At 49.1% G+C, this 72,089-nt stretch overlaps 1 long non-coding RNA gene across 4 annotated transcripts; it reads right to left on the bottom strand.

Moving 5' to 3' along the window:
• Window positions 1-14,019: 14,019 nt before the first annotated feature.
• LOC115898350 lies at window positions 14,020-49,473 on the bottom strand. 4 transcript variants are annotated; one of them, XR_004058076.1, is made up of 6 exons: window positions 49,083-49,473; window positions 43,824-43,947; window positions 43,416-43,597; window positions 43,045-43,236; window positions 15,801-15,871; window positions 14,020-14,149 (listed from the first exon to the last, which is right to left on the bottom strand). It is a non-coding gene; the product is annotated as an uncharacterized LOC115898350 (long non-coding RNA). The 4 variants fall into 4 exon arrangements; XR_004058075.1 differs by lacking the exons at window positions 14,020-14,149; window positions 15,801-15,871 and adding exons at window positions 30,409-30,554; window positions 31,488-31,555; XR_004058077.1 differs by lacking the exons at window positions 14,020-14,149; window positions 15,801-15,871 and adding an exon at window positions 42,320-42,946 and having other exon boundaries at window positions 43,765-43,947.
• Between the last annotated feature and the right edge of the window lie 22,616 nt (window positions 49,474-72,089).

Here is a 72,089-nt window from a genome sequence, read left to right as displayed (position 1 = left end):
CTGACTTTCAAATGTGGACTTTTATATTTAATTATCAACCCTATTGATATGAATAATAAAGAATATGAAGAATAACAGACAGCATTTGTTAAGTATTTACTATGTGGAAAGCTCCATGCCAAGGGTCTTACACCTATTATTTAATCCTCAGCAACACCAAAAGATGGATTTTATCATCTGCATTTTGTGCATGAGAAACCTGAGACCCAGAGAGGTTGAAGACCTTGTTCAAATTGCACAGCAGAAGCAAGATTTACACAAAAGTCTGTCTGATTCCAACGTCTATGTTGTCAGCCCAGACCCCCGGATATCCTTAACACTTGTGGTTCTATGGCCCACAAATAGCTCTTCCTTGAAACGCAGAGAAATGCTGCATTGAACATAATCTAAGCAGGACTCTTTCTGCAAGATTTTTCAGAGCTTTACCATGTAAATATGCATTGTGAGTCTGTGAACAGGGCTGTGCTGCCTGTCACAGATGCACTGGACTAGAAACCTGCAGTGTTTTTTTTTTCTTTCTTTCTTTTTTTGAGACAGAGTCTTACTCTGTGGTCAGGCTGGAGTGCAGTGGCATGATCTCGGCTCACTACAACCTCCGTGCCACCACATTCAGCAATTTTTTTTGTTATTGTTGTTGTATTTTTAGTAGAGACGGGGTTTCACCATGTTGGCCAGGATGGTCTCGAACTCCTGACCTCATGATCCGCCTGCCTCGGCCTGCCAAAGTGCTGGGATTACAGGCATGAACCAGCGTGCCTGGCCTAAACCTACAGCGTTTTCATTGCAGTCTGCATGCTGCCCACCACCAAGGATGCAGGGGAGTGCAGGGTAGGAGAGGGCATGCAGTCTTCACAGGGACCTGCCTGCCGTGGTTCTTGGAACCCCAAAACTCAGGAGAAGCCAGAGAGCAGTATGTGTCCCTCTGGCTGGACCCGACTTGGCACCTCTTGGCTGAGTTCCCTGCCCAGGGAGTGGGATAGGGGTGCCGATTCTGAGCCTCCGTGCTGCCTCTCACAAGGGATGTGACCCAAGCATTAATGAGCCCTCTTTACCCTGGCTTCTGCATATGTAAAACATGAGTGATGCCCTGGGTCGCATTCAGGTGGGTGTAAGGATGGATGGAGTTGATCGATGCCGGCGCCTGGGTCACCCCTCCTGCCATTCCGGGATCTACCATGACTCTCGGGGCACCTGTTTCTGCTGCCCCCACTTTCCTGTGGGACACCTTCCTTGTGTGTTTATTTCCTCCACTTTCAGCCCAGAGACACGGACTTTGGCAGTGCCTTGAGCCAGGGAGCAGGAGGCTGGGTTCCAATTGCTGCTGGAGACCTGATGGCCTTGTGACTGCAACAAGACCTTCTGAGTGCCCCACTTCCCAAAGTGCAGGAGGTGAGAGCCCACGCTGTCCGGTGTTCCCTGGCCACCAGCATTCAGTTTCCTGAGAAGGGTTTTGAGGCTCTTCGAAGCCGACTTCCATAATGAGAAGAACTGGAGGCGTCGCATGGCTGAGGCCCTCATCCATACACACAAATGATCTGCCTCAACAGCAAGACCACGGCTGCCCTCAGGATGCACACGGGCCCCGGTGGGTGTGAAGTTTGCTGCTTCATAGCCACCCAGACCCCCTCCTTCCTCCTTACTGGGGACCTCCTCTGGCTGGAGCAGTCGTTTGAGAAGGCAAGTTCCTGTCTGTGGCTGGGAAGTTTGGAATGTGACTCATCTTCACTCACTTCCAGGTGGGTCGAATGAAGGGCTGAGAAACACTGGAGTTCACAGGACAAAATCTCACTCTGGGTAACGGGTGCAGCGGTCGTTACTTGCCCTCGATGTTTACCTGCAGCAAGCAGGTTTCACTCAAGTATCTGGGCTCTCTGAATGATCTGATAAACCGACTCTAGAATTGTGGTAGGGACAGTGCCAAACATCAGGGTGTAAATCATGAGTTCAATGTCGTTCCTACAGGTTAGGTCGTTTTAACTGTTTCCACACTCCCACCTTCCAGCAGAAAAGTATAAACATCCACATGTCTGCAATTCACAGAAAGAAGGCTTTGGGCAAAATGTCATTGTTCAGCTAATACCTACAGAACCCCGTCTGTGTAAAGCCCTTGGATAAGGCTTTCCCTGGGGAGATTAATTCTGCTCAAATAATTACAGTGAAACCCGTAGCCATCCCTGAGGCCACCTGACACCTCCGCCTCTGCTTGTGCCCTCCTTGTGTTCAAAGTTCCCAACATATGAGCCAAGAAGAGGCCACACCTGCCTCTCAGACTGTCTTAGGAATCCTCCTCTGGCTCATCCTACCCAGCGCTCACTGTCCTCAGGCAAAAAGCGCAATAAAGGCCAAGCGCAGTGGTTCACGCCTGTAATCGCAGCACTTGGGGAGGCCGAGGCAGGTGGATCTCAAGGTCAGGAGATCAAGACCATCCTGGCCAACATGGTGAAACCCCGTCTCTACTAAAAATACAAAAAATTAGCTGGGCGTGGTGGCGGGTACCTGTAATCCCAGCTACTCAGGAAACTGAGACAGGGGACTCGCTTGAACCCAGGAGTCAGAGGTAGCAGTGAGCCGAGATCGTGCCACAGCACTCCAGGCCTGGGGACAGACCAAGAATCTATCAGAAAAAAAAAAAAAAGGCACAATAAAAACGTGCCTTCACTGGGCTGAGTTTTAGAAGGTAAAGAACGTCCCGTCCAGAGGTGATGCTACAAACTAGTGACTACCCAAAATTTGGCCGGTCCCAAGGCTCCCCTGCCCTGGCCCCTGCCTTCCCTGGTCCCAGCACTGCTGAGACCCTCAGTCTGCAGACACCTATCAGTGCCTATTACCCCACCTCAAGTCCCTGTGAGCTCAAGAAGCGGCTGGTTATTTCAGCCAATTGATCCAGTGGGAAAAAATGAAAAAATGTATACATATAAATATGAAAACACCTCTACCGAATCCGTCTTTAGGCGATGACTTTGATTTTTGAAAATGTAAATGCCTTGCCTTGTGAAAGTTCGTCTTTCCTCCTAAAGGAAAGCAGCCTGGTGGATCCAGCTTGGTCTCCGCAGGAGCTGGGTCCGCACCCTGCCTGTGCGCCTGGAGCTGGGCGCGTGCTCAGTTGCCCTGAGCCCTGAGCCCGCTGTTTCCCCAGCTTCCCGCGTGGGCTTGTCCAGATTCTCACCAGGAGCAAGCAGCCCTGTCCCCGGGTTCCTTCCCCCAGGGCTTATGTGGAAAGCGGATGCCCGGAGGAGTCAGTGGAGGACGCAGCGACGTTGAGACCCACCAGACGGACCTCCTGCAGGAGGAGCATGCCCTGTGTCTGGGGGAGCCAGGGGCTGCCGTGGCCGGGGTTCCTGTCTGGAGGCGACAACGCAACGGGGAGAAGAGACAGGGAGGCCAGCCCTGAGCCGTGCCTCCTGAGGAGCTCTCCTGCTCTCCGTGCTGAGAAAATCTTTATTGAGGCCTAACTTCCTACCCCGGCAAGGTGGAGGGATCCCATCGCGAGGCACACCGCTGAAGCCAGGCCACAGATAATTGCACCTGAAAGATGTGCGGGGCTTCGACTCCCGGCATCAGTGTTCCATTTGGCCGCCTGGGCGCATCCGTTATTCATGGTAATGACAACCATAACTTCGACGGGGCTTTTCATCTTCAAACCACTTTACAAATACGGTCTGTTTAATTCGAACTGCAGCTTCCCTCTCTCTGTCCGTGCAAGCGCATGCGTCCCGGCGCCAGGCGCACAGGCAGGGTGCAGACCGAGCTCCTGCGGAGACCGAGCCGGATCCACCAGGCTGCTTTCCTTTAGGAGCAAAGAGGAAACTTTCACAATGCAAAGCATTTGTATTTTCAAAAATCAAAGTCATCGCCTAAAGTTGGATTCAGGAGAAGTGTTTTCTGTTTTTGTTTTTTTTTTTTTTTTTTTCATTTTTTTCCCAGCAAGGAGCATGATTTATGTATTAAAAAGAAAAACTCCACAGTTTCCAAAACAGCAACATCACCATTGTGAAAAGTACCTGCTGAACATGGAAACTAGGTACATGACCCTGCATTGAAAAATGCATCTTTTTAAAGCAGCATCCTATCTGGGAATCCATTTAATTCACCTTGCTCATTCCAGTCCCACTACCCTGCCTTGACTAAACAGGTCTGTGAACAGTAATGCCCACCCATGGACTTCCGTTCTGCCAAATCCCGGAGACAGTGGGTGCTGGGTCAGCCCCTGGGTGCTGGGGAGAATGAGCGCCTCAGGAAGGTGCTGGGCTGGGGAGGGCGGGGAGCAGGTGGTGCCAGGGGAGAGTGAGGGAGGGCAGCGGGGAGAAGGGACAGATGGAGGGTCCCTTTGCCTCCCAGGAAGGGAGGAGCTGGGCTGGGCTGGGGCGCCACCCCTCCTTCCCTGCACCCATCCAGGGATCCGGAGTCTGCTCAGCCCAGCATCTCACGCCACCCACACCGTGCAGAGCGCAGGGCAGCTGCAGATGCCTTCGGCAGAGCGCCTGGCTTCCTGTACTTAGCGTGAGGAATGTTCTTTTTGGTGATAGCATCTCGACATAAGGTGTTTTTGGAAAACTACAACACACTCATTTCCCTTTCATTATGCCTCAGTCAGGATAGCCCAGGGACTTCATGCACACGGGGGACCTTGGATCATCCGCTGTAGGATCCATACCGGTGAGCACCCCAAGAAGTCAGCGTGCCGCCTGAGGCGAGGATCCCTAGGGACGCCCCCAGGCACCGCCAGGTACCACCCCCACCCGGTGATTGGACGGCAGGGGCTCTGTCGGCTGTCACTCAGCCAGGTCCTAGGGAGCCCCGATGCTCAGGCTCCAGGTATGGCGGCTGCCCTGGGCCCTCTGCTATCACTCTGGTTACCTCTCACCCGCTGCGACATTAATCCTTACCCCGCAAGAAAGAGAAACGCTTCCCCAAAATAAAACAGTTCCCCTCAGATTCAGGTGGTCATCACCAAACTGCCGGTGCCCTCTGCCCCCGAGGCCCGGGACACCCGGCTGCAGGCCACCCCCTCACCCCGCCCCAGTCTGGTCTGGTGCAGGTGTGTCCCCAGGCCAGTGACCTCTTACCTGCCCAGCCCACATCAGTGGCCCGGCCTTGCTTCTTCCTGCTTCTTTCCATGTTCCTGGACCAAAGCACTGAGGACCGGTCTAGATGTGGGCTCTACTCCCAGAGGAGGTGGGGCAGCCTTGGGGAGGTACCCACTTCCCAGGGCCTGGGCATGTCTCTTTGGGAGGAAAAGAGTAGCAGGCAGCACCTCTGATCACTCTGTCCCCACTGCTATGTGGTCCTACCCCTAACACAAGCTGATCCCTGGGTGTGAACACCCAGACCCTCTGCCCCACAGGTGCACAAGGTCCAGGTGTGCACAAGGCTGGGCTCCTGTTGGGGGCCCAGGGAGGGTCCCTCCTCCTCTCCCAGCACTGGTGTTGCCGGCGGCCTCGGCACCTGGACTGGTAGGTGCCTCCCTCCAGCTTCCACCTCCACCCTCCATGACCTTATCTCTGTGTCCCCACCGTCTCCCCTTGTGCACGCTTGTCTCCGAGGGAGTCCTTTCTTATGAGGGTGGCCAGCATGTTAGATTAGGGCTCATCTTACTGCATTAAGATGTCACCCTAATGACACCTGGTGACGACCTTATTTCCAAATAAGGTCACATTCACAGATACAGGGACACAGTAAACCCACAACAGGCGTGGAACAGAGCTCCAATCTCTGCAAAGCAACAGAGCCTGGGGGCCCAGCACCAAGGGCAGAGGCAGAAAACCCAGCCAGGGGGCAGCCTCTGGGGACATGATGAGAGTTCAGTCCTCGGGGCACAAGCCAGGCATTGGGGCTGGGGGAAAGGCAGGCTGCGGAGGACCAGACAGGCACAGAAGCCTGCCCAGCACCTGGGCCAGCGGCGAGGCTGGCCGGCTGTGCAGGGAGCTAAACACTCCAGCTGCTTCCATCTCTCTGCCCAGGCTGGAAGGAAAGGCCAAGGCCCGGAGGAATCTGCCTGTGGGGCTAGCTGGGGTCTGCTGGAGAGAGCTGGGAGATGAAGGCTGCCAGGCTGCTGCATAAAGGCTGGCCCTCAGCATTCACAGCCATCTCATGTACAGCAAGAACAAAAGCAACTCCCCTCTTAAGGAAAGGTAGACTCTGCCCCACGTGATGTCCAACTGTCCCATCGTTAGAAAAAGCACGCTGTAATGAGAGTCAAGAAGGCAGGTGCTCACGGAGGCTGCACCTGCAATTCTTAAACCCTTATGGAATAGAGGAGGGGGAAAGTAAGCACCCATCGTTTAAAGGGCTTGCTTTTGAGACTAAGAGTATTTTCCCCTACATTTCTCTGCTCTTCCAAGTGGATATTGATGAATATTGTTTTATGGTAAAACATGTTTTATTTAATTTTACTTTATTTTATTTTGCATTTTTTTCAGGTTCTCACTGTAGCCCAGGCTGGGGTGCAGGGGCATGATGTAAGTTCACTGCAGCCTTGACCTCCTGGGCTCAAGCAATCCTCTCACCTCAGCCTCTCAAGTAACTGGGATTATGAGAATGTACCAGCATGGATGGTTAATTTTTTATTTTTTTGTAGAGAAGGGGTTTTGCTACGTTGGCCAGGCTGGTCTTGAACTCCTGAGCTCAAGCAATCTGCCCGCCTCAACCTCCCAAAGTGCTAGGATTACAGGCATGAGCCACCACGACTGGCCAACATGCTTTGTTTTAAAATCCTCCATTAAATGAAATAATTAGAGAATAAACATTCCACTTCAAATAAGCAGAAACTCCTTTTGTTATGCTCTATTTGTTACAAATCTCTCTAAAATGGTGCCTGCATTTTCCTGCAGAAGGAACCTGAAGGCGTCCATGGTGGGTGTGCCCCTCGCTGGGGTGAGTCCTGCTAATGCTGACCCTCAGTTACTGCTGGGCAGCACTATATCTAGGCCGCCACAGAGGACGAGACTGGCTTGAGGGGCTCTGACCAAAGGGAACCCACTGGGAAGTGTTAAAATATGACATTTCTGAAGGGCTCCCTTGATGTTCTCTTAAAACAGGGCTATGAAGAAAACAATGACTGATTGTCCCAAGGGGTTTATTTATCTGAGTCAAAACTGTGCTTCCTCTGCCCCAGGAAGAGCCCGGCTGGAGGAGGAGGCCCTGGCCTCACTCCCTTCTTGTCACTGGGATGGGCAAACATGGGGCAAAGAAGCTTCATTTTCCTAGTGTTTAAACTCTACCACTACCCACGTATTGTTCATTTATGGCCATGAATCCCAGACTTAAGAAACTATTTAATTTGATCATGAATTTCTTCCAAGAAATGGCACCTTCCCACAGACAAATGTGTATCTCTGCCAATGGAGGGGCAGGGCGGTGTTTGCGGGGGAGGTGGGCTCCCTCTTGCAGAAATGCCTCGCCCCACTCCTTCTGCCAAATGTTTCCCAGGTATTCCTCTCTAAGGGTGTAAATGGAAGACATTTCTTGCTTTTTAAAGCCTGTACTATATTCATTGCTCAAACATTATAGGGAAAATCCATTTTCTTATAAAGCTAAGGCAAATTCTTAGGGTCAGATCTGCTTAACAGAAAATTAAGATGTTCCCTGTGTTACAAGTGAGGAAAATCAAACTTGGAGAAGTGAAAGGAAGTGTCTAGGTTACACTGAGTTGCAAACCCTCATGTAAAACAAATTCTCTGTAGTGCCCATCAGAAGTTAAGGATCATTATTTCACTGGGCAAGGAGATGACAGTGGTGATGACGACAGCCAGAACTGAGTCTATGTACATAAGGCTGAGAGGAGCTTGTTCAAATGAAAAATGAACTGACTTATTTAAAAGCAATTTAATTGCCAACTGAAAAATTTAGTTTTCTCTCAGGAGGCACACTGGGGGTTGGGTAGGGTGACTGAGAAGTTAAAGCCTGGATGAATCTGCTTTTACTCCTGGATATAAAATGAGTCACTCCTTTGATTTAATAAGGGAGTGGGGATTTTATAGGTAATGTGTACACAGAAGACAGCCCGAGTGAAGAGAATGTCATTTCCATTTTGGCAAGGAGAAAAAGACAGAGAACAAGGAGAAGAGGGAATTTAGAATGTGACAGTGGTTGGATGAAAGTCCTATGTTTAATTTCTGCAACTTAAAATGTTATTTACTTATGGTTTTATCTAGATAGCAGATTTATGGATTTTTTTCTATCTACTTTTCTAATAATGAGCATGTATTAAGTGTATAATTTTTTAAATTAACCTTTAAAATATGCCATTTATTCAGTTAATAACATTGGAACTTGGAAGAGAAAATGTTCTCAGTAAATTAAACCATAAAATCTACAGATGAATCAAGATAGATATATGTAAGTTTCCCTAAAGAGACAGAAGGTGTCCCGTGGCTAGCAAGATCGGTGTGTGATGCAGGCGGGTGTACTGTGGAGGCACGCATCAGTGTGTGATGCAGGGTGGTGTACTATAGAGGCACGCATCAGTGTGTGATGCAGGGTGGTGTACTATAGAGGCACACATCAGTGTGTGACGCAGGGTGGTGTACTATAGAGGCACACATCAGTGTGTGATGCAGGGTGGTGTACTATAGAGGCACGCATCAGTGTGTGATGCAGGGTGGTGTACTATAGAGGCACACATCAGTGTGTGATGCAGGCGGGTGCACCGTGGAGGCACACATTAGTGTGTGATGCAGGGTGGTGTACTATAGAGGCACACATCAGTGTGTGATGCTGGTGGGTGCACCGTGGAGGCACACATCAGTGTGTGGTGCTGGCCAGTGCATTGTGCAGGCATGCATCAGTGTGTAATGCAGCTGACTGCAACCTCTGCCTCCTGGGCTTAAATGATTCTTGTGCCTCAGCCTCCCGAGTAGCTGGGACTACAGGTGCAAGCCAGCATGCCTGGCTAATTTTTTATATTTTTGGTAGGAATGGAATTTCACTATGTTGGCCAGACTGGTCTCAAACTCCTGGCCTCAGGTGATCTTCCCACCTCAGCCTCCCAAAGTGTTAGGATTACCAGTGTGAGCCACTGCACCCAACTGTACTCTTTATATCTAAGTAGTTTTGCCTACTTCAAAGTCATGTTCTCGCCTGCGTTTTTTTTTGTTGTTGTTTTTTTGTTTTTTCCTATAAGCTTAATATGGTTTGACCGTGTGTTCCCACCCAAATCTCATGTTGGATTGTAATCCCCAGTGTTGGGGGAGGGAACTAGTTGGAGGTGATTGGATCATGGGGGTGGATTTCCCCTTTCTGGTCTCATGATTGTGAGTGAGTTCTCCCAAGATCTGGTTGTTTGAAAGTGTGTAGCACTTCCCCTTTTGCTCTCTCTCTCCTGCTGACCATGAGAAGATGGGCTTGCTTCCCCTTCACCCTTTGCCATGATTGTAAGTTTCCTGAGGCCTCTGTACAGCCTGCAGAACTGTGAGTCAATTAAACCTCTTTCTTCATAAATTACCTGGTCTCTGGTAGTTCTTTATAGCCGGGTGATAATGGACTAATACAAAGCTTGATGGCTTTACTTCTACTTGTAGATCCTTGCTCCATCTAGAATTACTTTTGGGTGTAGTGTAAGGTAAGAGTTGAGGTTTTTTTGTTGTTGTCATTTTCATATGGTTGTCCAGTTGCTCCCATACCATTTATTGAAAAGACCATCTTTTCTCATTTATTGTTTTGGCACCTTTGCCAAAAATCAGTTGATTATATATGCGTGGATCTGCTTTGTGCCTCGATTCTGTCCTATTGGCCTATATGTCTACTGTACACTAATCCCACACTGTTTTTACGACTTCAGTTTTATATTGTCTCAAAATCTGGTAATGTGAGTTTTTCAATTATTTTCGTGTTTTGCAAAATTGCTTTAACTATTTTAAGTCCTTTGCCTCTCCATGTAAATTGCGGAATTTGGAAACTTCTGCCAAAAAATAAGCATGGCTGAGTTTTCATTGAGATCTCACTGAATCTAAGATCAGTTTAGGAGGACTAGACCTCTTCATTATGTCAAGTCTTCAAGTCTGTGAATACAACTAATCTTTTAACCACTATTGGTTATGTTTAATTACTTTTAGCAATATTATATACTTTTGTATACAAATCTTGCAGGTATTTTGTTAAATTTATCCCTAAACATTTCACATTTTTTATTGTATTAGAAATTATGTTCTTAATTCAATTTCCCATTGTCCATTGTGTATGTATTGTAATAGAAAGGGTTTTTGTATCTCAGCTGGTGTCCTGTGGCTTTGGTACACTCACCTATTGGTTTTTTGTAGGTTACAAGTATCTTCTATGTATACTAACCTGTCGTCTAGGAATAGAGGCAGATTTTCATCTTCCTTCCCAATCTGTGCTTTGCATTTCTTTTTCTTGTCTTATTACACTGGTTGTGAATTCTAGTACAACATTAAGGGGGAAATAGAATTGACAGCCTTACCTTAGAGAAAATAAATTCAGTTTTTCACCATTAATTACGTTATCTGTAGATTCTCCAAAGATTCTCTTCATCAGATTAAGGAAGTGCTCTTAGATTTCTAGTTTTGCTGAAAGTTTTTATCAAGAATGGGCCTTGAAGTTTTTCACATTTTTTTCTGCATCTATTAAGATAATTACATGATCTCCTTTTGATTTCGATAACACAAGAGTTACATTTATTGGTTTTCACATATTAAACCAACATTGCATTCTTGGTATAAAGCCTGTAGAGTCATGTTTATTTTCCTTTTTATATTGCTGGTATCGTTTGCTCATGTTTTGCTAAGGGATTTTGTTTCTACATTCATGAGAAATATTAGCCTTCAGATTTCTTTCTTGGTAATGCCTTTGCCTGTTCTTTTGGGGAAGGGGGGTTCTAATCAGTGTAATGTTGATCTCATAAAATAAGCTGGGGAGTGTGCCTTCTGCCTCTGTTTTTAAAATAGTTTGTGCAAGGTTAGTATTCTTTATCTCTCAAGTGTTTGCTGTCGGGGCCTCATTCCTGCTTTTCAATAAAGACCTGAGAAAGTGAGGGAGTCATCCATGCTGTTGTTGGAGGAAGAGTGCTCCAGGCAGAGAAGGCAGTCAGTGTGGGAGCCCTGGGGAAGAGAGCTCCTGACATGTTCCAGGGAAGACAAGGGGCTCAGTGTGGCTGGAATAGAGAGGATGAGAGGGTGAATGTTGAGGGACAGGGAAAGAGATATTGCAGGGAGGGAAACCCTGGAGGGCCTTGTAGATCCTATTAGGGACTTGGGCTTTTGTTATGAGTGGGGTGGGAAGCCTTTGGAGGGTGGGAGGCATGATGTGACTTTGCGGATGATCCCTGTGCTGGTGACAGACTTCCAGAGGGCACAAAGCAGCAGGGGGCCCCGATGGGAGCTGCCCTCTGAATGTGGGTGAGAGACCCCGGGATCTGATCAGGCCAGTGGCAGTGAGAGGGGAGTGGATGTTGAATGTGAAATCCCGGGATCCGGCCAGGCCAGTGGCAGTGGGAGTGGAGCAGATGTTGAATGCAAGACCCCAGGATCTGGCCAGGCCAGTGGCAGTGGGAGGGGAGCAGCTATTGAATGTGGCTCCATCGTCAAGGCAGATACAGCAAGATTTGCTGACAGACCAGATGTGGAGTGTAAGAGAAAAGGGAGAATCGAGGAATAGACCATGGCTTCGGCTTGGAACCCCGGAGTTTTCACCGGCAGAGACAGAGAAGACTGGAAGGAGCTCAGGTTTTGATTCGTTGGGTTTGAGGTGCCGGAATTCTCCGTGCAAAATCAGGAAGTGTGTGTGGTGGGAGCTGAGGGGTCTGGGCTGACAATGCGCCTCAGATGTGAGTCCAGGTGGCTCAAAGGAGAGAAGGTGACCATGGCCAAGGCTGTGTGGAAGACAGGGCCCTGGCGGCGGGACTGAAGTGACGGCGAGGACTCAGCTAAACTGGAGGGACGGTGTTGACCACGGCTATGAGACCAACAACCACACTGTGGGGTACGTCCTCCTGAGGACAGGTCAGCCTTGTTTCTGCGACTGAAGTGACGGCGAGGACTTGGCTAAACTGGAGGGACGCTGTTGACCACGGCTATGAGACCAATAACCACACTGTGGGGTACGTCCTCCTGAGGACAGGTCAGCCTTGTTTCTGCGACTGAAGTGACGGCGAGGACTCGGCTAAACTGGAGGGACGCTGTTGACCACGGCTATGAGACCAACAACCACACTGTGGGGTATGTCCTCCTGAGGACAGGTCAGCCTTGTTTCTGCGACTGAAGTGGCGGCGAGGACTCGGCTAAACTGGAGGGACGCTGTTGACCATGGCTATGAGACCAACAACCACACTGTGGGGTATGTCCTCCTGAGGACAGGTCAGCCTTGTTTCTGCGACTGAAGTGGCGGCGAGGACTCGGCTAAACTGGAGGGACGCTGTTGACCATGGCTATGAGACCAACAACCACACTGTGGGGTATGTCCTCCTGAGGACAGGTCAGCCTTGTTTCTGCGACTGAAGTGGCGGCGAGGACTCAGCTAAACTGGAGGGACGCTGTTGACCATGGCTATGAGACCAACAACCACACTGTGGGGTATGTCCTCCTGAGGACAGGTCAGCCTTGTTTCTGCGACTGAAGTGACGGCGAGGACTCGGCTAAACTGGAGGGACGCTGTTGACCATGGCTATGAGACCAATAACCACACTGTGGGGTATGCCCTCCTGAGGACAGGTCAGCCTTGTTTCTGCGACTGAAGTGGCGGCGAGGACTCGGCTAAACTGGAGGGACGCTGTTGACCACGGCTATGAGACCAACAACCACACTGTGGGGTACGTCCTCCTGAGGACAGGTCAGCCTTGTTTCTGCCTGTTGAGTGTCCGTGGGTCCAATGTTGTGAAATCTTGTTCTCTCATCTTATCCAGAGGGAGCTGTGATGGTTAAATTTTGTGTCCCCTTTGCTGGCTGAGGGGTTCCCGGACACTTATTTAAACATTATTTCTGGGCATGTCTGTGAGCGTGTTTCCAGCTGAGATTGGCGACTGAATCAGTGGACTCAGGAAAGCAGGTGGCCCTTCTTCATGTGGGTGAGCTTCATGTAGCCCCTCGAGGTTCAGTGCAAAATAGAACAAAATGGAGAATTAACCTCTCAGTGTGGCTGCGCGAGCTGGGACACCAACCTTCTCCCCTACTTGGGCTGAGACTGAGACCATCAGCTCTCCCGGTTCAAGGGCCTTCAGACTTGGACTGAACCACACCACCAGGCTTCCTGAGTCTCCAGTGGGCAGAAGGCAGACTCCGTAACCGCATGAGCCAATCCCTCAGAATGAATCTCTTTATACAGGCATCCTATTGGTTCTGTCTCCCTGGGCTAATGCAGGGGTCTCATGCAAAGGTGGCAGAGTTTTCAGATGTGGCATGCCGGAGAGCAGGTCAGAAGATGAAAGAGCCCTGGCCAAGTGGAAGCTGGAAGTCTGGGAGAATTGCCGTCTACCCAGCTGGGGAGTCTCTGTGTTTTCATCATGTTGAATCGTGACTATTTCTAGGTAGGCTCTCTGAGGGCTGAATCCAGGAGTCATTAGATTGCCCCTAGGCAAATGTCTGCCTTTTACAGAAGAGCACGCAGAGCTCAGGACAAGAGCAGCTGGTCCAGCCACACTGCGTGCACAGGGACAGGCCTGTCTGTACCTGTGCTCACCGGGGCCCCTTCCAGAGGTCTCTGCAGCAGAAAACGTGTGCTCCACGTACCGGCGCCCAGCATCCCACCAGACCAGCACTGATCCCCATGGGAACTGGAGAGGAATTGTGCTGAATGAGGATATTTAAAGTGAATTGTGTGTGGACTCCCTACGCTCCCTGACTCCTTGTTTATTTCCACCCTTTCTGGCAGATGCTGGTAATAAAATTTCAGGAAAATCTTTAAACATGACGTGAGCCAAAGGTACAGGGATCTTGGTTCAGGAGCTCAGTGCCCAAGAAGTGTACAAGAAGCACGTTTTATTGATTTTTTACAATGCCACATAGTTTTGATTTCAAGCTCCCCTTCTTCCAGGGCAGATGAAACTCTGCTTCCAATCGTGAAGATCCCCTCCCTTACCGCCTGGTATATTGATGAGATTCGAGGGCAGGTCTCTGGGTCCTCAGAATCATCTCTCCATGCAGCATCTGCTGCAACATCCGTCTCTCATCCGACCTTGGCTCTGAGTCTGTGAAGGTCACTGCTAAATTGTCGATGACATCTCTGTCATTTCCAGCCCCTCGTGGCCACCAGGGATTCTCACTGGCCCTAGGTTCTCAGCAGCCTGGACTGGCATGTCTTTGCTAGTGTCCTGCCACCCACCCACCCAACCCCTGCCCTGGAATTCTATCCAGGAAAGGGACCCAGGACAGGGAGGCAGAGGGGCTGGTTCCTTCCTCTGGAGCCACAAGACACCAGCCCCTCCCTGTGTCCTCTTCCCTCCCTCAGCTCAAGAAACCAAGCTCTGACTTTTTTTTTTTTCTTTTCTTTTCTTTTTTTTTTTTTTTTTTTTTGGCTTTTCTCTGTCTTCACTCACATCCAGATCCCTCCAGGACAATGCTCTTGAAACTCAAAACCCAGAAAAGGTGGCCCCACCCACTTCTTTAAATTTTTTTTTTTTCTTGGTGTAATAACCCCGAGGCAGAAAATGCCAAACAACCTGATGGGGCTTGAGCCAACAGCGAGAAGACAGACAGCAGTGCAGAGCAAGGGTGCAGTGCAGCATGCCACACCAGCTGAGAAAGACAGACAGACAGCAGCACAGAGCAGACACTCAGTTTGTGCCATACCAGCCAAGACAGACAGACAGACAGACAGCAGCACAGGGCAGGAGCTCAGTGTGTGCCACAGCAGCTGAGACAGACAGACAGGAGCACAGAGCAGGAGCTCAGCGCGTGCCACACCAGCCGAGAAAGACAGACAGACGGACAGACAGACAGGAGCACAGAGCAGGAGCTCAGCACATGTCACACCAGCTGAGAAAGACAGACAGACAGACGGACAGACAGACAGGAGCACAGAGCAGGAGCTCAGCGCATGACACACCAGCCGAGAGAGACAGACAGCAGCACAGAGCCAGAACTCAGAGTGTGTCACACCAGCCAAGAAAGACACATGGAGACCTAGCAGGCTGATCTCGGACTGTGAAAACCTCAGAAAGGACTTTGGGGACCACCTAACCAAGGCCAGCAGAGCAGCGCCAGAAGCGCCCGCACCCCCTCCTGCAGCCTGGCAGACACTGCTAAGATATCACTGCGTTCTTTCCCATGGGGCTTGAACCTGGCCTCAGATGCCTTCTCAGTGGTCCTCTGCGTGACATAGTCATCCCTGCCAACTAGTCCCCGAGACAGAAGGACTGGCTGCCCCTGAGCTGGCCCCACCAGGCTACACAGTGGCTGGCCCCAAGGGGCAGGTCTGTGGGTCTCTGCCCTACTCTTCTCACCAACACTGGGGGCTGTCCTCCGTCCCACGTGGGCAGAGGCCAGGAGCAGAGGAAGCTAGTGAGGAGGCGAGGCAAGTAGGTCCTGGAAGAACTCCCCAGAGCTCCCATGGCAAAAGACATCAGGTCTGTGTCCAGTGGAAGAGCCACTGCAATGGCCCATCCAGACATGCCTTTGCCTGGTCCATGAGTCCCAGAGCTACACTGACCCACGGCGGGCCGGGAAAGCCCGAGAGCATCATGAGGGTCTGAGTGGCTCCTCTTGCTCTGAGACCACCTCCCTCCCACACCCCAGCACACCCCACACATCCCTCCATACTGGCCCATCCAGGGCTTGTGCCCTGGTGACTGCAGGAACCCTGTGTGGCCAGCTCTTCTGCTGCCCCAGTCATGGGGTCTGGCCCCTGCCCCTTACCTCCACAAGCAGGAAGCGGCTGAGACTCCACCAGGCACTGGCCGTTAGCATCCCGTGGCAGGCATCTTCGACTGCAGATATGCACACATATACAGAGATGTCATATATACACACAAAATACGGCAGGCTGTCCATTCTGGCAGAAACCCACACATATATAAATGGACACACACACACACTTGCACGCACACCAACCCCACAGGGTGTCTTTGTCTAAAGTGTTAAGCATTCAGCACTACAAAAGGATATTGGCCATTTTCCTGAGGCCTCCATGCCCGTGAACACATGGCCTCTACCACTGAGGGACAGAGAGGCATTTAGCAGGAACACACAAGCCTGTTTATTTGTGCAGGGTAAGACCACGGAGCCTGTGTATTTGTGCAGGGAAAGACCACGGAGCCTGTGTATTTGTGCAGGGTAAGACCACGGACACAGACTCGTCCACAGCGAGGATTTCTTTTTGACATAGAAAGGAAACAAGAATCTTAGACTCCACATTTTCACACTCACATGATTTGAAGAGGAAAAAGTATTCCCCAGGGATTGCAAATTCAGAAAACCACTTCCTCAAGGGAAAGTGAATAATGACTTTGATAGAAGGTGGACATCAATTTTAATTAGTTGGTTATTTGATCTCGTGTCGTCAGTGGTAAAGGATCTCAAAGGGGAATTAACTGTGCTTAAGTCTGAGACTGCTTTAGAACCAAAACACTCTGAAAGGTAAGATTCCACCCAATTAACATGAAACTTTCAGCCAATTAAATATGCAATAAAATAAATGCCACGATGAAGTGCAGCCAATCAAGCTGAAAGCCACAGCATGAAGTGACGTAAGGAACTAGTAAGCTACAGGCGGCCTGTCCGCCCACTTGTAGAACATCATTGAGGGGAAAACCAATTTCTCCCAAAATCAACTCAGACAGGGGCTTGGTGCTCCCTGCAAGGTGGGGAGGAGAAAGTTTTCGAGAAGCAGGTGGCCATGTGGGCATTTCTAGTCATCCTGCTCGCCACTCAGTGTCATATATCCCCAGTTATCAATAAACAAATACGTACATGTTTGGTGAATTTGCGAGTTCATTAGTCAGTTATTACCAGGACACAGGATCGCCTAGTTTCTCATTTTGGTTTGGCTGGTTATTCTCTGTGCTAAAAGTTATTCAAATATCTCACATGTGCCTGTAATTTACTACTGGAAATAAATGATCGAAATGTGTGGATCGCTGAGGGGTTCCTTTTCCTTCTCCGAGAACATCCACCACACCACAGCTCCCTGTTCAAAAGATGAATGTGTCATTCAGAAAATCCCTCCATCCAGCAGGCGGGCGGGCTTTAAGTTAAGCACCGTTTTAAAGAAGAATGTAAAGCAGACTGTCAATTCCTAAGTAATGAAAGCAATTGGCAAATTTTAGTTCACAAATTACACCCTAATTGTCACTATCAGTGAAGAGCTTGTTAATGTGCTCTTTATCCTTTGAAGAATGTAAGGGGAAGAGAAGACTTGGCAAAAAGTAGAAAATCAAACAAGGAGGTCCAAATATTTTGCATTCCCCAGTGTTACTATCTCCTGAACAGACAAAGCCCTGCAAATTGTTTCTGAACAATCGTGGAAAAGCACGGCTACAAGCAAGGACTCTAAAATGTTAACCACGCTGCCGTCACCAAACGGGAAACACATTTCTGCCACTTAGGTAAAATGTAAGGTCTTCACTAAAAATCCAGAAAGACCGTGTTATACATATTTAAGAGAAAAGGAAATACGGAGATTTATTTTTAAGTATTAGCTATCACGATTTTGACCTAATTACTTCCGTTTTCAGAGTGTCTGCATCATCCAGTGAGGCTGATAAAACACACTGCCTCTTACAGAAGGTCGGAAGCAGGCGCAGCAGCAGGCACACTGTTGATGCTTCCGAAGTCCAGCCTGTCTCTGCTGCTTCTCACTGAGGTCTGCTTTCTAATTCTCAGCTGAGTGTGCAACCCCTGGCTCCTGTGTGTTACACGGAATCCCAGCCACAGGTCAGCCAGGGCCCCCTCGGACAAGGACAAGAGAAACCTCTTCACTCGGCCTCTATGAACAGAACCTCAGTGGCACACCACATGCCTGAGGAGACAACCTGCTGTGTGCCCTGGGGCACCAGAAGGCGACCAGGAGGGGGAAAACATGTGTTAAATGCTGTGCTCCAGGTGGCATGCTAGGGAATTCCCAGACACTATCTGTGAGAAACACATCATCTATCCAATTCCGTAAAAGATAAAGTAGAAATTCTAAGAACATTTCGACAGTTGGGAAGTGCTGGAGCCAGGATTAGAACCCACGATTGTACATCAGACCCCCACGCGTATCTCACTCCCTGGGCCCTTGTGCTGTGTCACAGTTCATTCAGAAGCCAGCGGAAACGCTAACTGCAGCCCTGGTCAGCATCCTGCACCGGAATGGTGCCTGAGCAGGCGAGGCCGATTCCAGTTTGATATATATGTTTAAATTACATGTATGTTTGTTTATCTACATACTAGACTGTACCATTCTATCCTGTTCCGCTCTGTGTGCCTATCAGAGGTGCACAGCACTAGCCCAATTCCCACCCTCTGTACTTCTCTAGGAACTGTGCCACTGACTGACAGAAGGATGAACATTTGGCCCATTACCAATAAATGACCTGCGTTTTCTCCTTGAGAATATCAAAGGACTAATGAGCTGGCACACAGAGCTGACAGAAAGATCTGCTTCCAGAAGTTTTCTTTCATGAAGGTGGACTTGCAATGGGATGTTGGACAAATCCCATCACTTCTCTGGAATCCAGTTCTCCCATCTGAAAAGTAGGAGCCGGGGTTCGAAAACCTCTCTGATCTTCTCCAAGTTTGAGATGATATGATTCAAGGCCAAGCATTTTAATGGACTCAGTCGAAATATCCACTGATTCAAACCAAGCATTGGCAAACTCTAAAGCTGCCAGATCAAATAAAAGACATCCAGGGCAAGTGTGCCCAGTACCAAGCTTGGGGCACTCTAACAACGTACTCTCTGTTTATCTGAAATTCAGACTCGACCGGGAGCAACCTGACCTGGGCCAAATCCAGCTGGCAACCTGGTTTTTGTTTTGTTTTGTTTTTGAGATGGGGTCTTGCTCTGTCACCCAGGCTGGAGTGCAATGGTGTGATCTCGGCTCCCTGCAAGCTCCGTCTTCTGGTTGCAAGCGATTCTCCTGCCTCAGCCTCCTGAGTAGCTGGGATTACAGGCGCCCACCACCACGCCCAGGTAATTTTTGTATTTTTAGTAGAGATGGGGTTTCACCATGTTGGCCAGGCTGGTCTCTAACTCCTGACCTCGTGATCCACCCACTTGCCTCAGCCTCCCAAAGTGCTGGGATCACAGGCATGAGCCTCTTCGCCCAGGCTTCTGTCTTTGTAAATAAAGTTTTATTGGCAAACAGCCACACACATTTATTTACACATCATGTGTGACCGCTTTCCCACTACAACAGCGGGGTTGAGGAACACAGACTGTCTGGCCCACAGAGCTTTAAATATTTACTATCTGGCCCTTCACACACACACCCACACCCACCCAGACACACACCCACACCCACCCACCCACCCCCCTGCCCACACACATACACAATGGGTTTTCTCATCCCTGGTTTAGGTGATGCATGTCACGTACAGGACTTGTCCAAACGCTGACTTGGTAGTCGGTAACACACAACTTGACTTGGTGGCAGGTTCCCTGTGGAACTTACTGATTAATATGTGTTTGCCTTCCCCACCACACATAGGGGAGAAACTCCTTGACGTTGCTACCTAATGCAATATCAGCAGTCCTCAAAGTCTCTGACACTGCATATACAATAGACGTTCAATATCCACTTGTGGATTTATTCATTGATAAGCACAGTTCCAGAGGCCTGGGATGTGCCTGAGAGTTGATGACTAGATGCTGCACAAGGGCCCCTATGCTGGATCTTCAGTCACCACAGGAAGCATAAAAGATGACCAGCCAGGGAACGTGCTTTCATCCCCATTTCACCCCATCTCGAAGGAAGCTAAGATGGTGCCCTGTCGATCAGGAATACAGGGCAGGACACCGCATTCAAGACAATTTTCTTTCTTGTTAACAGAGTAAAATCCTCAGGGAAGATTTAGCACATCAGTTCCCAGCAAGCACTGTCCGATTGGCAACTTTGTTCAATTAAGCAAATATTTTTCATAGGCAAAAGCTAAAGCTTTTAATTTCCCAGACACAATGGAAATATAGGCTGGATTTCTTGAGGTCTAATGCCGAAGACAACATCTTAAGCCTGGAATCACATGAACTACTCTGTCCTGCCTTAAATCCCCTATTGAAATCTTTCCCAAGGGCTTTGAAAGGGGCCGCTTACTCATCTTGCAAAGAAACCCCGAAGATAGGCCTTATTCCTCAATTTCAAAGGAAGAATAGGAAGCTTTTTAAATCTCACAAAGGAGGCAAGAAGCAGCAATCTCCCCAGCTGACAAGGGCGGGCAGCTGGGGTGTGAGGAAAGAATTTGAGAAGACCCTTAAAAAGGGGGTGGGTGGAGACCAGGGAAGCTGCCGGCAGCCCCTGGCCAGACCAACATGGCAGCCTCCGGTGCTTCTGCAGGGCTCAAACATCTGAGCAAGCAGAGAGCGGCTTGTGGATGAGCACCAACCGCTTTCCAAAGGCTAGCGCTTGTCTGACCGCTTCAAAAGCAGAATTTTGAATCATCCTAGAAGTTCCCAGTCAAGATACAGCAGAGTCCTGGGCTCAGTCCAGAATACCACAGTTTTGCTCATTTTTTGCCGCCTGCACCCAAGCCCCTTGGGCACCTTCATTCCATTATCTGCCAGAATGGGGCCAGATAAGGTGTGGAATTCACACAGGGCTTTGAAAAGTCAAGGGTGCTCCAGCCGTATTTATTTTCTCCCCCAATCCCCCCCCTTTCTTCTCCCTTTTGCAGTCCTGCCGTACTCCTGTTTCAGTGGCACTGCAGTTGAAGGAAACCCAGATCTACAAAGTCATCCTCGCACAGAGAATCATGAGCAATCAATCCTCTTTACAACTGCTTCGCGGCTTTACGGAAGAACAATCGACTCTTGTAATACCTTCAAAGCAAGATTACTTTTCCTGCACTTTTCAAGAAAAAGTCTGTTGTAGAGACGAATGTGCCTCCTATGACTCGGCTATTTCACACTCAAGTGAGGAGGTTTACTTGACCAACAGTGGCTTAAGCAGGAACTTTAAGCTAACGTGTTATATTTATTATCTGAGAGTGGCCCACCAAACACACCATGAGGGCTCTGTTCTTTGTTCAGCATATGACCCAAGGCCTTTTGATGGCTCCAACAGGATACCTTGCATTCTTGTTATTTCCTGTTTTCTAAATAGAGTGGCAAAAAAATTGGAATGGGATTCAGAAAACCTGGGTTCAGGCCTTAGGTCTCCACCGTACAGCTCTTCGGCTTTGGACATTCCAGCCTCCTCTGGACCACCATATGCTTGTCTTGAACCACATCTAGGATGGGAGGTCTGAGGGACGAGGGCCATGGCTGATGAGGGAGGCTTCCCACGGTGCTGTGCAGATCCCTGTCTGCGAAGTTCTCACGTATGCACCATGCAGACATGGCGTTCTGTGAGTCCACAGCCAAGACGACAGAGTGGAAGCTTCCCCTACCTATCCTCCCTCCAAAAAGCATCTGTTACCAGGGCCAGTGCTCCCCACCCGCACTGTGTGGACGCGGATCCTGTTGACATGCATGGTCTGATTCAGCAGGGCTGAAGTGGGACCTGAGATGCTGCACTTCTAGGAAGCTCCCAGGTGAGGCTGACGCTGCTGGTCCATGGGCCGCACTTTAAGTAGTGAGGACTGAAGCCATGGAACAGTCGAGACTGCACTGCCACAAGGGAACTTGGTCGTAGTCACTCGGGACAGATGGTCACCTTCCATATTTCCTGAGGCAGCTTGCTCCAATGGACGGGACATGAGGCCTGATCTCCACCAGCCATCCCTCAGAAGGGGGCCTTCCACTCTCACGGAATAGCAGGAAGAGAGGGGTGACCCTGCTGTTTTCACAATGGCCAAAGTCCCATGACGTGCTCAGGGATGGAAGGTAAGCTCAGGCAGCGTCCAGGGTCCAGCTTACATCACCCGCAGGGCATATTTAGTGACCATGAGGTTGGAGGATGGGCTACACCAGCTTCACAGGCCTCAAAGCAAAGTTCAAGGAGCGAGTTTCACTGCAGTTCTCCATGTGGCCCCAGGTTCTCATCTCCTTGGGGCACCTTGAGCCCAAGGTGGGAAAACCCTGGGACTGGACTTGGGTGTTCCCGCCAGAGAACCCCTGCCCTGCCAGAGGCACTGGGAAATGAACCATGGTAATTTCATTATAAGGGTTTTATCCTGTGATTCAATTACATATTCCAAAAGATTTGCTATTTGTGAGATACGAAATTCTATTTACCTTCTTATCTCCACCTCTCATTCCTGACAAAATACTGCGGGCTTCGGATTATCTTCAAGTCCTCTAGCAGGTGGCTGACTTGGGACTTGAATTTAAGTACTTCAGTCTAAGCCTTACTCTTTTCCTTTCTTTCCCTCCTTTGTTAGGCTACATACTATGTTATGTGATGAAAATCCCTTAGGGAATGAACGTACTTGGCGCATTACTGCAAAACTAGGAGTGGCCAACAAAGCCAAGTACATTCGCCTTCAGGGCAAAGAACCAGTCTCATCAGTGTATGCAGGTTGTGCCTGAGCGAGCAAAAACAATAATTCACAGGCACTGAAGCTGCCCCGGGGAAGGAGGGCGGCCGGGCAGGACATGTGGCAGCCGGGTGTTTGGCTGGTGGTGAAGGGTATGGCCGAGTTCAGGTAACGGGAGAAGCTGAGCCTGCCTGGACAGGATGAATCACTTTTCTCACAGCTTCCCATAGTTATCCAAGAACTCGCTCTGTACCTAGCACTAGGCAGGCCACATATTTTAATCTTAATTTTTATTTTAAGTTCTGGGGTACACGTGCAGGATGTACAAGTTTGTTACATAGGGAAACATGTACCATAGTGGCTTGCTGCACCTATCAACCTACCACTTAGGTTTTATTTATTTTTATTATTTATTTAATTTATTTATTGAGACGGAGTCTCACTCTGTCACCCAGGCTGGAGGGCAATGGCGCAGTCTCGGCTCACTGCAACCTCTGCCTCCAGGGTTCAGGCGATTCTCCCGCTTCAGTCTTCTGAGTAGCTGGGATTACAGACGTCCACCACCACGCTTGGCTAATTTTTTGTATTTTTAGTAGAGATGGCGTTTCACCATGTTGGTCAGGCTGGTCTCAAACTCCTGACCTCAGGTGATCCACCCGCCTCAGCCTCCCAAAGTGCTGGGATTACAGGTGAGAGCCACTGCGCCCGGCCACTTGGGTTTGTTAGAAGGTCCTGAGTGATCATGTATTCCAGGACTGTCCAGAAGTCATTGAAATAAATCCCCTATGTCTAAGGTTGTCAGATAAAACACAAGATGCCCAATTAAATCCAAATTTTAGATCAAGAAGACATACGTTTTTAGTATTTCCCAAATATTGCATGGAGAATACTTATTCAAAAAATATTCATTGTTCATCTGAAATTCAAATTTAACTTGGCATGCTGTATTTTTATTTTCCAAGTCTGGCCACCTTCCCCACATCCTGTGAAACTTGTTTGCGCTCAGTCTCGCCCCCAGACCTGCCCCTCCTGGTTGAGGGGGTTTGGGAGGCTCTAAACCATGCCGACTTCCCCCAACAGAGAACATTAGAAAGTCAAGAAGGTTTGATTCAGAACTTCTGTTTAGCATTTATACATATGTCTCTGTTTGGAAGTACTAAGAAAAACTTAAAGTGTAAATATCTTTATTTAAATTGCTCAATTCTTAGACATGGAGTAAAAGCAATTACCTAAAAGTGGAAACAAAATGATTTCTTGGAAATAGAAAATACTATTCATGTTACAGACAAGGAAGTGTGTGTGAATGTTGAATTACGCCTTTGCCATCAGCCATCGTGGTCTATGTCCCCCTCTTGAGAAAGGGCCTCCCCGAGTCAGCCCCACAAGCCCCAGCCCTGGCATCACCACACGCCTGCCCCCCACCCCTGCTCCAAGCATGTCAATCATTCTTGACTATGGGGGTTCTTCTCCATTTTAATCTCCCAAGTTCCCCTCCCTCCTCAGTGCTGAGCCAGGCTCTCGGCTTTGCTTGAAGCCCCATCAGCCCACCCTGAGTTCTCCCTACAGACCCCACTCATCTCCTTTCATCTTTCTTTAATCCATCCTTCTGCCATCAGCAAGGGACCTTTCCAAGATCCAGACCCAGTTAAAGGCTGCAGCCCACCATTCCTCACCTCTCCTGCTGCCCACGTGTGCTTCTCGGCTCTGCCATGAAGCCTCCTTGAAGTGCCATAAGCAGTCACCTTCCTACGTGCCTCTATGCCTGTTATCCAGACAACCCCCCGGCAGAAGCAAGCTTCCCTTTCAGCTCTGCCCAAATAACCACATCAGTGCCTCAAGGTCCGAGTGAGCCCCGGGCCCCTCAGTGGGGTCTGCGCCAGGTCCTTGTGCACACCCCAGCCACAGCCCCAACACACTGGTGTCAGGCAGCACTGGCTCATCTCTCTTTCTCCTAAGCAAACAGCTCCTTGAGGACAGGATCATGACATATATACATTTATGTCCCCACTACAGAAACTTAGTACTTAACATATAGCAGAGGCTCAGTAAGTAAATACATGGAGGAAGGCAGCCTGCCTCCAAGGTGGCCCCAGGATTTAAGCAGTGCATAACCCTCTCCCACTTTGAATTAGGACTGGGCCCATGTGACTGGTAGAATGTCATACAGTCAGACTTCCAAAGCTGGGTCATAGAAGACTTGAAACTTCTGCCTAGATCTTGTGGGTGGCTTGCTCTGGAGGGAGCAGCCACCATGCCAGGAGGATGCTCAAGCAGCCCCGAGGAGAAGGCTATGCAGAGAGGACTGAAGCAGTCAGTGACAACTTGCCAGCCACAGGTTGTGCCCCTTTGGAAATGGATCCTCCAGCCTCTATTGGGCCTTCAGATGATGCAGCCACAGCTGATTTCTGACTGGAACTGTATGAAAGGCTTCACATGAGAATGGCCCAGTCAGGTCCTTCTCAAATGCCTGACCCACAGAGACACTGTGAGATGAAAGGTGATGATGGCTGTTGTAAGCCATTAATTTTTGTGATTATTTACTACACAGCATTAGGTAACAAAAATGGACACACACACACTCACACTCATGCTCGCACAAACACATGTTGGTGTAAAATAATTATACTCATTTTTATAATGTACCCCAAATCATTCCTTCCTTCATTTACTTAAACATCGTTTTTTGAACACTGACCAAGACCTGGTTCCAAATGGCTTATCTATTTCTGAAACACAGAGCATCCATGTGGATGGGCGAATTTCTGTGTCTGTTTTTTTAAAATGTCACCTCCAGGGTATTATTTGGGTCTATTCTACCAAATAGGGCAGGAATATAGGCTTCAGATACAACCTTTCGAAGGCGAAACAAAACGTCTTTTCATCTTTCTGGTGGGCTTCTGCACACAAGCACATCACGTTCCTCAGAGAGGGGGTCATGCCCCTGCCTTCGGTATAGATGGTTTTTGAGGGGTCTGGCTCCATCTGACTCGTCGGGGAAACGCACATGCCATTTGGCTGAACATAATTTCATGAGCGCCTCCTGTGGCCAGTGGCCAGCCCAGGGAGCTCAGAGCAAGAAGAGGACCCTGACCCACCAGGGCCTTGACTTCCCTTGGGAAATGAGGCATGAACTCCAGAACAACACACGACCAAGACAAAATGCGAAGTACAGAGAAGGCAGGACTGAGAGGTGGCCTTGGCATCTCATTTCTTCAGATGACAAGAGGCAGAAATGAGCAACCAGTGCTGGCAAAGCTGGTCCTACCCTCCAGGGAGAGGGGCTGGCTGCCCTCAGGCTACGGGGCTCTTCGGAACTGCTCTGCCTGCCCCAAAATATCTCCCAGGGAACACAGCTGAAAATCATCCACTGGTCCTCGATGACACATGCAGTCCTGGGAAAGTGCCAGGCGGGGTCAGGAGCTGGGAATTCTACCGTAAGTTTTGCTGCCGGCACGAAGCCAAGTTGCACCCCGGGATGTACTGAGACTCCACAAGATGAAAGACGTGACACATTTTAGAAAGTTAGTGAGGATCACAGATCAAATAAGCACCAAGTCCAGAACTCCTCCACGGCTCTTCCCACCTTCAATTCCTGGGAGCACATGCAGCTAAGTGACGTCCCCACCATTCAGCCTGGGATTCTCTGTCCTCGCATTTCCAAGGCCTGCACCGCCGTGACCCCCTTCTGGAGCAAGCGAGCCTGGTGGCAGCACAGAGATGCAGTGTCACTGAGGTCTCCACCCTTAGAAGCTGAGCGGAGGCTCATGCCTGGCACCAGCCATCACCCTCTCCAGGCCCCTCTTGGAGGAGTGGCGTGTCCTCAACTTCTGTCCCTCTCCTCCTGCTCAACCAAAATGTCTCCCAGCCAACTGACATGCGGAAAGGATCTAATCAATTCATGACAGGACGTATGTGACAAAAGATAACTTAATAACTTCTGTTTGCTAAGGATAATTTAATAGGGACTAATCCCTTTATCGACAGAAGGGCAAGAGCAAGAAGGGCCGTCCCAGGCCTTTGGCAGGCAACTACAGAAGCTGTTTGGAAGAGAGGGCCTCTCTGCACACCTGGCAGTCCTGATGGCGCGTCTCCCACCTGGTTCTGCGCGTCCTGCCCGTGAGACTCCTCTGCAGCTGCCGGTGCTGGGGGAACACCACACTCCTGCATTGTGCTCCATCTTACTGTGATGTCTAGGCCAATGGCAGCAGTGGCTCCAGCCCAGACAACACCCACATTACAGACATTGCTTGTGGATCTAAGATACAGCAGCAAAGCATTTGAATTGCTTCAGAGGACAGGAGCATGGGCCTTGAGATACAACCTTTTGAGGGCTGAGCCAAAACGCTTTCTCATCTTTCTTGTCAGTTTCTGCATTTTGCATACAAGGACATTAGGGTCCTCAGAGATGGAATCTTTTCCCTACCTTTGGAAAAGAGCAAAAACCCAGGCTTTCATCTCATAACCCTCAATCTAGCCAACTAAATCCCCAATTAGCAATTCAAAAAGATTAATTTGCACTCCTCTCTGCTCTTGAGTACAGCTCCAGATAGTGCTGGTGGGGTTTTGAGCATCTTATTTTTGTCACCAATTAAAGGGAACTAGCTGGATTTCCACAGAAGAGGCTAGTATTTTAGAGGTTTTTGCCCCCCACTCCCCCCAGATATAGTTATGCCTTGCACATTCAAACACAGGGCATCCAAGCCAGAAGATCCTTGGAGACGGCCCGATGAGTCCAAACCTCCCACTCTCCAGATGAGACCACTGAGGCCAGAGGGGCTCTCTGGGGACCCCAACTGCCCCTTTTCCCCTGGGTTGATGTGATAGTTCTGTGGCAGTTGCAGATTTCACTGACAGAAGATGAGATTATGGGAGTTTTCATTCACTTTCTAAAAGAATTTCAAGGTCATTATATTTTTAAATAAAGCTTTTATTTGTGGATCGTCTTATATTTACTGAAAAAGTTGCAAAGATAGTACAGAGAGATCCCGTATCCTCCCCATCCAGCATCCCCAAGTGTTACCCATGATATGTGCTTCAAAACAAACATTAACATGGTCTAGAGTTCCATGAAGCGTCTCTAGGAACAGACCCCCGATTCCATGCATTTTCCCACTGACGTCCTCTTTCGGTTGCAGGATCCCACAGGCCATTATATTTTAGCATTCTAAAATCTATAAAGAGACCAAAGACTTTCCCTGCCCAAACCTGCATCACACCCTCACCTTACTCGTGTAGGCGGCTGGTGACTAAGTCGCTGGTTCATTCATTAGAATCCAAGACATACTTATCCATCACAGTGATCATGCCTTTAAAAAAATCTGTTCTAACTGTACTCCTGCCTGGAACTAAAAGATGATGTGTTTGACTTCAATAGATCCTGCTTGTCGCATCATGGACAATAGTCAATACTTTTGTATTTGGACACTGGGAGTCAAGGCAGAAGATCTAACAGAAGATATGAAATAATTATAACACATTAATTACAACAGCACCATGAACAGAGTGTTGAGCTTTCTCTGTTCTCTCTGGCTGCAGCCAGGAAAGGACTCAGAGCAAGCAGAACTGTTGGTGTGAGGACATGGCCACGCTGGCCTCATGCAGTCCTTCCTGCATTCATTAGATGAGCAATGCAGAATGCAGAATCTATACTGATGTGAAGTTCAAGACAAAATAAAAAAAGATACATTTGTAAATTCAAATCTAATTCTTTGTTCACTTTACCAAACCCAAGACAGAAAGCCTGTTTTGTACACAAAGAATTCATCTTAGCAATAACAAGCTATGTGAACAACAACAATGAAAATTCTTTCTGGCAGCATTGGTAGAAAAAAATTAATAAAGTATAGAATCTTGGTAATCGTCAAGGGACCCTCTCCCAGTCCCACCAGAGAGAAACCACTCACTCCACCCCAGGGCAGTGTCCAGCCTCAACAGGAGACAAAGAACTAGAGGAGGGAGGGTGGAAGGGAGGGTGAAGACGGCCTCACCTGGGGTGTGTTGGCCCAGATGAGAGGGACACTCGTGTGGCAGGCAGCATGAAGTGGGGGGTGCTGTTCATGCTGCTGGGGGGCTCCGTCTCAGGTGAGGCCACGCACCCAGGCACAGTGGCTGTGGCTTCAAATGGGAAGATGTTACGTCCCTACACAGGGCTGCCTCCTGAAACACCAGCTCAGCCCTCCTGTTAGGGACACAGCACGCAGGGGGGCAGGAAGTCAAAGTGGAGTCGCCTCCATGTTTCCCGCCAAGGCTGCAGAGGACCAAGCTGTGCTAGCGTAAAGCCATTCACTCAAATGTCCAGCCCGGATGGATTTAGAATCACAACGCTTACATCTGAAAGGACCTGAAAGACCCCCCAGTCCAGCCCCTCAGCTGGGACCTCATCCCAATTAGATTAGCAGTGACCTCCACATGAAATGCTCAGCTCCGAGGTCTCCCTTGGCACCTTCTCATTCTGATCAGTTACGTTTTCCTCCTCAGTAGTAGAAGGAGAGAATCTATTCAAGACAATCTATCAAATCTCAGTAAGAAGAGTGAGAGTTTGTGGTTCCTGAACTATGACCCGTTCCCCATTGCCTCCATTTATGCCTGATATAAGCTCTGTGCCTGGTGTGTGCAGCCAAGAATATAGGGCTCCCTCTTTCTTCAGCAGCCAGACTAGGTCTGTGGTTTTTCCCTGGGAGGGGCAGGCCACCAGCACCTCAACGCTGAGTTGCAGAAGCTTTACTGCACTCAGCAGCAGCTGAAAGATCTGGGGTTCCCTCCTCGACCCAGGCCCCATTCACAGGATGGAAATGCTAGCTCAGGTGCAGCACACCAGCAACACTGGGCTGTCACCCAGCACACTCAGGGCAGAGGTCCCATGTCAGAAGAGGCGAGTTAAGAAGACCGGAGGCCAACACCGCCACCCAATGCCCTACTTGTAAAACAGGGGTGCTACTCAAGAGAAACAGGCTGCTCTTCCCCCCAGCTCCAGAGAGAGGATGCGGAGGTCTTACCCAGGAGATAGAGATATGCTTTCAGAACAGAGAGCTCTGCAGCTCTTCTCAAGGGAACTGACTTTCTTTGGAACATAGTGTGAGGAAGTTCAAGCCTAAGGGTGCTGTCAAAAACAGTGGATATTTTGGTATTAAGAAATCAAGAGGCCGGTAGCTCCATGAGTATAAGCTAAACTATAGACCAGCTAGCGGTTTATCAAATAGAACCAGGGAAAAACAGTTAAGAAGCCATTCTGAGACTGGAACAGGACTCAAAGACAGGCCCCAAAGAACCAGCCCTGCAAAGGAGCATAAATGAAATTGAAACTGACTGTGGAGAAACTCATGCCCAGGGCACTGTCAGAAACAATAGAGCAATAAGCCAGCATTAGTGGTAGCTAGCAGCTGAGTGTGATACTGACAGAGGAAGACACCTTAAAGAGATAAGGGAAAAAGAGACAGTCAAAGAGAGCCCTACTAAAACCCCTGACAGCCCAAGGTGGCTGTGCACGTGCGCAAGGTGGTGACATCAGAGGCTTCACACTGTGAAGGTAACAGCCTTGACTGAAAGGGTCCAGCCAGATTACTAAACAAACACAAGCAAACTATAAGCCCTGAGAAGGGAGAAATCAGACTCCAGATTTGCTACAATCTATTCTCTAAAGTGTCCAGTGATTTGCTTTAATGCGACCCCCAGAGCAAATGCCAGAGAAAGGGCAAGTAGGCAAGGCAAAAAAAAACTTTATTTACAAGCCAATGTGAGGGAGGGGCGAGGTTCACCGGTCTCCGGGGGTGGAGGCCAACGAAGTCGCTCCGGCGTTCTCGGGCGATGTTCCTGGGTCCCGCATACGAGGAGGGGCCGAGGAAGTTCGCACCGCGCGCCCGCTGGGAGCGGCTTTTATGTTCTGGGCCCCGGAGTGGGAGGGCAGTGGGCGGGACATAGGCGGGTCGGGGGTGGGCCGGTAGGCGTGGCTAGGCGGGTTCCGGTTTTTCTCCGTTGGAGGTCGGGTTGCGCCTGCGCAGTCGACCGGTGTCTTTCCTGGGCACGGGAATGTTGACGGTGAAGAACCCGGAACTGCGCCATCTTGCCTCCGTTTGTCCAAACATCCAGTTTTCCACAAAAAAAATTATAAGACATGTAAAGAAATAGGAAACTGTGACCCATATACAGAAAAAAAAATCAGACAACAGAAATCATTCTTGAAAAGACTCGTATGTCTGACTTAACAAAGACTTCAAAGCAGCTACTATAAGTATGTTCAAAGAACTAAATGAAACCATGCTTAGAGAAGTAAAGGAAGGTATTATAACAAGGTCTCATCAAATGAATAAGATCAATAAAGAAATGGATATTATATAAAAAAATCAAATAAAAATTCTGGACTTGACAAGTGCAATTGACAAGATAAAAAAATCAATGGAGGCATTCAATAGTTGATTTTAGTTGGCAGGAGGATCAGAACACTTGGAGATAGATTGATGCAGATTATTTAGTCTAAATAAAAATGAAGAAAGGGAATGAACGTCGTAGCCTCAGAGAAATGTGGGACACAAAAAGTCCACCAACATATGCAAACTAAGAACACCAGGAAGAGAGGAGTAGGAGAAAGGAGTAGAAAAATGTTTGAAGAAATAATGACTAAAAACTTTCCAAATTTGGTGAAATATATTAATCTACATATCTAAGAAATGCAGCCATCTTTAAGAGGGATACATGTGAAGGGATCAGACACATCATAGTAAAAACGCTGAAAGACAAAGAGAAAATATTGAAATTCATGAGAGAAAAATGATTCATCACATGAAAGGGAACTCCAAGAAAGTAACAGATAATTTATCATGAGACATAATGGAGGCCAGAAGGCAGTAGACAACATATTCAAAGTGTTGAAAAGAAAAAAAAAATTCACTATCAATTAAGAATTTTATATCTAGCAAAACTATCTTTGAAAAATGGCAGTGAGATAGACATTTCTGGATAAATAAAACCTGAAGGATTTGTTGCTAGAACACCCACCTTACAAGAAATCCTGAAGAAATTCTTCAAACTAAAAATAAGTGACACTAGGTGGTAATTCAAATTCACTAAAAAAAAAAAAAAAAAAAGCACTGGTAGAAGTAACAATGTAAGTAACTGTAAAAGACAGTACAATTACATATTTCTTCTTCTTTCATCTCCTAACTAATTTTAAAAGCAATTGTACAAAACAATATGTATATTATTCTATCGTTGGGCCTATAATATATAGCTATGTAACCTATTTGGCAATAGTAGTATAAAGGAGGTGGGTAATGATAAACAGTATTAGAATAAGCAAATAACAGCAGATGGTAACTTGAACCCATCTAGTAGATAAATTATTATAACATAATACTTAAATTATTATATTATTAATTATAATTTATTATAGCTATTATATTTGAACAAGAAATGGTATATAACAACACTAATATAACAAACAAAAATATGCATGCTTACTCTCCCTTCTTTTAGCTTCTTTAAAAGACGTTCAATTAAAGTTATGCATGCATAATGACATTTTGGTCAATAACAGGTCACGTATATGTCGGTGATCCCATAACTTTATAATGGAACTAAAAAATTTCTATTGCCTAGTGACATCATAGCTGTTGTGATGTCACAGTGCAATGCATCACTCACATGCTTATGGCCATGCTGGTGTAAACAAACCTACTGTACCGACAGTCATATGAAAGTATAGAACATACAGTTATATACAGTGCAGAATATTTAATGATAATAAACAGCTATGTTACTAACTTATATATTTATCATGCCATAATTTCATTGTTACTTTAGAACATACTCCTTCTGCTTACAAAAAAGGTAAACTGTAAAACAGCCTCAGGTAGGTCCTTCAGGAGGTCTTCCAGAAGAAAGCATGGTCCTCACAGGAGCTGGCAACTCCATGCATGTGATTACCCAGAAGATCTTCTGGTGGGACAGGATGTGAAGGTGGGAGGCAGTGATACTGAGTGTCCTGGCCCTGTGTAGGCCGAGGCTGATGTGAATGTTTGTGTCTTTGTTTTTAACAAAAAATGTTTTAAGTTTTAAAAACTTTTTAATGATAAAAGCTCATAGAATAAGGATATAAAGAAAATATTTTTGTTCAGCTGCATAATTTGTGTTTTAAGCTAAGAGTTATTACAAAGGAGGTGAAAATGTTTCTTGTTTATCGAGTAAAAATGTTACGGTAGGCTAAGGTTAATTTATTACGAAAGAAGGAAATTTTAAAAATAATTTAGCATAGCCTAAGTGTCTTGAGTTCATAAAGTGTAAAGTGGTGCACAGTAATATCCCAGGACTGCATGTTCACTCACCAGTCACTCACTGATGCACACAGAGCAACTTCCAGTCTGGTAAGCTCTGTTTCTGCTAAGTGTTCCATACAAGTGCACCATTTTTCATCTTTAATACCATATTTTTACTGTACCTTTCCTATATTTAGGTATGTTCAGATACACACATACTCACCACTGAGTTACAATTGCCTGCAATGTTCAATACAGTAACTTGCTGCACAGGTTTGTATCCTGGGAGCAAAAGGCCATGCCATGTAGCCTAGGTGTGTGGTAGGCTAGACCATCGCAGTTTGTATAAGTACATGCCATGATGTTCACACAACCAAATTGTCCAGTGACACATTACTCAGAATATATCCCCATCATTAGGTGATGCCTGACTGTAGGTAGAATAATTATAACAATGCATTAGTGTATTTGTGACATCTATACATGTGATCTGTGTAATATGTGTACTAATATCACAAAAAGGGGAGGCGGGATAGAACTAATATCTCAATATTATACTGAATTGTTAGAAACCTGAAGTAGATTCTAAGGTAAGATGTAAGTTGTATGTCCTAGGACAATTACTAAGAAAACCAATTTTTTAAATGTAGGGTGAAAAAGTCATTACAAAATTAAAATATTGTAGAATATATTCACTTAGTGCAGTGGAAATCTATGGAGGAGAAACAGAAGAACAAACCAGTACACCAGACACAGAGGAAACTAAAAACAAAATGACAGGGCCGGGTGCAGTGGCTCACGCCTGTAATCCCAGTACTTTGGGAGACTGAGGTGGGCGGATCACCTGACGTCGGGAGTTTGAGACCAGCCTGACCAAAATGGAGAAACCCCGTCTCTACTAAAAAATAAATAAATTAATTAATTAATTAATTAATTAAATTAAATTAAATACCCGGGCATGGTGGTGCATGCTTGTAGTCCCAGCTACTCGGGAGGCCGAGGCAGGAGAATCACTTGAACCCGGGAGGTGGAGGTTGCAGTGAGCCAAGATCGTGCCATTGCACTACAGCCCAGGCAATAAGAGCAGAACTCCATCCCAGAAAAAAATGAAACAAACAAAACAAAATGATAGACATAAGTCAAGCTGTATTAATATGGACACTAAACGTGAATGGATTAACAACCCAATCAAAAGATAGAGATTGTCAAAATGGATTTGTTTTAAGTAAGATCTGTCTATAAGAGATGCACATTTCATTCAAAGATACAAATAGGCTGAAAGTCAAAGGAAGGGGAAAAGTAGGCCATGCAAATAGTACCCATAAAAGACCTGGAGTGGCTTTACTATAACGTCAGAACAGATAGACTTTAAAACAGGAAAAAATGCTGCCAGACCTAAAGAGGGGCACTTTCTAATGATGAAAGGGTGGCTCCATCAGTAATACAGAATGGCTATCAACTTGTATGCACTATCAATGCAGCCCAGAGAAACACAAAGTCAAAACTGACAGAATTCAAGCTAGAAATGGACAATTCAGCAACCATAGTTGGAGACTTTATTACTCTGCCTTCAATAATGGATGCAACTGGTCAGACCAACAGGCAAATGGAAGACTTTAATAACACTGTAAACCAACTAGACCTAACAGGCATCTATAGAACCCTCCACTCAGTGACACCAGAATGCACATTATTTTTAAGCATATATGGCCTGTTCTTCAAGATCGACAATCCGTGAAGGCCATAGAAAAACCCAACCAGTGTTAAAGATGTATATTATGCAAAGTAAGTTCTCCAACACAGACAGAATGAAATCAGAAATGAATAACAGAAATAAATGTAAATTTTAACATATGTGGAAATTAAACAGCATAGTCCTAAATAACAAATGTGTAAATAAAGACATCCCAAGGAAAATTAGAAACTACTTCAAGAGAAATGCAAGTAAAAACCACAACATACCATAATGTATGTGATGCAGCTAAAGCAGCACTTGTAGGGTCATTTGTAGCTATAACAATCCACACGAAAAAAGAAGAGAGATCTCACATTGATATTCTAACTTTCCACCTTAAAACACTAGGAGAGCAAACTAAAACTAAAGCAAGCAGGAAAAACAGTAAGGATTAGATAAGAAATAAATTAAATCAAAAATAGAAAAAAATAAGGCAACCAAAAGTTCTTTGGAAAAAGAAATCGACACACTGTCCATATTACTAAAATCAGGAATGAACATGTAACATCACTACCAACTTTACAGAAATAAAAAGTATTATTAAGAGAGTACTGGGAAGAACTATATGGCAGGAAATAAGGCAATTCAGGTGAAATGGACAAATGCCTAGAAAGGCACAAACTACCAAAACTGCCTCAAGAAGAAATAGAAAATCTGGATAAACCTGTAATGAGTAACAGAATGAATTAATAATTTTTTAAACTCCAGCAAAGAAAATCCCAGTCCCAGATGTTTTCACTGGTTTCATTGAGTTCTACAAAATATTTCTGAAAGAATTAATAATGATTATTCATCAGTTATTTTTAAAATATTATTTCAAAACTTAATCCTAAAACTTACCCTCTGAGGCCAGTATCACCCGGATTTCAAAGCCAGAAAAACAAATCACAAGATAAGTACAGACCAATGTCTCTTATGAATATAAATGCAAAAATCTGCAACAAAATACTAGCAGAGAGAATTCAGCAACATATAAAAATGGTTATACTCCATGACCAAGTGGGACTTACCCCAGAAATGCAAAGTTGACCCAACATGTGAAAGCCAATCAATGTTATACAACATATTAGTAAGAAAAATAATAACATGAACTTATCACTAGATACAGAGGACATACATGATGAAATCTGACATGCTTTCAGGATAAATGGTCAACGAACTAGGGATAAAAGGGAAATTCCTCAACCCAACAAAGAGCATCTATGAAACACCCACCCCTAACATCATACTTAATGGTGATGGACTGAATGCTTTTTCTAAAATCAGAAACAAGACAAAGACATCCATTCTCACCACTTCTATTCAACATTGTACTGGAGGCTCCGGCCAGGGCAACTAGGCAAGAAAAAGAAATAAAAGGCATCCAGATTTGAAAACAAGTAAAACTATTTCTTTTCACAGATGACATAATAATCTTGTATGTAGAAAATCCTAATGAATCCACTCAAAAAGTATTCAAGCTGATAAACAAGTTCAGTAAAGTTGCAAGATACAAAATTAATATACAAAAAGCCATTGTATTTCTATAAGCTAGCAAAGAACAATCTGAAAATGGAATTAAGAAAGCAAATGCATTTACAATAGTGTGAAAAAGAAGAAAATACTTAGGAACAAGCTCAACAAAGGAATTAGAAAACTTGTACCTTGAAAACCACAAAACATTGTTGAAAGAAATTAAAGAAGATACAATAAATGGCAAGTCATCTCATGTCCATGGGTTGAAAAGCTTAGTGTTGTTAAATGCAACACTCCCCAAGTTAACCTATAGATTCAGCACAATTTCTATAAATATTGCAGCTGCCTTTTTTGCATAAATTGACAAGCTGATTCTAAAATTCATATGGAAATGCAAGTGCCCATAATAGTGTAATCAATCTTGAAAAAAAAAGTTGGAGAACTCACACTTCCTGTCTTAAAATTTCCCACAAAGCTACAGTAATCAAGAGAGTGTGGTGCTGGTATAAGGACAGATGTATAGGTAATCGAGATTGAGTTGAGAGTTTAGAAATAAACCCTCACATTCTATAGTTAACTGATTTCCAACAAGGGTCCCAAGAAAATTCAATGGGGAGAAAATAGTCTTTTTAACCAATGGTACTGAGACAATTGGATATCCATGTGCAAAAGAATGAAATTGGACTTCTACCTCACACCATACACAAAAATTAACTCAGAGTGGATTATAGACATAAGTGTAAAAGCTAAAACTATAAAACTCTTAGAAGAAAACATAGGAGCAAATTCTTATAACCTTACACTAGGCAATGTTTTCTTAGCTATGACACCAAAAACATAAGTGACAACAACTATTAGATAGTTGGGACTTCATCAAAATTTTCAACTTTTGTGTTTCAAAGAGCACAATCAAGAAGATGAAAAAGACAATCCACAGAATGGGAAGAAATATTTGCAAATCATGTATCTGGTAAGGAACTGGCATACAGGTTATATGCCATACCGGATGTATATGGCATACGGGATATGGCATATAGGATACATATACAGGAAAGACTCTCACAATGACATGATAAAAAAGACAATCCAATTTAAAAACGAGTGAAGAACCTGAATAGACAATTCTCCAAAGAAGATACATGAATTGCCAAAAAGCACATGCAAAGATGTCCCACCTCCCTGGCCATTAGAGAAACGCAAGCCTAAGCTGCAATGAGGGCCCACTTCAAACCCATTAAGTTGGCTAGAATCCAAAAGGCCAACTATCAGAAGTGTCAGCAGAGATGTGTAGAAAGTACAATCCCCACACACTGCTGGGGGAAATATAAAATGTGTTGCCAGTTTGGAAAACAGTTTAGCTGGACCACGAGATGTTAAACACAGTTTCCACGTGACCCAGTCATGCCACCACTAAGCGTATAACCAAGAGTGAAATATAACCAAGTATATAACCGAGTGAAAACACACGACCACACTAAAATTTGTGTGTGGATCTTCATAACAGTATGATGGCAGTCTCCCCTTATCTGCAGGGGACATGATCCAAGACCCCCAGTGGATGGCTGAAACTGAGATTACTACTGAACCCTATATAGACTATGCTTTTTTGATATGATGGCCAAAATGGCTACAATGTAGCTAATGGGGAGGTGGCAGATCTGGTGCAGATCTGCTGGACAAAGCAATGATGCAGGCTGCGTGCGGTGGCTCATGCCTGGAATTCCAGCACTTTGGGAGGCCAAGGCGGGTGGATCACCTGAGGTCAGGAGTTCGAGACCAGCCTGACCAACATAGTGAAACCCTGTCTCTACTAAAAATACAAAAAATTAGCCAGGTGTGGTGGCAGGTGCCTGTAATCCCAGCCACTCGGGAGGCTGAGGCAGGAGAATCACTTGAACCCAGGAGGCAGAAGTTGCTTGCAGTAAGCCGAGATTGCGCCATTGCACTCCAGCCTGGGCAGCAAGAGCAAAATTCCATCTCAAAAAAAAAAAAAAAAAAAAAAGATGATGTATATCCCAGGCAGGATAGGGCAGGATGGCACAAGATTTTATCACATGACTCAGAATGGCAGACAACTTAGAACTTATTGTTTTCTTCTGGAATTTTCCATTTAATATTTTTGGAGCAGAGTTGACTATAAGTAACTGAAACCATGGAAAGCAAAACTGCAGGCAAGGGGGGACCACTGTGTTCCTAATAGCTATAGAGAGAAAAATCCAAAATCTATCAACCAATAAATAAGTAAAATGTGGTATATCCATACAATGTAATATTATTCATTAAGAAACAGCAATGGACACCAACATGAATGAGCCTTGAAAACATTATGCTAAGTGAAAGAAAAGACTACATATCGTAAAATTCTATTTATATTTTTAAAAACTACCAAACAGGGAACATCATAAAGACAGAAAATCTCTAGGTGGTTGTCTATGGCTGGCTAGGTCGGAAGGAACGGAAAGGACTGGGAGGAGGTCTGGAGCTTCTTTGGGATTGATGCTCTGAAGTTGGCTCTGCTGGAAGCCAGGCAAGTGTGTGAGTAGAATACACTAAAAACCATTTGACTGTGCAATTTAGATTTGTGAATTGCATTAAATGTGAGTAACATCCTCATAAAGCTGCATGGGAAAAAATATGACATACGAACACATATGTGAGAATCCAGACATCCTGTCTTAAGCCAGACATGAAAGACATTTGTAAAAATATAAATCAATGCCACAATCCTATTTGTATAAAAATATTGTATGTCATGGGTTTATTATTGTTATTTTTATATGAATTAATACATGTCATAAATTTTTCAGTTTTAATTCTCAATACAATAAACTCAGTGATTTTTAAGAATGTGACAGGGTCTTGAAAGCAAAATGTTTGAAAACTGTGAAGTCAGAGGAAGGTGTCCCCTCAAGGCAATGTCAGTGGGGTCAAAGGAGGAGAGGGGGAGAGCCCAGGGGCTGCCTCCCCTGGCGACGCCTTGAGAGGGGACTGCCTCTGAGGCACCTGATGCTTCTCAGAGCATGAGAAGCTGAGGGACGGGCCATCAGGACTGTAGTTATTCAAAAGCTGTGAGGGGCAAGGTCCCGGGTCTAAGGATAGGATCGGCCCTCAATGCCCCTGGGCACCCTCCTTCTGCTGCAAAAAGAGGACGTGACTCCAAGGACGCACAGGTGGGGCAGTGGGACACTGAGGAGCCCTGAGGAAGCTGCAACTTCTCCCTCCTGCGGATGGCCTGCAAGAGAGATGACGCAGGGTCCTCTTCAGGATGAGGACAGGGTACACTTGAGGAATGGAAGGGACTTGGGCAGGGATGTGCAGTGGGCTTGCTGGTGCCACTGGGCCCAGGAGGTCTACAGTCCTGGATGCTCCAGGCATCTGTCTGCTGCGTGGTGTGGCTCTCCTGCTACTGGAGGCTTCTTGGCACATGCAGCCATTCTGGGGTGGCCCTGATAGCTGTGACCCCTCCACCTGGGGCTCCCTCAGAAACAGCCTCCCTCCGCCACTGGGGAGGCCTGTTCCAGAAACCAGTGGGGACAGACAAAAGCTGTCATAGGACCCAGAATATGGATGCCACTGTCCGAGCTGGCACACGAGACGGGGCCCATGTCTTCTGCCCTGCAAGTGGGTGCTGGTGAGTTAGCGGTGCACCTCTGCCCTGTGCAACCACACTGTTCCACTAGACTTTCTTGGACCAGATGCTGCCACCAGAGCTGAACCCATGCCCTTTCCAGCCATGCGAGGCCAAGCCTGCGCCCAGGCAGCACCAACTCCTCACATGCCTGCTGGGCCGGCTGGAGAAGCACTGTGGGCTCCTGGACCTAGAGCCTTCCTGCTCCATCCCTCGGCTACCTCAGTTGTAAAACAGAGCCGATGGTGGATGGCACGTGCTTCCCAGAGTCTGTGTGCAGACCTAATGGGGTCCTCGGGGACAGTGTGGAGAACACGTGTTCATCCCCAAGTGACACGTGACTTGCCCATCATCATGACATCCCTATCAACATGTGACACCCCTGTCATCCTGGTCCGGGCTCATCCCCAAGCTGGCCCAGCTCTGCGCTCCTCGTTCACGCCATGAGTGGAGGGGTTCTCTCTAGAAACTCAGAGTGCAAGGTGATGCGTAGTCAGAGCAGACTCTCCTTTAGGAGTGAGGAAGAAATCCTCATCCTACTCAGACACGCTCCAGTGGGGACCTTGCCGGGACGTGTGCCAAGCGACGGGAGCCCCAAGGAGGTCTCTGAAAACTCCAAGCTGTGCTGCAAAGTCGGGTGCACAGGACAACGTCCAGGCGGTCACCAAGGGATTCGCCTAAGTGCTTCCCAGCCGGCCTTGTTGTGCAACCCCTTCCTCCCTGGGAAGCGTGACACCAGGATATCAATGGCAAAGTCAGTGGTGAAGTCAGTGGTGATTGTGGCCCCACGCTTGGCCCCGCAGCAGCCCTTACCTCTATGCAGCTAAAAATAAGTTCCATGCTCATTTCCAAAACAGGAACAGCTATGAAAATTGACAGCAGCCAGGTGAGGTGAGTGGATGGGAGTGGGGGTGTCTAGAGCGGCCCATTCTGCCCCGACACTGTGCAACGTGGGGTGATCTGTGTACCCTCAGCCTCTCCATCTGCAAAGCGAAGGGGCTGCAGGGAAGGACCGCTTGGGTCCCTCTGTGTCAGACGAGGGGCAGCCTCTGTTTAAGGCATGAGAGGAGCCCTGTCATGGTCTCCCTAACCGACCGTTGATAAAGAGAAATGATCAGGTCCGGGGGCCATTAGGCAGCGTCCCGGCCCCTGCTGCGAGCGCAGGGCTGGAGCGTGCATTCAAAAAGCCCATTTTCCATCCCAGCACTTCTGTCTGTTTGAATTACAGGACTCAGCCGTCCCCTCCTGCCGGCCACCGCCTCCCCTCAGCCCACCCTTCAGCCCTGCTTTTGGAGTGGGGGATCTGTGCTGGAGACAGACTCAGCCTGCTTCCTTTTCACCTTCTCCTTATGCACTGAAAACCGGCTGCTGTTGCATTTTGCCAAAATTGCTATTAAAAGACCCTAAGATTGAAAAGTGTGAGTGGGCAGCCTAAAGACACCCTGACTCCCTCCAGCACCCTAGCAAATTCACCCACTGGACCAACAAGAACCAAGTGTGAGTGGGCAGCCTAAAGACACCCTGACTCCCTCCAGCACCCTAGCAAATTCACCCACTGGACCAACAGGAACCATTTGTCTGATTGACATTTTTGTTTTAGGGATCTTGTTAAATTCGCGCTGCAAGACCAGACTGACCTCAAGGCAGTAACTGCCTGAGCCTCAGACCGTGATTAGAAACACTACTCAGTCCTCAGTGCTCCAGGTCTCTGCAAAGTGGTCCTGGGATGCGTCTCCAGACTCCTCCCAGCCTCCCTTCCCAGGTAGCAGTGCTGGGAGAGAACAAGAGCACGTAGCCGGGAGCCAGCTCTGCAGAGCTGCTGCATCCTGGTTACCTCAGGAACCACTGCCCACCTAAGGCACCCTCCTCACAGCCCCTCATCCGAGGCACTTCTCAGCTCAGAGTCACTGCTCAACCTGCCCCTTCCTTCTAGCGGCTTCTCCAAGCAGCCCCCTTCCCTCCCCATGTGAAGGGCCAAGCGGGAAAGAGAGCTGAAGTCTGGGAAGGATTCTGCTTGTCAATCATGCCCCCCTGGTTTGGTACATGTGCCCTAAGCAGCTTGGCACTGGGTGTGTTTCTTATAAATCTAGATGATACATTTGGGTTTGAATGAACCATAAAATGCCCCAATCTTGGCAGGGAGGCATCTTTGCTTTAGGAAGAAAAAGGAAATAATCCAGCTTATGAAGGTAAAGTTGAGCGGGTGGTGCTTTTTGATAAGGACACCCATAAAATGAGTAAGAACACGTTTTATAGGTGCTGGAATCTTTAGCAGGAGGTCACCTGGGAGGCTGCAGAGGGGAGGGAGAGCTGACCTGTACAGGGGCATCCAGTGAGCAGGAAATGCCCCAGCACCGACGGGAAGGAGGGCCGCCTTCCTACACAGGGCGGCGCTGGAGACGTCCCAGGTGACAGTGACGATGACGGGGTAGCTACCACTTACTGAAGTCCTGCCGCATGCCAGGCGCTGAACTGTGGCTCGCCCACGTGCTCTCATTTAACCTAAGCCAGCAGCCTGTGTCACCACTGCCCCGTTTCACTGACGAGGAAACCAAGGCCAAGTGCAGTCCATTCACGCAGCCAAGATTACACAAGCAGGAAGTAGCCAGGCTGAGCCTCGAACCCAGGTCTGCTGGATTCCAAAGGTCATGACCTTCACCGCCGGGCTTGGCTGGTTCAGCATGTCATGACGTCATCATGACATCAATTATACCTTATTTATGAATTCATTTAGTTTTTAGTTTTAATGTTCCTTGAAAACATGTGAATGTGGTTCACATAGAAACCTCCGTGGCAATGTTCATAAGCTCCAGGGTGGATTTGTGTCATGTCAACCCCTACCCTAACACCAGCCCTGCCATCAGCAGGACAAGGCCAGAGGGCCACGAGGGAAGGCAGCTCTGACTCCCACCTACTTCCCTCTGGGCCTGGAATGAAGCCCTGACCTCTGCACAGTCACCATGGCCCTTTTGTGCCATTGCTCTGATCTTCAGAGCCGTTCTCTGCACCCAGCACGCCGGCAGAAGCGTCAGGTTCCAACACGATCCTACTTCCTTGTTTGACTTCCAGCCCGGGGCTGCTGTGGCCCGCTCCCACCGGAGCCTCATCGTGAACTCGCAGTGATTTCGTAAGTTTTAATGAGTAAATTCCAGACTTAGCCCCACGCACGCATAAGACACCCCGGCACACACCCATGGAAACACCGTGACTTGGGTGGGCGTGGGTTTGCTCCATCTGAGAGGAGACCCAGGTAGGCCCAAGAGGTGTGGCGGTGCCCTGGGATGGCCAGGACGAGGAGCTGTCCCACGCAATGCAGGCCGTGTCGCTGAGCGGCAAACGCCAGGATACCAGGGGAGAGCAGCGCTTGGCAAAACGCGTGGCATAACTTGGGCAAGACAACATTGCAATGAATGACTGTGTGGAAGAAAAGACAGCACCCTTAACCCCATCATCACAGAGTTAACTGGGAGGTTTGGAAAGTACCTTTAGGAGCCACTCAGCCGAGCTGTCCCTGGTCTGCAATCCTCAGAGAGGAAATGAGGGGCTGCGGCTGCAAACACGCTGATGAACGAGGGGAGAGGTGAGGACGCCACTGCGGGACGCAACACCCAGGCCTGGGAAACACCCGTGCCATTGGATTCCCTGGGAAGCCAGAGGGTGACAGCTTGTCTCCAGCTGAACAAAGAGAAAAACAGACAAAGATCAAGGAAGAGGAGGGGGCTCCCATACAGGGGCTGGGAGGCCACCCTACTGCCTCCCCACCCTACCGATGAAACTGAGACCCACAAAGGGGAAAGGGCTGACCCAAGTCCCCAGCCACAGCCTGCCGAGTTGGGGCAAGCAGGACACTGTACCTGAAACCCTCTGCAGCCACCCTGTCACAGATGACACGTCTGATCCCTTCACATGTGAAACTCGGCCAGGTTTTTCCTCCACAAATCATCCTCACAGAGAGATTCTTTCCCAGCGCCGTGAGAGATGGTGAGGACCCCAAGGATAAATGAGCACATCCCAGAACGCCCGGCGTGCAGGGGACCTGGGAACAACAGGTGAGGGCTGTGCCCAGGGAGGGGGCTCTGCCCTGGGACTGCCGCCCTCCAGGACTCTGCCATCAGCTGCATCTTGTCCCACAAAGGTGTTCACTTTCCCGTGTGCCAGCACATGTAAAAGGCTTGGCAGCACTGCCCTAAAGGATGTCCTCACATCTGGCAGTCCTGACTCCTCCTGTGCGAGGATTCCTCCTGAAGGGCAGAGATCCTCACCAGCTCCTGACGTAGCCTTTGGGGGCTCTGAGGCTTTCCCAAAGAGCTTGGTCTTGTTGCTGTTCGGTCTCAGCCACTCAGCATCACGTCTGTGAGTGATGATGTGCCAGGCACAGGCTCAGCCCTGGTGGGACAAGAGAAGAGGAGGCGAGAGGTGACGGCTCTACAACATGGTCCCTACCCTCCATCCCCTGAAAGAGAAGAGGAACCAGAGCCTGGGCTGCTGCAATGAGCCCAGCTGGTCAGTGAGTGTCTGGGGAAAGACAGCAGAGGCAGCGCCCTGCAGTGGCCGGGGCACGGCAAGCAGCCAAGTCAGGGCCGTTCGATTTTTGAAGCCAACCAGATAGAAAGAAGGAAGGGAGGGTGTGGTGTCACGGTTCGCTCTCAGCTTAATGCAGTTCAGCTTGGCAGATGACAGTGACCCAAACCGAGAGGGAGTCTCTAGGAGGCTGTGGGGATGGAGGAGGCTGAGCCTCGCTCTCGGTTGATGTCCAGACCCATGCAGGACATCCAGGCATGGGAGGGTCTGGTGATGTTTGTGCATAGGGCCTGGCACCCAGGAGAGAGGCCAGCCAAGCCTGTGGAGTTGGCAGTTACAGACAGAGGGGCGTAGAGTTGTGGCTGGGAGCCCACTTACTGAGGGCAAGTTGGGGTGAGCAGTGAGGCGACCCAGGAACCCTGACGCCTACTGAGGAGGAGGCAAGAAGAAACAAGATGTCGAAGCTCACATGGGGTGTTGATGCCACAACGCAGGCCAGGCCAGCAAACTCCAGGCCTCAAGGGCCTGAGAACAGCTCAGCTTTGAGAAGCCCTGCACTGTGAATGAGAAGCTGGCAGGCAGCTCCACACCAATGCAATTCAGGAGCAGAAACACGTGCAGACACTGCAGGGCCACTTGCGTGCGCTTGTTGACAATGTGGGTGATTTAGAATGTGCTGGTTTTATCCTATTCTTCTTAGGTTGATGGAAAAACAGTTGCCAAAGGCCTCACAGATGGCAGCTGACTGCAGGCCCCAGCCCAGGCAGCCTCACCTGTTGGCCGAGAGCCCTTCCCACCTGTGCATGTGTGACTCCCCACGAGGTGAAGGAGGAACAGAAGCAGGCTCTGTCCTCTCACCTGTCCCTCTCATTCTTCCCATGAGAAATTCCCGAGGAACCCAAGGCCCACTGAGAATGGCCAAAGAGAGGAAGGACAAAGTCTCATGCAATCCATTTTTCAACACTACCCACCATGCCCAGGGCTCGGTGTCCAGGGGTCCTGGACGCTCCTTCACTGGACTGTGGCCCCCAGGGTTTCAGGGCCCCAGCACCAATGTGGCCTCTATCCACCCACAGCTGGAACCATCCAGTGTCCTCCTCCCTCCAGTTCCGGGGCAGGCCACAGCCACTCTCCCTTCCCAGGGTCTTGGATAACGCTGCCACCCTGGCGTCCAGGGTGTCTGATCACCCGGGGGTCCTCCTGGTCTCGAGTGGGCTCTGCACAGAGGCCAGAACACATTCTCCCCAGACCTGTGTTTCGAGAGGTCGCTCAGCCCCAGGCAGCACAGCCGGGCTCAGGATCCTATAGCTGACCTGGGGCCCCCCTTTGAGGGAGCAGCGGGCAGCCTGGTACACACCACATCAAGTCAGCCAAGGCCCGGCCTTCTTCTCACTAGCCGAGGCTGGAGCGACATAGGGCAGCCAGCCCCCACCCCGCCCTGGGAACCCACAAAGACCCAGGGACCCACAAAGGCTTGTGGACGGCGCTGGACCAGGGTCCTCTCCTCCTTCCTGCAGGGACACAAAAGTAGGGAGGAGGTGGCAGGAAGGAGGCTGAAAGGTTAGGCACACCCCAAGAAAGCTAGCGCACCTCAGGGCAACATGGGAAAGGCAGACAGACCTGAGCCTGGTGAACCTGCCCGGGCCTCCCACTCAGCCTGGCAAAGGTGCTCCTGGGTCCACTATAGGCCAGACCAAGAAACCCAGCAGCTGCAGATGTTCACACAGCCCGACTCAAAATGGGCCAAATCCCGCCTGCACCGGGGACACAGTCCCACCCTGCAGCCTCCAAGGAGGGACGGCCTGTCCAGCTGAGGGCTGGACCTGTGACCTGGCGCTGCCTGGCAGGCTCCCAGGTGGGCCTCTGTCTCCTACACCTTGACCACGTGTGCGCACCTCGTCGGGGGCTGCACCTTAATTAAATGTGGGCTTTCCCCAAGCTTGTTGTCCTCGTCCCCTTTTCTAAAGAACATTGAGTGGTAAAATTCAGGCGACAGGCAGAGCAGTCCCAGTGCCAAGACCGAGGGATGTGCGCCTCCAGACCTCAGCCAGAGCCGTTCTCGCAGCTGCCCTCTGAGGCCCCACAGATCCGACCGTCTGTGCCAATGGAGAAGATGGTTTTCCAATCCCCCACACAGCATGTGGCCAGGTGGGGGCGCAGGGGGCTTCCAGGCATCTCCCCAGGGCAGGGCTGCCTCCTGGGAGCCCCCCACCCCCGCGGTTCCACGCGCCTGGGCCCCTCCTGGACGACCGGGGATCCGGCCCCGCCCACTGCCTAGTCAAGTCCAAACCTCGCTCCTCTTCCGAAGCGTCTTTCATGTGGTTTCCGTCTAATCTGAAAACACCTCCCTTCCCCATTGTCTTTGTATTTGTGAGCTGTTTCTTAAGTCACCTTTTGAAAAATCTAGTGCCGAGGAACACAGGTATTTCACGTGTGCACAGTGCCCGTGTCTACAAATAATTTGGATTTCACCCCACGAGAGAAGGGAGCGGCGAGCTGTGTGTGTGCAGAGCTGGACTCTGCTAAGAGGCAGGGCAAGGTTGGGGAGTGGTCTCTCTCTGGGCCTCAGTTATCCAAGCTGGGGGAGAAGGGCACACGTCCGTCCACAGGGCTCCTGCACAGTGGGCCCTGCGCCCAGCACCCCATGGCGTGCTGTTCATTAGGGCTCCATTACCCTGCAGGAGGGATCTGCTCGCCCTGGCATTAAGAAGAGGAACCGGGCTCAGGGAGGCTTGGGGACTCCTGGGTGGCAGAATCAGTGCTGGCCCCAGGCCTGGCTGACTGCCACATGCCATCTGGGCCCTTCCAGCACCTCCAGAACAGAGGCCACCTGTCTGAACATCCCTGTTTCTCAGAGCCAAGAGCCAGTGGGCTTCAGCGGCTCAAAGCTCTTTGCTCACTCACATTTCAGTGGCCTCAGAACCCAAGGACAGCTCTGGGTGCTGCTGCAGGGAGCAGGGCAGTGCGGACGTGAAGTGCCACAAACTCCTCCTGAGCACAGAGGAGGCCGCCTGCCTCCCGTGTCCCCCCGTGTGTGGAGGACAGCGTGGAGGGACGGCTACGCACGCTGCACACGCGTCCCTCAAATCTGCGTTCTTGTTCCTGCCAGGAGCCCCAGAGCCCGCCTTACAACTTCCCCCGCGATGGATCTAAATGATATTTAAGGTTTGACAAGTTACACTTGTGGTTTTCAAAAGAAATCATTTTTTTGTGAAGAATTACCTTTCTTGGCATAAAATAATTGGAAAGTACCCGGATATCTCAATAAAACACATCAAAAGTAACTTTCTCCAGCTTGTTTTGACACGTCCACTTGTGGTTTCTGTCAACTTTAGCTAAACATCAGGTTTTCTCAGACAGAACAAACCATTAAAATATTCAACAGAAAAAGCAAATAGATGTAATTCCTTTCTGTTTGCCTCTTTTCAAATAAAAGGCAAGATTGAAAGGAGAGGCCAGCCCAATTCAAAGCACATTTTTCTGATTCACACACTTGCCATAATTATTTGCATAGGATGTAAATGTGTAAACCCTGGACCCTGTCATTTTTTAAAAATGCCGCATATTGTAAAGCTGAAGCACACGAAGCCAGTTTGGTATTTATGGAGGTCTGTCCAGTTCTGTGGAGTCTGATAAACGTTAGAGGAAACGTGTATGGGTTTGAGATTAGAACGTTAGAGTGAGGGCCTAAAGCAAACACCTTCCCGCGAGAGATGAAGGGAGTCTGTTGTGTCGCCCCCAGACCCTCTGCTCCTCATGCCTCACGAGAGGACAACAGACACAAGAGCCTCCAGAAAGCGGACCCTGGCCCGACTCGGACTGGCTTTGCAGCTGGACATGGGGTTTCCTGACAGCTGAAGCAAAACAGGAAACTTGTCCAGGAGCATAATTTTCATTTTCTAACAGAAAGAAAACTTCTAAATTTGTCCAAAGAACAAAAAAGCGAAAAGCAAAACCAGCTTTTTCCCAGAGCTAAATTGGAGCGGGAATCTGTGTGAGGCCACCCTGGCGGTGCTCTAAAGGAGCCCACCTGCAGCTGGGGAATTTATAAAGACAAGAGGCTTGATTGGCTTGAGGTTCTGCAGGCTGCAAGCATGGCGCCAGCATCTGCTTCTGGCGAGGCCTCAGGAAGTTTCCAATCATGGTGGAGGGTGAAGGGGTAGCAGGTGCATCTCATGGTGAGAGAGGCAGCGAGTCAGGGGGTGCCATGCACTTTTAAACGACCAGCACTCATATGAACTCAGAGCGGGAACCCACTCATCACCAAGGAGATGGCTCTAAACTATTCATGAGGGATCCACCCCCAGGACCCAGACACCTCCCACCAGGCTCTGTCTCCACCAGTGGGAATCACATTTCAACATGACACCTGGAGGGGCAAACATCCAAGCCATATCTAAATCTGTTCTTATGCCAAGGCTGCCTGGTGATACCCAACAGTGCCCTCAAGAAGGGTTCCAAAACAAAAAGACACAGAACCTCTGTCCAACCAGGCGTGGCGGCTCACACCTGTAATCCCAGCACTTTGAGAGGCCGAGGCAGGCAGATCACTTAAGGTCAGGAGTTCGAGACCAGCCTGGCCAACATGGTGAAACCCTGTGTCTACCAAAAATATAAAAATTAGCTGGGTGTGGTGGCGCACACCTGTAATCCCAGCTACTCAGGAGGCTGAGGCAGGAGAATTGCTTGAACCTGGGAGGAGAAGGTTGCAGTGAGCCAAAATTGTACCACTGCACTCCAGCCTGGGTGATAAGGGGAGACTCCATCTCAAAAAAAAAAAAAAAAAGACACAAAGTTTCTGACCAAAGGGCCCTTTTTTTCCTGAGTACCTCCCAGGAAGCTGAGTGGCTACCATGGGACAGTCACCCAATGTGAGTGAGAGGGGAAAGTTGGGAAACTCTAAGCCCCCTGCCCCTGCCCCCACCCCTGCCCCCACCCCTGCCCCCACCCGCACCCTCTCTCGCAGTCTGAGGAGGGGTCTTTGCTGTTCATGTACTTACCAATATTTTGTAGGAAAATGGGGTAATGCGAAGAGGAGAAAGATGGAAGCTGAGAGGAGACAGAAGTGCTCTGAGTGGGCACACAGAAGATGGGAGCTGTGTCAAGGACACCAGGAAACCACTGTGGGGCATGGCCTCAGGGAGATGATGGTGAAGGTCCCGTGCAGCCACTCTGTGTCAGAGCCCCCACGTCCCAGCTCTGGTCTGTGAGCCTGGAGCGCTCTCACATCAGTCCTTGTCACAGCACAGTGAGGCAGCTTCTTGCATTTTGCCCATTTTCCACATATGTGGAAACTGAGGCAGAGGCCCAACACTCCCAAAGGCCAGACAGAAAGTACCGGAGCCTGGATCCATGCCCAGGGAGCCTGTCCCCCTCCCTATGAGCTCAGGCTTCCCGCCAGGGCTCCAGTGTTACAAGATAGCATTCTGCCTGCACCACATCCTCTTCCAGAACTTTGAGATAGCAAAAATAGATCAAAACTACTCTTTTCTGATGCCTGGAGCTGCATGTGAGCTTCTCTGGATGCAATTTTGTGCTGAGTTTGTATTATGTAAGAAGCAAATGGCTGGGCACGGTGGCTAACGCCTGTCATCCCAGCACTTTGGGAGGCCAAGGTGAGCAAATCACCTGAGGTCAGGAGCTTGAGCCCAGCCTGGTCAACATGGAGAAACCCCGTCTCTACTAAAAATACAAAAATTAGCCGGGCATGATGGCGTACGCCTGTAATCCCAGCTACTCAGGAGGCTGAGGCAGGAGAACAGCTTGAACCCAGGAGGCAGAGGTTGCAGTGAGCTGAGATCATGCCATTGCCCTCCAGTCTGAGCAACAGAAGCGAGAAACTCCATAAGAGGAAGAAAAGAAGAAGGAGGAGGAGGAGGAGGAGGAGGAGGAGGAGGAGGAGGAGGAGGAGGAGGAAAAAGAAGAAGAAGGAGAAGGAGAATGAAGGCATCTACGGGGAAAATGAGGATTATTTTAGACAAACACTTGGTTCAAGGAGCTACCAGGCCCCCAGGAACCTTCATCAGCAATGCCAGGAGAGAGGGCCAAGGCTGGGATCTGAGGAGGGAGTGCAGCTCAGGCCAAAGGCAGGGGAGAAAACGCAGGCACTGGAGAGCTCAGGTACACAGGGATTCCAAGGGGGTCAGGCCTGGGGTGGCAGGATGGCAGGTCTGTGAGGACAGAAGGACCCCGAAGGCAGATGGAGGTTCAGGAGGGAGCTGAGCAGGAAAGATCAATGGGACACATGCATCTTAGCAGGCTCAGCCTGGTCAGAGTGGGCAGCGGATCAGAAGGGCAGGACCAGAGATGGGGACGTTGACAGCCTCAGTGAAGGCCTGAGACAGCAGCAGAGGACAGAGAGGAAGGAAGGGGGACAGGACCAATTCTAACAAGGAAGACTCCGTAGGATTTGGGATTGGCTGGATATGAGGGGAGAGAGGGACAGAGGGAGGGAGACAGAGGGAAGTCCAGGGCAAGGCTCAGGTTTCTGGTTTGGGAGCAAGGCCATGAGTGTGCACAGCAAAGGAGGAGGGGCCGTTTGCTGAGGGAGAGCCCGGGCCAGGGAAGGATGAGGTGGGGCAGGGGCGGAAAGAGGGGGCTGGAATCAGGTCAGTCGAAGGTGCCCCACAGCCACCAGGCGAGATGCAGGCCAGCCACCACGTGCAGACCTGGAGCGCAGCAGAGACGCGGTTGGGAACCGCAGGGCAGCATGGCACATCATGTCACGGGCGCTGCGCTCAGCTGGGGCCTGCTCTGGTCTGAGTTGCATCTCCAAGTTCCTGCTGAAGTCCTAATCCCAGGGCCTCAGAATGTGGCTATATCCGGAGACAAGATCTATAAAGAAGTAATTAGGTAAGAAGGAGGTCTTTAGGGCAAGCCCTAACCCAATCTGACTGTCCTTACGGCAAGAGGAGCGTGGACACAGACAGGCACAGACAGGCAGCCTCGTGAAGACACAGGGAGAGGGCGGCTGTCTGCCAAAGGCGAGCCTCAGGAGAAGCCAGCCCTGCCCACACCTGATATCGGACTCCTGGCCTCCATGGTTGGGAGAAGATGAATTTCTGGCTTAGTGCCTTGTTACAGCCTCAGGGGACCCTCACAAGGCGCAGCAGCAAGGGCCCTCACTACGCTGTGTCACCAACCAGGGGAAGAGGCGTACATCAACGGGCAGCACCTTAGACTACAGCAGGGGCTGATGGAGGCAGGAATGAGGAATGCAGAGGACCCAGTGGCAGCCACGGCCACCATGGACATGGGCCTTAAGTGGCGAGCCTGGGGCTCAAGGCCAGAGGTCATATGGGCTTCCAGGCAGAGACCCTGCGTCTGACACCGGGCAGGACTTCAATTCAAAACCTTTCCACACATTCCCTGTCCTCAGGAAAGGCCAAAGCTGAGGCGATGACAACACAGTCACCCAGCTGAGCTGGTTGCAAAATGGGCCCCTATAGCTGAGTGACAGCATCTATGCAAAGCCCATTTAAGAACAGCCATTTAAGTGGTGGCAAATGCTTGTCAGCTACAAGCATCCTTTCTGAGATGTAATTGAAACTGCTCCTCCAGTCCAAGAGAGGCGGTGGGTCCCACTCCCTGTGAAGATGACTCGTAATGAAGGGGAAAAGGCTCCTTATCCACTGTGAGCCACGGGCATCACAGGAAACCCTATCTTCCCAGCTGTCTCTCCAGGGTCAGCTCCTTCCCAGCTACTTCTCCAGGGTCAGCTCCTCCCCAGCTACTTCTCCAGGGTCAGGTCCTCCCCAGCTACTTCTCCAGGGTCAGGTCCTCCCCAGCTACTTCTCCAGGGTCAGGTCCTCCCCAGCTACTTCTCCAGGGTCAGGTCCTCCCCAGCTGCTTCTCCAAGGTCAGGTCCTCCCCAGCTACTTCTCCAGGGTCAGGTCCTCCCCAGCTACTTCTCCAGGGTCAGGTCCTCCCAAGCCTAGCCATGTTCTGAAACTCACCTCTGAGGACACTCCAGATCAAAGGATGCGTAGGGTGGTTAGGTTGGGCTCAAACGTTCTGCAGAGTGAACCAAATGGTGATAGAGCCACAAGTCCTGCAAACAGCCTTAAATTGCTCTCAGTGGTTTTCAGGACACAGTGGAGCCAGGGCAGGTGCCCTCCCCATTGCAAAGACCCCACCCAGAAGTCTCACCCCCAGATTGCTCAGAATGCCCCTTCTTCTCCCCCACCCTTGCCCCATACCCCCACAGCCTCAGACCTCAGTTTCCTTTCTGATTCCTATCGTACCGCCAGTCCACGCTACTCAACACTCCTCTGTGTGCTTACACTGACCTGGGAGAGACATTAGAGGCAAGAGGCCGTGTTCCTCCCTCCTTCTCCCACAATCCTGGAAACAGAGCCCAGCACATGTCAGGAACCTGGTACCTGTCGAATGAGCAAATGAATGGACAGATTCCAGTTTCTCAAACATGCCAGTTACTAGGGCCAGCAATGAGCAGAAAGAGAAATGCAACTGAGCTTGGGGCTTCACGTGACTCCAGCAGGAGTCAGACAGGAAGAGCTCTGTACTCCGTGGCAGAATCCCTTATCTTGGTTCCTGTGTGTTTAGAGTGTTCTGAGTCAACTTCTCTGTAAATATATTCTTTTAGTTTGGGCCTTTCCATGTGGGTTGTGTGTGGAATAGATGTGTTAGCTTAGTTTGTCACCATAACATAAAAAGTGCTAGAAAACAGATGAAGGCTAGCTAAATGAAGGCTAAGAATAGAATCTCATTTATGCGAGTTGATTATACTTGTAGCAAGAGTGATAATTAGAGATATTTTGGAAAAAAAAAAAAAAGAACCTGAAGGTGGAGATAATTGGAAGATTTCTTTCTTCTAGGCTACTAGATAGGAAAGAATGAGATCTTTAATTACATTAATAAGAAAATAATTATTGATAGTCACAAATAATGTCTCTGCTTGATTCAGGGAAGCACATGACCTTCCAGAACTATCTAATCAATGTAAAACCTAAAGAGGTTTTTTTAAAATAATGCAGGCAAACTCTAACGTGAATGAGTCAGTCATTGGAGGAGCAGGGGGCTGCTGTCCTCCTGAAACCTGAAATGGCGAACATTCCAGCCTGAAGGGGAGGAAGGCCGGGAGCGGGAGTGGTGGGGAGGAACACAGTGCCAGTCCTGGGTGGGCCTGGCAGCGATGCCCAGCCCGCTTGCCCTCCAGCGGGGGTCCTTGGCCTTGTGGGAAAATGAATGGAACCCCACGGTGGAGCACGTGACACATAGCGGGTGCCTCCCCTGCTCCGTTCCTGTCCACAGGTCATTTCCAAATCTTCTTTCAGCTCTAAGAACATGGATGTGTAGCTATTCTCCTCATGTTGTAACTGAAAAAGTGCTTTCTTCTCAATCAACTCACTGTGAGGGGGCTTCTCAGAGAAAGGTTGTACCTAGCAGGCCTTCCAGGAGCCCACCCTCTTCCCCAGCTCCAGAGCTTCCACCTGAGCTCAGGCCCAACACCACTCTCATCTCGTCTCCCTGACTCTCCTCTTCCCTTACCTCAGTCCATACCCTCCTCCAAGGTCAGCTCCTCCAGGGCCAGCTCCTTCCCCAGCTTCTCCTCCAGGGCCAGCTCCTCCCCCAGTTTCTCCTCCAGGATCAGCTGCTCCTCCAGGGCCAGCTCCTCCCCCAGCTGCTCCTCCAGGGTCAGCTCCTCCCCTAGCTGCTCCTCCAAGGCCAGCTCCTCCCCAGCTTCTCCTCCAGGGTCAGCTCCTCCCCTGCTGCTCCTCCAGGGCCAGCTGCTCTCCAGTTGTTCCTCCAGGTTTGACTCCTTCCCGGCTCCATATAGCTCCTCCCTTCTGAAAGAATTGGTTAGCGCCTGCTTCCCTGTGACTGGAGGTTCAGAGCTGATGGAAGCACAAAAGTCTCTTTCTGGGTAAAGTCTTCCAAAAAGTCATTTTCTAAGTAAATCACTCTCCTGGGCAGATGTTCTCAGTAAGCACCAGACAAGGCTCTGGCTCTCAATGAGCAATGGACAAGGGCCAAACTCCCCAGCACAAGAGGCAGAGCCCCTCACTACCTGGACCAGTCCACCTGGCCATTCCTCACCCTCACCCCCTCCGTCACACCCCCTCCCTTGAAGCAGGACCTGCCATCATCCCTTCATTCCTAGAAGACTTGTCCTCATCCTTCGAGACCCTGCAGATGTCACCACATTGGGACACCTCCCACAGTCACATGTGTCTACACAGGACACAGGAACCCAGAACACAGGACAGTGCAGAGGCAGCACCCGTGTACTCATCTGTCTTCCACCAGACTCTGGGCTACTTGAGGGCTGGGGCCTTAACTGATGTCTACAGCCTTCCCAGGGAAGGGCAAAGGCCCAGGACTCTGTAAATGCTTGGAATGGATAAATGTGCTTTGCCACAAAACAAAATTTAAGGAACCTTAAAGAGACAAACCATGGAAACCATTGTCAAGCGGTTGACAGGTCATAGGGTGAAAAATTGTAAAACAGAGTTGGCAGAGAATGTGGGATTTGTAATAAACATTTGCTTTGCACCTTCTTACCTGCCAGACACCGGACAAAGTGCTATCCAAGCCTCAGCCAGGGTGGGTGGTTGGGGGGCATTCATAGATTCTTGCTCTCTGGTCTTGTTTCCGCAGACACATAGGCCACATCTCTTGAGAATCCAGAAGCTTTGCAGAAGTCTGACATCTTCATCCATGGACGCCTCCTGCTGGGCCTTCACAGGCTGCACTGGCCAATCTCCATTTTCCAGAACACACAAAGCAAACAACAGAAAATCCTGCAGCTAAGACTCATGTCCCAGACTTCCTAATGCTTCTCCTCCAACTTGCTGTTCTTGCCCACCCCAGCTGTTCTGAAGTTCACATCCACGACTCAGAAGTGCTCACCAACAGGCTGCAGACAGCCAGAAATGACAAAGGAAGAGTGTGTCCTCCATCTGGGCACTTGGGATTTGAAGACTTAAAAGCATTTACAGTGACCAGGATTGACATTTCAAACCCAGATCTAGACGGAGAAGGTGACTCTCCCCCAGCAGGGCCTGAGGCTGCTGCCCCATCAGTCAGTCTTTCTGCAAACAGCCACAAAACGTCAGGCTGAATTCAACAGGAAACACGGATCCAGTGCGTGAGTCTGTGGGCTGAGCTGAGCTCTTGCCAGGGCTCTGGTGCATCTGCCGAAGGTTGCTTAGGGGACTGTTGACTGGGCTGGACCAGCTTGCAAGTCTAGTGGCCAGCTGATGGCTATGATGGTGCCTCCAGCTAGGACCAACTAGAGACCCAGCATGGCCCCAGCTGCCTCCCTGGAGCAAACCAGCCCCAGCACTTCCCCAGGCCATGGTCGAGGGGCCAAGGAGAGCTCAGTGGTGGACAAGGCAAGTCACCTGGCCAAGTCCAGGGCAGGGAAAGGGCAGGCCAAGGACAGGCCAAGGACACCCCAAAGCATGTGACCAGGGAGGGACAAAGCACTGGGACCACTGGACTGGCTTTATCATCCTGACAGCCCTCCACACCTGAAGCCCTCTCTCCACAACCATTCTTCTGCTAAGTGTGGCCAAACTTTTTTTTCTCTTTCGAGTTCCACCTGCCCCAGAAAGGTTGCACACAGACTGTGGGAGAATGACCTCCTGAGCTGCTTCCTTGCAACCCTCTGCTCTGTGGGGCCGTCACACTAGGCCCAGCAGCTCTGCCTCCCACACACCCTCCTCAGATCCACCCAGCCCACCCAGACAAAGTACTGCCCCAAGGAGGACACTTTGCTTTGTGTCTGCTTCACACCTCTGCCTTTTGGAAGGAATCATCTTACACGCTGTGTGATCCCCACAGATCTGACAGTGATGGTGTCTGGGGAACCCCCTCATCCCAGGAGGTGTGGGTCAGGCTGGTGGGTCAGAGCAGCTGCCCTCACAGCCACGGTGATTGGTCTGGGACAGGGGTCTGGTGTGTGCTTCCAGGCAGGGCCAGTCACAGCCCTGCTCCAGGATTGATGTGCATCCCTGGGGGCATGGGGCTTCCTTGTTCTGAGCTTGCTGGTTATGAATCTTAAAGACTGGAGCTGCCAGCTTTTGCCCCCAAGAAAAATTCCCTAGAGAAAGCAGGCAGGACAGAAGAAAGCAAAGGCCAGTGTTCGGGGAAGGCGCTTCTAGCTGAAGCTGTACCTTCCAGGATCTTCCAGCACAGGAACCTTTGAATTGTTTTGCCTTGGGTGGGTTTCTGTCACTTGCAACCTAAGCAGTCTTGGTTAATATGCATGCCCTGAATACTTCTGGAGCAGGACTCTCCTACTGTATTAATCTGTTCTCATGCTGCTAATAAAGACATACCTGAGACTGGGTAATGTATAAAAAGCGGTTTAATGGACTTACAGTTCCACGTGGCTGGGAAGGCCTAACAATCAGGGTGGAAGGTCAAAGAGGAGCAAAGGCACATCATACATGATGGCAGGCAAGAGAGCGTGTGCAGGGGATCTGCTATTTATAAAACCATCAGATCTCCTGAGACTTATTCTCTGTCATGAGAACAGCATGGGAAAGACCCTCCCCCATGATTCAGTTACCTCCCACCACGTCTCTCCCAGGACACATGGGGATTATGGGAGCTACAATTCAAAATAAGATTTGGGTGGGGACACAGCCAAACCGTATCTCCTGCCCTCCCTGTTTGTTGCTGCCTCTGTAGTTGTTACTGCTGTTTTCATGTTCTCTTCCCTAACTCCTTCCAAATTCAGCCCATCTTTCCAAGCATGGCCCAGGTCCCATGCCCCTGCCTCAGGCAGTCAGATCTTATCACCCCCCAACCCTCACTCCTAGGACACAGGTGGGCTCTGTTGTCCTCTGACCAAATCGCCCCTCCCCAGGGAGGCAGACAGTGTGAGGCCTCTTGCTGTGAACCTCAGTGCTTTCAACACAGAGCATAGTCTGTGAGCAACAGATATAAACTTGTGATGAGGCATAGATACCATTTTCCATCCTTTTAGAGATGATCAACTAAGACCACATCTTCCTGCAGGGTGGGAGCCACCGTCCCATCCCATCCAGAACCTTCATGAACACGAGGGCTGTGGTTGGATTGAGTGAGGACTTCCCTTTGTCCCAAGTCCCCTCCCCCTTCATAAAGAACCAGCCATGTCACACCTCCCTCATCTCATGGTCCTCAAGCCTCTTCCACTGCACTGTGGCCACAGTGTGTGCTGCACACAGTATTGGACTCTGAACGAGCTCTTTTCAGTCTTTAATATACAGCTCTATCTTTGAAGCCATGTAGGTGAATAATTAAATTTCTGAGCTTTGTGACCCAATTCATTGGAGTGGAGAATAGGTTTATCTCTATCACACTCAAAATTTTCAGGCCTTTCCACTCAAAGAATGACATCCTTCAAGAATGTCCTGGGTCCTGGCTCCCACGGTGCTCCTCCCTGTCCTCTTTCAGAGCATCATGTGGAGTTAAGGGACTTAGCATGCTATTGTGTAGGTGTTGTTCACCTTCTGCAACCCCGGATGAAAGTTATGCTCACAAAGGTCTTGTTTTGTGTGAATAAAACATGTCAGAAGCCACTCAAGGGTTAGTGGCTTGAAGGAAACTCCAACCTGGAATTGTGTGGGCTGGGAATCTGACCTGGCCTGGCTGGGCAGCTGGACTCCTCTCAGAGGCTGGATGGTCTGGAATGGTTCCTGTCACAGGCCTGGTGTTGAGCATGTGGAGGGCCAGCTGTGTATTAGCCAGAATGCCCCAACTGTCTTCCATGTGCCTCTCAGGTTCCCGCAGGCCAGCTCAGGCTGTCATGGTCTAGGGCTTCCAACAGTGGCAAGAGAGCCCAGCTGCAATGTCCAGCACTCTCCGGGTATACACCACCACTGCCCCATGGCTGAGCGAGTCATGAGGCAGAGTCCAGCCTCACCGTGTGAGGACACTGCTTTGGATGTCTGCAAGAAAAGAGGGTGCTTACAGGCATTTTCACAAATAATCAACCACAGAACCTGTTTGCTAGGGCTGTCATGAGGACTGGATAAGAGCTCTGAATGCATGCACATGCACACACACATGCATAGGCTCACACATGTGTGTACACACACACACGCACGTGCACACATATGCACAGGCACACACGTGTGTACACACGTGCACACACATGCACATATGCACAGACACACATGCACATACACGTGCACACACATGCACACACGCACAGGCACACGCATGTAACACACACACGCACACACATAGACATGCACACACACATGCACAGGCACACATATGTGTGTACACACATGCATGCACACACACAGAGCTAAACCAGAACTCCAATGCCCAATAGTACGGTACTACCGTTATTTTTTTCGTACTCATCTTGTGGATTCCTCGAATCTGCCACGATACCTGCATGTAGAAATTGTTCACTGTGTGTTTAGTTAATGAATCTCTTTGGCTTCACCTGGGCTTCTTGACCATCCAGGCCACCCAGGATCTTCCAGGGGAGCTGCTTGGATGACTCAATTCCAAAGAGCTTCTTGTCCATTGTTCACTGCTTGGCGCTGTGTTTTGCAGTTTAGCAAAATGTTTGATATTTGTAAGACAATGCCCTGGAATGTGGAAATGGCTTCATGTCCCAGCACTCCTGGGACCAGAATTCTCATGTGCTCTTCTCATCCAGTACCTGACGGTCCACCTGTGCAGGAGATTCAGGCCAGCTCTGAACCCCCATTGAGAGAACACCATGAGGGCCTTGCTAACTCTCAGGTGAGGGCCAACTGCCGAGATGCATTGGCACAGAACAGAGCCATGCAGCGCTTAAGTCCTTTGGTAAAGCAATGCTCCTGAAAGTCGGTTCAGGTTCCTTTTCACCTGGGAGAAAATTGAGACTCAGAGACATCGAGGGATGTCTAATAATTGCAGAGCAACTGAGAGGCAAACGCAGACCCTGGGACTGCCGGGCGAACCTAGGCTCTTTCCCCTACTCACCATCCACCTCCAACTAGCAGTAAGAAAAGGGCTGCATGCTTGGGGCCCTTTGGGGAAAGGCAGGGCTGTGTCGCATGAGCAAGCCACGTACCAGGAGCTGTCTGAAAGAGTCCACCCAGGGACAGAAGCCCGTGAGAGCCTGCTGGGCCACCAGGTACATGCTGGTGATGACACCTCCCCAAGCCCTGTGCCTCTTTCCTTAGCATCCACCTTGCTTCATGGATGAGCAAGGGTGCCCTGCTCTCAGCAAGCCACACTCTACAGGAGAACAGTCAGCACCCCCAAGAGGTAGGGGAGCTGCAGAGAAAATAAAGCCCAGAAGGGGACAGGAAGAACAAGTCAGGGCACAAGGTAGGGTGGCCAAGAAGCCCTTAAGACTGGAAGAAGGCCAAGGAAGAGCTACCCAGGCCCAGGTATCTCTGCAGAGGCACAGAGGATTGGAGGCGGGCACCTCCAGGGAGGGTCCACTTGTCTTTGCCATGGCAGCTGGAGTGGGAGAGCCAGGGCGGGAGGGCGGGAAGGTGTGGCTGGAGAGCAGCGTCCCGGAGGCCACCGTGGGGTTGGAAATCTGCAGGGTGAGCTCCGTCATACTGGTCGGCTGCTGCTTTGGAAAAACCTCCAGAAGCAAAATTCAAAGCTGTGGTTATGGTGAAGAGGCTCCTGCAAGGACCAGATGGGAAATGATGGAAGCCACGGGGTAGAGGATGATGGAAGCCACGGGGTAGAGGATGATGGAAGCCACGGGGTAGAGGTAGAGGCTGGATCCCGACAGAGTGCACTGGCTTCAGAGCTCTCAGGTCTGCCAGCACACGGCGCCCTCCATCACAGGAGAGGCTGATTCTCTCCTATGGGAGGTGAGTCCCTCCTTGGGAACTGACTGTCTCCTCTGGGGCTTGGGATCCTTGGGATCCCCAGAGTGCTGGCTTCGTCATGCTAATGTTGACCAACAGCTTCAGGATGGAGCTGTTCACCTGAAAGATGAGCATGACCAGTTGCTTGGACTGGTTTTTTGCTACTTAATTCCAATTCTTAGAACACAGCTCCTAGAACCCAAGCACAAGCCTCTCCCTTGTTTGGCATTTCCTGAGAGGGAGTGACATAACATGAACTCCTTCAGGGCCAACTTTATGGCCCAGCGTGAGTCTGGCATCCTAATGTACAAGATCACACACTTGTCTTCTGAATGTTGTGACCACCATCCTCTGCCCAGCCCAATTCAACCTCCCACCCTGCCCTATCCTGAAATCTGCACCTACCCTATCCTGAAATCTGTTTTCAATCCAGGGGCTAGGCAGCTGTCCCCCTACTTGTCACCCACCACAGACCGAGCCCTGGCAGTGGGGACAGTGCTGCTGGGATCTTCCTGAGTATCACCAGGAATCTGACGGAGTGACACCCCCATGCACTGGGTGGGTAGCACCTCAGCTCCATGGGGACTTCTTAGGTAACATTACGTAGCCAGCATGGGCAAAAGTAGCCATGGAAACGAGATACAGGTCTTTCGGGAATCCTTTTGGAGGTTCTGCCCATACCCGGCATTTCCCCTCTAGGCCTTGCCTATGCCGCAGCCTTGCAGGGAGCGAGGAGCCTGGAGCTGCACCACCCCCACCCCCCCCAGCTCTGCCCACCCTGGGCAGAGTTAGGCCACGATTCTCAGCTGTTCCACTCCTGGGTTGCCTTTGTGTGAAAGGTGATACAACCACACAACCTCCGGGACTGACCCCAGGGAGCCCTCCGCACATGCCAGCCCCTGTTCTTTCAGGGGGATCTGCAAGCTTGGAGCAAATCGGGCTTGCACACGCTGTCAGGAAGGATCCAAGTGGTTGCTAAATAAGGGCTGAGCTGGAGCAGATTATTAAGCAGCAAGACAGATTCTCCTATGTATCTGGCTCTGGTTTTTATTTTTAGCACAAAACACACACACACATACACACACGTGTTTGGGGGGAAGGGCTCCATTTCTCCAAAGCCACCCTTAGGATGGCGTGTGTCCATGTCTCCACCTGAGCCTGGCACGACAGTCTGGGTCTGCGGGCACAAGTGCATGTCAGTCACCTGTGAGCTCACAAACCCCAGGGCTGCTCCGGCTTCATTCACACCAGACATCCCAAGGCCAGGGCTCTGGGAGCAGGACGTGAGCATCCAGCCACATAGGTCTCTGCAGAGGGTCCTCATGCTTTGCCAGGGACCCATCTTGTGCTAAGGCAAAGATTCCACATGCCTCCTGGACTGCACAGTGCCAAGCCCCAGGCCTCTTTTCTTCTTCAAGGAAATCACTGTAAAAGCATTGTGCAGTGTAGATATTCAGTAGTCAATGAGACTTTGAAAAGATGTTAGGGCTAAGAGGTGGAAAGAGGGACAAAGTAGAGAGTGACTTTAGAGTCCCAGCGATGACCCTACCTGCCCTTCTCCCTGGAGGAGTGGCATGTGAGCAGGCTGCACTCAGCTGAAGCTCAGCTGTGAGACCCAAGCCCGGGGGGCCAGTGTGGGTACAGACACCCAGAAGATGCCAGCACCTCTCAGATACACCATGCACTGCAACACCTAGCCTAGGGTAAAGTCAGCATCTTGGCTTTTTAGCTGGGTAAACTGGCATAAAATCAGCAAACTTCTCCAAGAAGCTTTCAGGAAATACGAAAACATTCACCTTCTGAAACTTGGATTGCAGTAAGAACTAGGTTCCTTCAAATAAATATAAATATTCTTTGGAGGGGCAAGGAGAGAGATGTAAGACCTGGGGATAAGTGGAGATAGATAGATAGATAGATAGATAGATAGATAGATAGATAGATACATACATACATACATACATACATACATAGATAAAGAAAGATTAGATAGATAATACATACATAAATAGATGATATATGATAGGTAATAGAGATATATAATAGATAATAGATATAAAAATAGATGATAGATAGCTACCTAGATTGTACATAGACAGATGATAGGAGATAGATATAGATAGATGACAGATAGGATGGGTGGATGTATGGATGGGTAAATGGGTAGGTGGATAAGTGGGTGGACGAGTGGGTGGGTGGGTGGATGGATGGATGGATGGATGGATGGGTAGATGGATGAGTGGATGGGTAGGTAGATGGATGGGTGCATGGATGAGTGGCTGGCTGGATGGATGAGGGTGCATGGATGAGTGGCTGGCTGGCTGGATGAATGGATGGATAGGTAGATGGATGGTGGATGGGTAGATGGGTGAGTGGATGAGTGTGTGGGTAGGTAGATGGATGGGTGGGTGGGTGGGTGGGTGAGTGGGTGTATGAGTGTTTGGGTAGATGGATGGACGGATGGGTAAATGGTTGAATGGGTAGATGGGTGGGTGGGTGGATGGATGGATGGATGGATGGATAGATGGAAGGGTGGATGGATAGATGAATGGGTGAATGGGTAGATGGATGGGTGGATGAGTGGATGGTTGGATGGATGGATGGATGGATGGATGGATGGATGGATGGATGAATAAATGGGTGAATGGGTAGATGAGTGGGTGGGTGGATGGATGGATGGATGGATAGATGGATGGGTGGATGGATAGATGAATGGGTGGATGGGTAGATGGATGAGTGGATGGATGGATGGATGGATGGATGGATGGATGGATGGATGGATGAATAAGTGGGTGAATGGGTAGATGGGTGGATGAATGGATAGGTAGATGGATGGGTGCATGGGTAGATGGATGGGTGGATGAGTGGATGGGTAGGTATATGGATGGGTGAATGGGTGGGTGGATGGGAGGGTGGGTGGGTAGGTGGATAGGTGGATGAGTGGATGGGTGGGTGGATGAGTGGGTGGGTGGATGGATGGATAGATGGATGGATGGGCGAGTGGATGATGGAGATAAAAAAGGAGACTTGCACAGCTCACTGGTGTCACTGTGCTCTGAATTGAAGCTTACAACTAATTCAAGCTTTATACCTGCGTTCCAAAATCAACAATATCGAAATTATGAATTCCTGCCAGAAATGAGAATCTTGCTATAATGTGAGTTTCCACAAAGCTGCCTAAGCAGAAAGTTGGGGAAGAGCCGGGGAGTCTGAAGCGCTGGAATCCTGGTCTGGCTTTGCCTTCACGAACTGTGTGCCCCCATCACTGTACCCAGCCATAGGAACCTGGCTCTCCTACCTGTAGAGCAGCATCACTAGCCCTACCAGCGGCCAACGTAACTCTCCCCTCACTGCAAGAGGGGTCACAAGCACCGGCAGGCCATAGGAATGCCAGCCTAACGCCTGAGTTCCCTTCAAGTGCCTTGGAGTTCCTCCATCTCGGGGTCGCCTGTGTCTCAGAGCTCCTCCATCTCAGGGGTTCCTCGTCTGACTCAGGGTCACAGTGCTGCCACTGCAGCCCTCCCCACTCTCCACTCTCGGGGGCCACAGTGCCCGTGCTGTGGGGGATGCTTCCTCTCGGGGATTCCTCTGTCTCAGGGGCTTCTCATCAGTCTCGGGGCTGCAGTGCCCACACTGCAGCATCCCCACTCTCCACTCTCACTGCCCTTCAGCAGCAGGTCTTCCCCTTGTGGCCCACCAGGTGGTTTCTGTCCTTTGAGAATTTGGTGTCCTGTCCAAGGGGGACAGTTCAGACCCTGGTGTCAGAAAAGAACGCCTGGCTAACCGGTAGGCGATTTTGTCTCAGAAATATAGCTGTCATTTTTGTCAGAAACACAGGGAGTGTCTGAAAATTCTAATCTGATTTGGCTCTGATGGGAAAGAGAAACTAGGAGAGGATTCTCCTCACTTGGGTTCCGGAGAGGGGCCAGGATGGACTTGCAGGAGCGGGGACCCTGGAGAACTGGAGAGACCTGGAGGGCTAACCCCACAGAACAGGTGATTGAGAGAGAAGTCCTAGCTGGAACTTCTCCGTGGGGTCCTGGAGGACCACCTCAACTGCTTTGTGTTTCAAACAAGCTCCTCTGTTTCACAACTCCAAGAGGCAGCTCCACAAACCTGGGTCTGCTCTAGGGTGTAGTTCCCTGACGAGCTTAGTGGTGTTGATATTCTGCAGTATCTCTCACCCCTGTCTGGTAATGACGAGTGGGCCCCGAAGGCCATTCAGAGGCATCCCAGCTTCCACAGCAAGGCATTGCGGGGTCTCCCTTCTGACTTCCTAACCCAGTGGAGAGGGGTGAGGGGCTCCACACTCATTCTCCCCTCTCCTTACTGAGCGACCCCAGCACTTTGCAGGCAGCTGTGTGCACGGATGCTTTTAACCTGAGTCTCCCGCTTCCCCTGCAGCTGGTGTGGCCTCTTTGATGCAGCTATATCCAGGGGTGGAAGGGAGGGGTAACAGGGACTTCTGGAAACTTCTGACTTTCCCAATTTGGGTGCCGTATTTCTTTTTTTCTCTTTCTCCTCCTCTTCTTTCTTTTCTTTCCTTTTCCTACTTCTCATTCTTCTTCTTCTTCCTCTTCTGGAGAAAGTGGACATGAGGCAAGAGGTGCAGCAACCATTTTGTGGCTGTGAGGCATTTGCGAGGATGAGAGGAATAGAAAAATAGGAACAGAAAGGGAACTGTTTCCATCCTGGCAGAACAAACCCCCATGTGAAAATAACTTGGCCCCCGGTTTCAGAAAACTCAGTAAGCATTGTACTTAGTATTTATCACTGCTCAGAACAGAACGACTTTTGAGAAGTGCTTCCACTTTGCTGGGAGATGAATCTCACTCGAGATCTTTAGGGGCAAGGCACCAGCAGCACGGGCACCGGCACAAAGATGACTGAGGGGCTAAGGGATGAGGTGTTGGGAGAAAGCCACTGGGAATTATCCAGAAAGCCTCCTTGGAGAAGGTACGATCTGTGATGAAACTTATTTTAACTGGAAAAGGCCAGCAAAATTAGGATGTGACAAGTCCTATTAAGAGAGGGCACGCCTGTTTGCTTACTCTGTGGGTGCAGCCAACTCAATTTATCCAAAATTCCAGCAAACAGAAAGAACTCATAAAGATTATTTTCATCTACAGCTGTAGACCTATGCAATGCTAATTGATGTTTATTAAGACATCTTTGGGGAAACAGAAAAACCCCCAAAGGACCTTATTATCCAAAGAGTCAATTACTTCCAAATTGTTTGGATGTTAAGAGTAAGTTAGTACATTGTCAATTCACATTCAGGCTGGTGTTTGTAGAATAAATGAAGATGCTGCATCTTTTCCTCAGTCTGTTAATTATGTTCCCCACAAACTTATCCCTACAGAGAATCTGTGACTAGATAGTAATTTGCTTAGATTCAGTCTGCATATTAAATGATCATCTGCTTTTTCCCCCTTTGTTTTTGCTTTATTTCTCTTTTGTTTTCCTTATTTATATTCAGTTACTTCTGTCCGCATCCTAAAAAGCAAACGGCTACTGTAATTAATTTCTAATAGATCTTATGGATGCAGATGTCATGTAGGATATCAATGTTTTTAGCCCAGTTGTGCAGAATGTCCTCACAAGCTCAACTCCATCGTCATTCAGCAGGCATTCATGTCAAAGGCAAATTCATTTCTGGCAAAATGGGAAAAAGATTATTTTGGATTCATGACAAATAAAAGGACTTTGCTCAAAATTGGTAATCTATCAAAGATCTGTTACTGTGAGTTTTTCAAAAACAAGATATAACCTAAGTCTTATGGGCATTTGATTAGCATGACCCAAGTCAGCCTTCCTTTCTCCCAAACTCCCAGTGCACAGGGGCTTGGGGTGTCAGAGAATCACAGCATCTTAGTGCACTGGACTAAGAACAGGATCTTAGTGCACTGGACTAAGAACAGGATGCTACTGTCATCCTGAAGCCCAAAAGGATAATGAATATTTCAACAAATGACCAAAATCTGAACACCAACTTTGACAAAAGGCAAATGAATTATTTACACAAATGGGAAGCTGAAACTGGCTAGAGGTATTTTCCGATACCAAACACATGGAGGAAAATGATCCTTGGACACCAATTTGCCTGAGAACAACACAATTCCACAGAACGCCACAAGAGACCCTTCGGTGACCACCCCCACTCTCTCACAGGTGGCCTCTTCCAGGGGATTCTGACTTCCTACCACGTCGAGATTTTCTTCTTCCATGGCCCAAGTCGCGTTAGAGCCCGTGGTGAAGGCAATGCCCACTCTGACACAGCAGCAGCAGCCTGATGTGGGACTTGTGTGCTTTTTATTCCACTCTTGCCTCTTCCTCACCTTCACAGTCTGACTCCAACTCCATCCAGGTTCTTCAGTAGTTCTGCATCTCTTGCGATAATTAAATAAAGTTCAATATTTTTATGCACTTGTTTCAGTTGAAAGCTATTCTTGTAATATGCTTAGAGCTGAATGGTGGCTTAGATATCACTCATTTCAAACTCTTCTTCCTTTACGCAGATGAGAAAGCTGGGACCTAAAGAGGAGCAATGACTTATTCAAAGCCATGCAACTAGAAGGTGTGAAGCCAAGACTAGAATCCACATCTCCTAAAGCCCATAGTAATATTTTTTCCTTTTTTTTTTTTTTTTTTTTTGAGACAGAGTCTCACTCTGTCCACCAGGCTGGAGTGCAGTGGCGCGATCTCGGCTCACTGCAAGCTCCGCCTCCTGGGTTCACGCCATTCTCCTGCCTCAGCCTCCCTGGTAGCTGGGACTACAGGCGCCCGCCGCCGCGCCCGGCTAATTTTTTGTATTTTTAGTAGAGACGGGGTTTCACCGTGGTCTCGATCTCTTGACCTTGTGATCCGTCCGCCTCGGCCTCCCAAAGTGCTGGGATTACAGGCGTGAGCCACCGCGCCCGGCCGTATTTTTTCTTTATACCACTTTATCTCAATTGTACTTTAGGATGCAAGGGAGGTATGATTTGGCTCACTGTTTCAGTGACTTTAAAGAAACTTCTGAACCAAAGGTTAATATCAACAGGACTCTGTTACAACACACGTTTTTAAATCTACTATATTTTTAAATCTGCATGATTTAAAATTCACCATACAAGAAATAATGTTCCACTCCTCAAAACAATTAAAAGTAGAGGCCAGGTGCGGGGGCTCATGCCTGTAATCCCAACACTTTGGGAGACCGAGGTGGGTGGATCACCTGAGGTCAGGAGTTCGAGACCAGCCTGGCCAACATGGTGAAACCCCGTTTCTACTACAAATACAAAAATTAGCCAGGCGTGGTGGCACATGCCTGTAATCCCAGCTACTCGGGCGGCTGAGGCAGGAGAATCGCTTAGACCAAGGAGATGGAGGTTGCAGTGAGCCGAGATCTCGCCATTGCACTCCAGCCTGGGTGACAGAATGAGACCGTCTCAAAAAAAAAAAAAAAAAAGTAGAAGTACCGTATAATCCAGCAATCACACTTCTGAGTGTACATACAAAAGAATTAAAAGTGGGATGCCAAAGAGATATTTGCACGTCTGTGTTCATAGTGGCACTAGTCACAACAGCCAAGAGGTTGAAGCCACCCAAGTGTCCATCATCGGATGGATAGATAAGAAGACTTGGTCTCTATACACCACGCGATATTATTCAGTCTTAAAAAGGAAGGAAATCCCCCAGCACCTGCTACAACACAGATGAACCTGGAGGACATTACGCTGAGTGAAGTGGGCCAGACACAGAAGGACAAATACTGAATGAGGTCCCCAGAACAGTCAAATTCATAGAGACAGAAAGTAGAACGGTAAGTGCCAATGGCCGGGGCGTAAAAATCGGAACGTGTTTAATGGGTGCAGAGTTCTAGTTCTGCAAGATGAAAAAATTCAAGCAATCCATTGCACAGCAGTGTGAATATAATTTACATACTGAACTGTACACATGGTAAATTTTTATGTGTTTTCTTCACAACTGAATTTTAAAGATTTTTAATAAATAATGTTTCTTACGTATAACCCTCAGATATAATCCAAGCTCAAGATAATATGACTGCTGATGGGGACGGGCCTGCTCAGGTAAGCATTACCATGTGAGACTCAATTTTTCATCGGAGTCAGCTGTAGAGACATCCAACAAGAAAATACGAGGAATGTCTCTTTTTCTTTTCAAATATCACCCAAAGAAGTATTTTCAGTTTCACTTTCCCAGGTTCCAAATCTACTAAGAAGAAAGCAACTCTAAGACCTTTCTCTCTGCTACATAATATAACTGAGACAACTAATTAAAAGTTACACCGAGAAGGCTTTTGGACAGATGGTTTCACTATTTTAATTAAGTATATATATTAGGCTCTTGGAATTAATATATTTGACACGACAGATGTTTTCTGTGCTCATTTAGAATTTTTAGTCATTTACTATCTATGTGGTGTCGGAATTAGGGCCCCTTGTGAATTTTATTCTGTTCAATTTTGCAGTTTATTCATATTTTGTCATGTTACAGTTATTACTGAGTAATCTCAAGCATCATACGTACAAAGGAAATTTTAAAGAAATAGAAAGTGCTTTTCTGTGGGCATGAGAACTGATTTTAGTTAGAATGAGCCATTTAGTGACCACAGATTCAACTGTGGCATCTCGTGACTCCAGCCACATTCCAGGAGGGGTTTCTCGGTGCGTTCTTATTGTGCGTCCATCTGCACTGCCCTTTCCAGCCTCAATGCCACTGCCAGATTTAAAAGCCTTCTGTGCTCACACCATCCTGAACCTCTGCCAGTCCCTGCTTCTTATTGCCCCGTTCCCTCCACCATCCTTCTACCAAACCTGTCTTCCTAAAATCCTGCTCTCTGCATGGCACCCTTATTTAGGAGCCTGGGAAGTCTCCATATCCCCTGACTACAAGCCTGAGCTCCTCCTTGTGGTTCCCAAGAGCATGGGTGTTCAGCCCTCCCCAAGCTGCTCAGCTTCTCCTACCATGAGTGTCCCTGGCCGCCACCTCATCACGCTCCTTATTTCCATGCAGGAGGGGCTCAGCCCCAGTCGCTGCTTGCATCCGCTCTTGGATCCTCTCCCACCTCTTCACCCCTCCTCACGCTTTCTGAGCAACAGCACTCAGGGGGCACTCCTGAGCACCCACCCAAGAAAAGGAGCCACGCATGTCCACACAAAGACCCCTAACAAGTGTCTATGCCATCAATATTCATACCAGAAACAATTCACATATATTCAAACTGACACAATATTCAAACTGGAAACAATTCAAGCATCCGGCTGATGAATGGATATGTAAAATGTGGTTCCTCCATACAGTGGGTTATTCTTCAGCAATAAAGAAGAATAACTGCTGATGCTTGCTAGGACATGGATGAGCCTCAAACATGATGCTGAGTGAAGAAGCCAGTCTCAAAACATCCCGGACTGCCTGATTCCATCTACATGAATGTCCAGGAAAGGCAAACGTGTAGGAATGGAAAACCAGTTTGTGGTTGCCTGGGCTGAGGCGAGAATGGAGATTGAGTACAGACAGGCACTAGGGCCTTTCCAAGTGATGGAAATGTTGGAAACCGAACTGTAGTAGCAGCAGTTGCATAATTATGTATTTATTTTTACAAACCATTGACTTATACACTTAAAATAGGTGAACCTAACAGCATGTAAACTTTTATCACTGTTATTAGGGCAAACAAAATTTAAACTTTAAAATACGTTTTAAAACCTAGTAACATCCTTCCCCTCTCTACCACATCCCTTCTGTGAACTTCAGAAACACTTAGGGATCGTGCCACATGGTGGTGGGCCGTGGAGTCCTTCCTAGTTTCTGCTGGTCTTGTGGTTTAGGGATTTTCTTCTTACCTGTGAGAACTTTGAGTCGTTAACTTCCCTTTACTTTCTTCCCAGTGTGGACCCTGGCCGGGGGCTCCAGGCCATCCAGAGTCTGGCCCCACCCTTCCTTCTCCAAGGTCAACAGGAGCTCAGCTGTGGTCAGGTGAGACCCCCAGCCACCACCCCGGCTGTCTCCCCTGTTTCTTTTGTTCTTCCCTGCCTGGGAGCAGGTATCCCACCTTCCTGTCTTCCTGTAAGAAACCAACCCATTCCCCAGCCCATATGAAATCCCACATTCTCCCTTTTTTGACGCCACCCAGCACCCACCTTCCCCTGACTTCTAGGAGCACTCACCCCACCCGGGGAGCAGGTCCCCACAACCCAAGCGTGAGGAGCCCTGGACCCAGTTACGTCTGCATTTCTTGATGCTCCTGGGGCACCTGGGAGGAGCCTGGAGGAGTATCTCTGTAAATAAAGTCGAGGGCTCATGCTCATCAACAGCCTGCAGACCCAGCCCCGGGGCGGCCACACGCTTAGGCTCAGGCTGTAGTCTACCCCATCCTCACCTCCTGTCTGAATTCCCCTGGATCGTGCCCTCCAGGTGGGATTCCGTGTTCTGCTCTTGACACCCCCACAGGCATGGAAATTCTACTTTTTGGAGCAGTCCATTCCAATTTCTGAAAGCTCTCGCTGATGGAAACTTCTTCCCTGTCTGCAGCACCCCGTGACTGCCCCTCCCCTCCCCCCACCGACCTGTCCCCTCCACCTGTTGTCACAGGGAAGCCCTTAAGGCCACACAAAATGACTGCAGTCCTTCTTCCCACTGACAGTCCTTCCTGCCTCCTCAGTTTTCAATCCTTCCATGCAAAATTCTAGAACTCCTTCCATGCAAAATTCTAGAACTCCTCAGCACCAGGCCACTCTCCACTGGGCAAGCACCACCATCTCCATCTGTCTCACTGGGATGCAAACAGCGAGCTCAGTGACCCACTGCGGCCTAGCCAGCCTGAGTAAGCAGCACCACTGTGGCCATGCAGGTGCCCATGCTGTCCTCACTGCAGCCGTGCTGGTGCCTGTGCTGTCCTGCGGGTGCCCGTGCTGTCCCCACTGCGGCCAAGTGAAGAGTGAAGGGGCGCCACACTGAGCCGTCGGCCTGCATCCCTGAAGACACTTACTTCTTTTTCACTCTGGCTGCTTAGCTATACTCTCCTGCCTTGTGCTAGCAGACTTGGAATTTGCGGAACTAAATTCAGAACGGTCCGTGCATCCCTCTCCGGCACTGGCAGGACCACCGTGGCAGGCAGATCTCGAGTTGTCACCTTTTCCCTGGGGAGTGGCATCCTGCCCCTGTCCTGCAGCAGGCCCAGGCATCCTCCCAGCTCTACCTTCCACAGCGTTTAGATGTGCACTTTCCATGATTTATCCAAGTCATGGATATCGTCAGTTATAAGTCAGTTTAGGAACAAATAGCAGAAACTTGGTCTGACTTGACTTAAACAAATGGGTTTTTATTTGTCTCATAAAAACAAGCCTGGAGACAGGTGAGGCCTGCCAACGAGGTGACCAGGGCCCTGCCCTCCCCACGCTCCACAGTCCCATCCTCAGCACGGCTGCCTCTGGGCACAGACCGCTGTGGGCACGTCCCTCTGCCAAAGACAGACAAGATGTTCAGGATCAGGGAAGGGCTTTCCCAGGAGCCTCTGCCTTCCCACTAGAGGAGGGGGCACCTGCGCACATCGTTCCGCCTGAGTGCCACAGCCTGGAGCTGAAAAGAAGCTTAGAAAATTGAGTGTTTGGTAGGGCACGTTGTTCCCTGAGAAAAATCAGAATTCTACACTTAAGGAAGAGTGTGGCAAGGACATCGTGTGCTCTGCCAGTAGCCTCAGTCACAAGAAAAACTGTGAGAGAGAGGAGAGCCCTGCGGCTCCCGGCGGGTGCTTGCTCCAGACCTGTGTGGGAGTCAGCTTGGCTGTCTGAACAAAATCCCATGATGTGGCAATGGATGGGGGGCTTACACACAGAAGTTTATTTCTCACAGCTCTGGAGGCTGGAAGACCAACAGCAAGGTGTGGGCAGGGGTGGCTCCCTCCAATGCCTCCTTCCCTTTCTCTTCCCTAGGTCCTGGCACGGTCGGCCCTCTGGGTGTGTCTGTGTCCTCATCTCCTCTTCTTATAAGGACACCGGTCAGGTGGGATCAGGGCCCATCCTAATACTCCATTTTACTTTAATTAACTCTTGAAATGCCCTATCTCCAAATACAGTTACATTCTGAGGTCCTAGGGGTCAGGACTTCAACATGTGAATTGGGGGGTGAACTTAATTCAGCCGCAGCGACTGACAGTGACCTATCGTCCCTCCATGAGGCCACCAGCCTTACCCAGATGCATCCACACCGGCATTC

Source organism: Rhinopithecus roxellana, chromosome 6 (genome assembly GCF_007565055.1).
Source record: "Rhinopithecus roxellana isolate Shanxi Qingling chromosome 6, ASM756505v1, whole genome shotgun sequence".
Classification (NCBI taxonomy): Eukaryota; Metazoa; Chordata; class Mammalia; order Primates; family Cercopithecidae; genus Rhinopithecus; species Rhinopithecus roxellana.
Note: the sequence above shows the minus strand (reverse complement) of the source record. Positions and strands in the feature narration are given on the sequence as shown.